General features: G+C 50.3%; 6 protein-coding genes across 16 annotated transcripts; 3 read left to right on the top strand and 3 right to left on the bottom strand.

The window, feature by feature from the left end:
• Window positions 1–1,182: 1,182 nt before the first annotated feature.
• Window positions 1,183–3,948, top strand: SEBOX (SEBOX homeobox). The gene is made up of 3 exons (XM_082707270.1): window positions 1,183–1,256; window positions 1,399–1,559; window positions 1,699–3,948. The coding sequence occupies exons 1-3, from the start codon at window positions 1,226–1,228 to the stop codon at window positions 2,077–2,079; spliced, it is 573 nt and encodes a 190-aa protein (XP_082563396.1). The 5' UTR covers window positions 1,183–1,225; the 3' UTR covers window positions 2,080–3,948.
• A 670-nt stretch (window positions 3,949–4,618) lies between these two features.
• On the bottom strand, window positions 4,619–9,506 carry VMA12 (vacuolar ATPase assembly factor VMA12). Its single transcript, XM_082707266.1, has 6 exons — window positions 9,224–9,506; window positions 7,670–7,743; window positions 7,234–7,323; window positions 6,697–6,739; window positions 6,375–6,487; window positions 4,619–6,032 (listed from the first exon to the last, which is right to left on the bottom strand). Exons 1-6 carry the CDS (start codon window positions 9,432–9,434, stop codon window positions 5,937–5,939), a joined length of 627 nt encoding a protein of 208 aa, XP_082563392.1. The 5' UTR covers window positions 9,435–9,506; the 3' UTR covers window positions 4,619–5,936.
• A 41-nt stretch (window positions 9,507–9,547) lies between these two features.
• POLDIP2 (DNA polymerase delta interacting protein 2) lies at window positions 9,548–18,653 on the top strand. 2 transcript variants are annotated; one of them, XM_082707208.1, is made up of 11 exons: window positions 9,548–9,804; window positions 11,396–11,477; window positions 13,194–13,291; window positions 13,985–14,081; window positions 14,250–14,325; window positions 14,564–14,671; window positions 15,126–15,262; window positions 16,037–16,063; window positions 16,241–16,366; window positions 17,577–17,656; window positions 18,191–18,653. In XM_082707208.1, exons 1-11 carry the CDS (start codon window positions 9,644–9,646, stop codon window positions 18,303–18,305), a joined length of 1,107 nt encoding a protein of 368 aa, XP_082563334.1. In that variant the 5' UTR covers window positions 9,548–9,643; the 3' UTR covers window positions 18,306–18,653. The 2 variants fall into 2 exon arrangements, with proteins under 2 accessions (XP_082563334.1, XP_082563333.1); XM_082707207.1 differs by having other exon boundaries at window positions 9,561–9,804; window positions 17,577–17,664.
• A 774-nt stretch (window positions 18,654–19,427) lies between these two features.
• Window positions 19,428–29,427, bottom strand: TNFAIP1 (TNF alpha induced protein 1). 4 transcript variants are annotated; one of them, XM_082707217.1, is made up of 7 exons: window positions 29,220–29,427; window positions 25,867–26,184; window positions 25,120–25,289; window positions 24,608–24,697; window positions 24,479–24,531; window positions 23,505–23,700; window positions 19,428–22,062 (listed from the first exon to the last, which is right to left on the bottom strand). In XM_082707217.1, the coding sequence occupies exons 2-7, from the start codon at window positions 26,069–26,071 to the stop codon at window positions 21,826–21,828; spliced, it is 951 nt and encodes a 316-aa protein (XP_082563343.1). In that variant the 5' UTR covers window positions 26,072–26,184; window positions 29,220–29,427; the 3' UTR covers window positions 19,428–21,825. The 4 variants fall into 4 exon arrangements, with proteins under 4 accessions (XP_082563343.1, XP_082563345.1, XP_082563344.1 ...); XM_082707219.1 differs by having other exon boundaries at window positions 29,298–29,417; XM_082707218.1 differs by having other exon boundaries at window positions 29,208–29,417.
• Window positions 28,877–37,334, top strand: IFT20 (intraflagellar transport 20). 7 transcript variants are annotated; one of them, XM_082707277.1, is made up of 6 exons: window positions 28,877–29,019; window positions 33,125–33,364; window positions 33,526–33,654; window positions 34,993–35,078; window positions 35,799–35,902; window positions 36,925–37,334. In XM_082707277.1, exons 3-6 carry the CDS (start codon window positions 33,528–33,530, stop codon window positions 37,004–37,006), a joined length of 399 nt encoding a protein of 132 aa, XP_082563403.1. In that variant the 5' UTR covers window positions 28,877–29,019; window positions 33,125–33,364; window positions 33,526–33,527; the 3' UTR covers window positions 37,007–37,334. The 7 variants fall into 7 exon arrangements, with proteins under 7 accessions (XP_082563403.1, XP_082563404.1, XP_082563402.1 ...); XM_082707278.1 differs by lacking the exon at window positions 28,877–29,019 and adding an exon at window positions 29,527–29,568; XM_082707273.1 differs by lacking the exon at window positions 28,877–29,019 and adding an exon at window positions 29,568–29,734.
• A 715-nt stretch (window positions 37,335–38,049) lies between these two features.
• TMEM97 (transmembrane protein 97) lies at window positions 38,050–45,155 on the bottom strand. Its single transcript, XM_082707271.1, has 3 exons — window positions 44,847–45,155; window positions 39,642–39,786; window positions 38,050–38,807 (listed from the first exon to the last, which is right to left on the bottom strand). Exons 1-3 carry the CDS (start codon window positions 44,973–44,975, stop codon window positions 38,548–38,550), a joined length of 534 nt encoding a protein of 177 aa, XP_082563397.1. The 5' UTR covers window positions 44,976–45,155; the 3' UTR covers window positions 38,050–38,547.
• Between the last annotated feature and the right edge of the window lie 7,463 nt (window positions 45,156–52,618).

A 52,618-nucleotide genomic window follows, 5' to 3' on the forward strand; every position in this document is an offset into this window, starting at 1 on the left:
TTTGCCTCTTGGAGTTGACTAGGGTCTTGGAGAGAGAGAAGGGGTGGAGGGAGTGGGTTTCTGGTTTAGCTTTTCTGCCTGTCCTGAGCTGCAGTGTGGTTGGTCTGGGAGGCTGCTGTGCCCCCCCGCAAACGCACCTCTAGGATGATCCTCTCTTTGAGGCCTGTCGAGTCTAGGGTGTGGGTCACTGATGTTAGGAGGGGGAAGGGCAAGAACTAGAAGGATATTCAAATGCACCCACTTCTCTTAGAAAAGTGGCTCAGGGGCGCCTGGGTGGCTCAGTGGGTTAAAGCCTCTGCCTTTGGCCCAGGTCATGATCCCAGGGTCCTGGAATTGAGCCCTGAGTCGGGCTCTCTGCTCAGGAGGGAGCCCACTTCCTCCTCTCTCTATCTCTCTGCCTGCCTCTCTGCTTACTTGTGATCTCTGTCAAAATAAATAAATAAATAAAATCTTTAAAAGAAAAGGAAAGTGGCTCAGAAGCCTTAAAAGGATGAATACTCTATAAAAACAAACATCTCCTTAGAACTCCTCAATTGTTTCTGGGGAACCTCCTCTGCTTCTAGGTTCCTGGACTCCAAGAAGCCCATTTGGGCTTTCAGGGGGCCATGGAGAAACAGCTGAATGCAGATGAATCTCTGAGGTGGACCTGAGGGCAGGCTGGTGGTGACATCTGCTCCCCCGCCCTGCTGGGGGCGGAGTGGCTGCAGTTCCCCTGCCGTCCCAGTCTTCCTCTTCATCCTGCCCAGCCTTCCACTGTGGCACAGGAGTCCATCCGCTCTCCCCTGAAGGCAGCCAGCACAGCACAGTGAGGGCTCTAGAAGGGCCTGGTGAAGCCCCGGGAGCCCTAGAGACAGGGATTTTTTTTTTTTTTTTTGCCTCCTGGAAGGTGTCCTGGGAAGATTTCCACAAAGCACAGGATTTCAGACACAGAGTGTTGGAGTCCGCGGTGTGAGGAGGGGTCTTGGACGGGCTTCCTTCATGAACCCTTAAGGAGCAGAGGCCACCAGTTTTGCCTCCCGCCCCTAGACCCACACAAGCCCCAACATGGCCCCTGCCCTCCCTTCTTTCCTCTGGGACAGCTCTGCTCCTCTCAAGCTGGACAGGAAACCTCTCCCCTCCTGGAGGCGGGGCTGGTCCTCTGAGCAGGATAAAACCCCAGGAGGAGGGGTGTGGTGTGGGCACAGCCTTGGCATGGCCTTCTGGCTCCTCATTCTCTGCCAGCTCCATGGCCAGCCCTGCGGATGCACCCGCAACAGGTGATCTGCTGGGGAAAGGGTAGGCTGGGGGAACGTCAAAATGAGGAAGTGGTGAAGGGACTTCAGGGTCTGCTGAGGGTCTTGAGGCTGGGATGGAGGCTCTTGTAAAGGGTCCTGGCTTGACTCCTACTCCGGCCCACAGGCCATACCAGTGGGTTGGGTTCTCACCGGAGAAAGCGGACCACCTTCAGCAGGGGGCAGCTGCTGGAACTGGAGCGGGTGTTTGCAGCATGGCCCTACCCTGACATCAGCATGCGCGAGCACCTGGCTCGGGTCACCTGCCTTCCTGAGGCCAGGATACAGGTGAGCAGTGACCCCTCTGAGGGTGGGGGTACTTTCGCACAGTCCCTTTTCTCTGGGTATCCTGTCTCCACATTTTGCTTTCCCTGTAGCTGGGGGAGGGGAGCTGGTGCCAGAAGAGATTCTTTTTTTCCCTTATCAGGTGTGGTTCCAGAATCGCCGGGCCAAGAGAATCAAGAACAGGAAGGCAGGAGGCCTAAGCCCCAGGCCCGAGCACACCCAGAGAGCCCGTCCTCTTCCGGACACCCTCCAGCAGGCCCGGGAGCCCCGAACACTAGTCCAGCTTCCACCTTCCAACAGCACACCCCAGTGTGCCTCAATGGGTCGACATGCTTCCGGCCCAGCTCCTGGTTTGGGTCCAGGACCGGGGTGGACAGGGGCTAAAGCTGTAGCCCCATGGGGACCAGCTGGGACTTCAGGGGTCCACCTTTCTTCAGAGCGAGCCACTCCACAGACCTCACTGGGCAGCTTATCTGACCTCATCTATACCTCTGCCATTGTCACCAACCTGGACCACTCCTAAATGAAGTCTAGAACTTTTGATATCACTCCTCTGGCTCCACAGCCCACCCTGCCCCTTAGGACTGAACATAACAGATGTGGATCCCTCACCCCTCCTTTTACACAAGGGAGTTTTCTTATCAGAAGGAAGGTTAGTGCAGGCATCCCTCCCTCTGACTGTCATCCTGTCCAGCCCAGAGTCACCAGGGCCTGGCTCCTGCTCCCCAGCACTCTGCCCCTCCTGGAGCCTGTGCCCATTGCCATGGCGGGAGGTCCCTTCAGAGAGATGAGGTAAGGGCTAGGTTTTCCACCTTTCAGGAGCCAGGCAGGGCCCTCAATTCTTCTCGCCCCAGGGGACACCACCTCCTCCCTCCAAAAAATGGGCAGCCGGCCCTCACTTTCAGGCCATTAGCTAGCTAAATGCTAAGTGAGTTAGGCGAGGAGAGCACTGAGACTAATTTCAGGCTGCTGGGAACCAGGGCCCCCTCTTCTGACCTACCACCACCTGGACATAATAATCAGAACCATGGATCTGGAGGAAGTGATATTAAAGTCATGAAGTAGAAAGAGGAGCCCGGGGCTTATGTTCATTTAATTTTCACAAAGATCAGATTGGCTGCCCTGTGACCTGAGGCTGTGGAGACAACCTGACAGATTTAGCAGGGGGTGGGGGAGTGCGTGCAGGCAACACTGGGTTTTCATATCACCGTCAGCTGTAATGCCAACTAATCTCCAAATAAAACCCAAACTCTATACCTTAATCTGGATTGTTGTGTGCTGCAAACGAATGGGGACAAGCGCTGTTTGCTTTTGAAATGTATCTCCATCACCTAATCCCTAAATAGGGCCAGGTTCCACACAGGTCCTGGGTGGGGGACATTCCCCAGGCTTCCAGTGGGATTAGGTAGAGGAATGGTTAATTGAAGGGCTTAGGGCTCTGGCTGACAGACCCTAGGGAGATGGGAGCCTCGGCTAGCACCTTCTGCTCCCGCTCCCACTGCTTCCAGGACGCTCCAGCTGCCTCTACTCCTGGAGCTGCTCTGCTCCAGAAAAGCACAAGTTTGCCATCAGTCTGGGCTGGATTCAAATCCTGACTCTGCTATGTAACCTTGCAATTCTCTGAAAGTCTCTGAGCCTGCAAAATGGGAGGTGATAATACTTGTCTTCTCTCAATTTGGGGGAACGAGAAGCAATAATGTTAAGTGAAGGGCTTCGTCTGGTTGATGCATTGTAAAAGCTCTCAATTCAACCTTCCCTCTCCATACGGCAGATGAGGAGAAACTGGGAAGACCCCAAACTTCTTGTTCCCCTGGCCTCCTGCCAAGCACTCCCTTTTGCCCTGGGAAGCCCTATGTCCAGACCGCACTGTGGGCGGTAAGAGAGGGAGGAAGTGGCCTAGAGCAGAGAGTTCTCTTCTCTGTGATGAGACCCAGAGGACAGGCCACCCAACTGCTATCTCCAGCTCTGTCCCTGTACATGGAAAACTTTGCACAGTGAAGATTTCCTAGGCAGGAACTAGGTCTTTTACCTCTTGATTCCCAGCAGCTAGCATAGTACCATGGCTCATAAAGGAGCACTCCATAAGTGTTCGAGGCTACAGAGCCTGTTAAACTTGGGAGGAGAGGCTTGGGTTCAGGTAAGGCCCCCATTCTGGTGAAAGGGGTGTATGTGTGGAATGACCCAATCTCAGTGTGAGATGACGCTCTGGGTTAGAAGCTGTTTGAGGGGGCCTGCCCTTCATCTAACATTTACAAGCCTTCCAACCTTTCAATCCAGGTACCTGGGGTGGGGGGTGGGAGGTTGAACACTGAAGGCTATGCTGGCCCACAGGCTACCTGGCCAGCAGAATTCAGCACAAGTAGGATAGCCACGAATCTCCACAAACATTCAGTGTAGCTTTTAAACTCAGTCTTAAGTGATCTGGGTTGCTAGAAACGTTGTTGACATTTCTTTCAACCAACAACAGAAATTCTAAGATTTCTCAATGAAGTCATCTGTGGTGGAACAAGAGGAAGGAAACCTTCCCTCTCTCTCATGTACCAACTGGTGAAGCTGGGACGGGCTATGTATTAAGTAGAAACTAGCAAACCTGGAAAGCAAATGTCTACTGAACCAATGAGCGTGTAATTTCTTTCCTTCTTTAAAAAAACAAACACCCCCCCCCCCATTTATTTATTTATTTTAAAGAGAGACAGAAAGGGAGGGACAGATATTCAAGCAGGCGTCCCAATGAGTTCAGAGCCCAATGCGAGGCTCAATATCACAACCCATGAGATTGTGGGCTGAACCAAAATCACAAGTTGGATGCTTAACTGACTGAGCCACCCAGGTGCCCCATGAGTGTATAATTTCCAAGAACAGAAGTATATCCTGGGGGGGCTGGAAAAAGGCCACAGGAGCTCACAGTGTGCACAAAAGGAAAGGGACATACCATTAGGAACAGATCTTGAACTGTGCTTGCTTCGACAGCACATATACTAAGAATACGAACAGAACCTGAACAATGATCAGAACTAAGCAATCTTTGGGCTTCTGTGTTGTGACAAGATCTGAAGTAAGAATACAATGGATACAATAAATATTTATTGGACAAAAAGCTATTACTGACAGTTTCTAAGGACCTTTACACAGATTCTATCTGTACACCACTAATTTAAGTTCTTGGAAGTTTAACATTACACGGGTACTTCAACACCACTTAGCAGTCTTTGGCTCCATTTCACAGAGGAAGGACCACAGCTGGTCACTGATCTCTCTCAGCCTCAGTTCTGTCTTCGGGGAAAAGGGACCTAAAGCCGTTTCCTCTTCCAATCTCCAGGATTGTTATGAAGACCAAGAGTAATCACGTAAAGCAACTGCTCAACTGTGCACACTTACAATCTACTTTCCACACTTCTCCAAACTCTGACATTTTAAGAATCTACATAAAATAACCTCCATTAGGCTTACATACAATAACATGTACACATATTCATAACATGTTATGTTTATGTATTTATGTGTATGGTTATTCATGTCCACATATACAGTCAAATCTGGAAACAGTCCCTATCTACAAAGAACGTCTCCCTGTATTAGCTGAGACAATCTACAGTAGGAATATTCTTGCCACCAACACACACCAGCACAAGAGATTTTCAATTAAAAGCACACACACTATTTTGCCATCTGAATTGTTTTCATTTTCGGAGGCAGAGCAAAGGGTGATGGAAAGGTGGGCAGTTTAAGGAGGGCTGGTGAGTGGTAGAGACAGGCAGAAACACACAGAAAATCTGAAAAAGGTGAGCAGAGGATGAAGACTGAAACTAAGATTCTGGAAAGGTAGCTGCCTAGCTCCCAATTTCAGTATCCTGTACCAACCTGTCTTTCTCTCATTTGATGTCCTGTGATTAGCTCCTCTTCTGACACAAACTGGCTTCTAGAAAGGCAATCCTTTCTGTTTTGGAGGTTACTGATCTAAATTACAGGTCTGCCTCAAGGGTGTGTGGAGCAAGGGGGACCATCAATTTGTACACTTGGGGAAGTTCAAGGCAGTGTGGTCCACTTCTGGGAAGACCTGGATTCTATTTACTCCTGATGGGGAAAAACCCAGCCTTGGGAGGGCCCAGATGGACTATAGAACGCAGACAGGCACTGGGTTCAGGAGAAGGAACTGAAAGACCAGTTCTTTTCAGTTGTCCTCTGACTCTCCTTTACTGCCTCTCTGGAAACTGACAGAGGTTGGGGCTCTGGCACGAACAGCATGTGGCCTTGGCTTGGCCCTCTGACTAACCAGAGCTGTAGACAAAGGGCCTGACAGGTGGACTGAGTCAGTGATAGGCAGCTGGGAGCTTGGAGTCTCCCAAAACCGGCTCCAGACTTTGATGATGAACCCTCGGGTTAAAGCTCTCCCAACTCGCCTTCCATTGCCCGCACCATGACATAAAGCTCGGCCAGGCCCACCACAGAGGCCACGATCAAGGCAGCTAGTACCCGCTGGGGAGAGAAAGAACCAGGCTTAGGGGATACAGGCCAGCATCCAGCTCTGCAGCCTCCAGGGCCTCTAGTAAAGATGGCGGGGGGTGGGGGGTGGGGGAGGAGATTGGAGAGAGGGGGAAAACCCAGACCACAGGTTGGGGGAAGGGAAGAAGAGAGAATCTGGATTCTCTTGAGGTTATTATGTACTCCCATGAATGCTGGATAGTTCAAATGCTCCTCTTGTTTACTAAATAAATGCTTGTCTAATGCCTAACTTGTTCAAGGCACCTTCACATACATTCTCTCTCTCCCACCAACACTCCCACCTGGGACACCCTGCCTTGCCCAGTGCTTACTTACTGAGGCCATTTCTGTGAAGATGTACTGGCTTCCAAGGTAAGTACAGACGAAGGCAGCTGCTACCGTGACAATAAAGTTGAAGATGGTGATGACCAGAGCTTTCACTGACCTCACTTTGGGGAAGAACCCAGGGAAGAAACGTTTATGTCAGCATCCTCCACAAGGCCCTCTTGTCTCTGGGGTGCCTCCCCCCATCAACTGGGTCTCCTTCAAATGGCAAGCCTGAATAGCTCAGGCTTAAACCCAGAGCCCTGGGGTGGGAAGAAGTGCCATGACCAACCCGTCCCAGGCTTCAGCAGTGTGATTTCCCAGCACCTCTCACCTTGCTTTCCCAGTTCACTAAGAGTCCCACCATGTCTTGAATCCTGGGAAAAAGAAAACACAAATGATTCCAAATGGATGCAGCTCAGAGGCAGCCCAGAGAGTAACTAATTGTCAGTCTGGGCTCTGCTCTCTTTATTTCCCAACATATTAAGTCTGCCTTCTCCATGGATTCTGTTGTCAGAACCAGATGGATTTTTTCCTGAACTACAGATCAAGCATTTCAGAAAAAGGACATAGGTTCCCAGTAACCAGGGTGGGAGCATGCCACAGAATAGGAGTCCTATCAGAAGAAAGGCTCCAAGGCCTAACTCCACCTCTCCAACTTTTAAGAATCTGTCACCGTCTGAGCTCAGAGTCTCAGTAAATGAGCTGGGAATTGTATTAGGTTTGTATGCAGCACAGAGCTTCTGCGGACCCTGACTAGTATAAAAACCAAGCTTCCACGATGTTTTTTTCCCCCCTCTGTACTTCTTCCCAGCACAGAGGTCTGCTTTCAGAAGCTACTCAGTCCTTGTATTGAGGAGCAAGCCCTTACCTTACAGGTGACGTTGTATGTGATCCGCTTATATTCCTCATTGGCCAGCTGTATCTTAATCTTCTCCAAACGGGCAACTAGCTCTGGGTTCTGAGGCAGAAAAATCAAATGAGAAGGATATCCCCAGCTTACTAGAAAGCCATGTTACAATCATTGGTTTCAGGAGGCAAAGCACTCCTAAGGGTGCTAAGAGACCCATGTACTAGTTATGCCTCCACTGCTTTGGAAACTGTTTTTTTTTGTTTGTTTGTTTGTTTGTTTTTTGCAGATCTGTTTTCCAAGCTGTCAAGCAGGGAGGACAATATCTGGTTCCCCCATCCCAGCTCTCAAGGATTTAAAAGACAAATTTTTGAGCTTAGAGGTTGACTCATAAATCTGAATGTATCATAAGTCCAATTCAGCCAACACCACTTCCACAAATAAATCTGTTACATACCCTGGGAGGCTTCACCACCTCTGGGAGATAGATTTCACTGCCTTCTAGGAGCTCATGAAGGTATAGTGTGGAACCTGGGAAGAAAAGATTTTTACAAACATAATGATGCATAGAATTGAGGTTGAAGGATTAAGATCAGAAAAGAGTCTGGCCAGGGGCGTCTGGGTGGCTCAGTGGGTTAAAGCCTCTGCCTTCGGCTCAGGTCATGATCCCAGGGTCCTGGGATCGAGCCCCACATCGGGCTCTCTGCTTGGCGGGGAGCCTGCTTCCTCCTCTCTCTCTCTCTGCCTGCCTCTCTGCCTGCTTGTGATCTCTGTCAAATAAATAAATAAAATCTTTTAAAAAAAAAAGGGTCTGGCCCTTCTATTTTTTAATACCAAAATAAAACATGGCCACCCCTATTTCAATTCATCTCCAAGATCATTTTCAATTGAGAAGAATCGAGGACAATTCCACACAAAAATCTCCTGGTATGCATACCTAAGTGTCAGCTCTCAGTTATTTCGCCAAAGTCACAGCTAACAATAAGCCACTTATATTTGCGTTCAGATTAAGTCACGCTGCAGCCACAATACAACTGCCCTAAATAGGTTTAAGTCACGGTGATGCTAAATACTTAAAAAATGTGTACTAGATGATATATAAGGTACTTTTTATTTTTATTTTTTAAAGATTTTATTTATTTGACAGAGAGAGGAATTACAAGTAGGCAGAGAGGCAGGAATAGAGAGAGGGGGAAAAAGGCTCCCTGCTGAGCAAAGAGCCCCATGCGGGGCTCGATCCCAGGACCCTGAGATCATGACCTGAGCAGAAGGCAGTGGCTCAACACACTAAGTCACGCAGGTGCCCAAAAAAGGTATTTTTTAGTTCTAATAGTTCTAGCAGTTGAGCAGTCTACCCTTTGTACTTCTGGGTAGACTGTGTTAATTCTGACAAAAGACCTTTCAGGCCAGTTTGTCCTAGTCCCTCCCCTCACAGTGAGGGGAACTGAGACCCAAGGAAGAGAAACGACTTCTCCAAGGGAAGTTTGCTGCAGAGCTAGGACTAGAACTCAGCTGCTACTCCCAGTTCAGATCTTTCAACATAGCTTTCCATCGTTCTATGTTGGGGGGTGGGGGGTGGAGAAAGACGCTATCAGATGAAAAGAAATCCAAATACCCAAACAGGACAAGCTCACTATCCTAAGTTGTTTTCCAGTGTAGCTTAAAAGGAAAAAATTGAACTTGTGTGCGGTGTACTGGGTTAGAACTGGACTTCCTCAAAGGTCAGGAGGCCCTAAGGGGGGCTGGTATTGAAGAAGAGACTCTCAAGAGAGTAGAAACTGCACACGTAAAATTTGCCACCCACAAGAAATCCTCATGGAAGCTGTTTAAGGGAGCGGGTTGTCCTACGGTTTATGAGGTGACTCTTGGGTTAGCTAGATGACTGTTCCGCGGGTGAAGAGTGATGGATTTTTTTTCCCCTCTCATAACAATGGCAGAGGGGGGAAAAGAGTCAAGAAGGAAAAGACTCTGGAAAAAGGGGGGCGAGTCCGGGCTGGAGACTGCAGCTCACCACTCTCTCTCAGATACTGATGCAGATCTCGGATCAGTCGGAAGGAAACCAGGCGCGCGGGGCCACTGGAAAAATCACCGTCCTTGTGTTTCTTCCCTAGCGCAGCTTCAAGTTCTGCCCGCAGCTTCCGGGGCAGCTGCTCTGGCTCCAGCTCCCCACCGGGGCCCAAAGCGCGAACCAGTCGCTCACCGGCCAGCAAGCAAGACGCCATGTCTGGCTGACCTCGGGTCAGGTGACCGGGAGCAGGGACTTCCGCTCATCGCTCACCGGAAGGAGCATGGAGGTTGCGGGGCGGGATGAGGCGGGGCAGAGGGCCAAGGGGGCGGGGACGCGGCGCGGGGCAGTGTGGGGCGGGGGCAGAACGCCTCCGGCCGCAGGTTGGGCCCAGTGTCAGCAGCCGAGCAGGCGCTCGGGCGGGACATGGCGGGCTGTGTGGCCCGGCGAGCCCTGGCGGTGGGCAGCCGCTGGTGGTCCCGCTCGCTAACCGGGGCCCGAGGGCCGAGGCCGCTCTGTTCGGCAGGTGGAGCTGGGGCCTTCCCACCAGCGGCGACCACGACGACGCGGAGGCACCTCTCGTCCCGGTGAGGGACGGAGCGCGGGGCCCGTACGTGGAGCCCAGGGAGCGTGTTTCGGCCAGGGAGGAGGCCAGGAGGCCGGACCGGCCGAGGGTGATTGAAGTTCGACCCGGGAGAGGGTCCCGGCCGGGAGCCGACCTGCCCTGCCTGGGATGTGTACCAGGAGCAGAGAAGGGAGCGCGGTCCAGAGCCCTGGGTTACGCAGTACTGGCTCTGAGGGGGAGTAGTAACCCTCTCGGAGCGAATTTTACCTTCCCAAGTGGAGATCTCGAGCGCTGTTGTTACAGCAGCCTTTTAATTAAACCCCAGGGCTCCTGACTTGAACCCTCAGCCCCGGATTGGGACAAAGCCTCCCTCAGAAGGATGCTCGAAGTGGGAAACCGGACTCTTGAGAATGAGCCCTGCGTGGGTTCCGGGTTTTGGCGTGACCTTGGGGAGATTGGTTCTTTCTCTGTGACTTGGCGAGGGGGCTTGAGGCCATGGGGAATGGTGTGAGCATTGTCTCTAGCGATGGGACAGGCAGGTCAGTTTGGGGCTGGAGGATCAAGTGAGAGGAAGCATAAGGTTCACATCCCCAAAACGTTAAGAATAGTAGGTCTTTGAAGGACTCTTAGAAAAAGCAGCCCTGTCCAGAGAGACCAGAGAGAGCTGACTTTTTGGTGGCTGAAATCAGACACTGGTATTGGGGAGAGATGATAAATATTTGCAGTGTAAGACCCCTGTGAAATGTGATGTGAGTCTGAACAAAAACTAGATTGAGAGACTACTAGGTGCAATGCAGTGAGTGTGGTAGGACATCTGGAGATGATGGCTAAACTGTTCAAGGGTAGGGTAAAGGCTGCAGTTTTGCGGGGAGGGTAGACAGAGCTGGAATTATAAAACAAATGTTTCACACACTGGGCTCTGAGGGGGAACGCAGCTAATCAGACACAGGCATTGCTCTCAGGGAACCTAAAGTCTCTAGTGGAGATAAGAGCTGGGCACAAACAACAGAAATGCAAGGTGGGAAAGGCGGTTAAAATGCTGTGCGAGAGGCACGCCTGGGTATCTCAGTGGGTTAAAGCCTCTGCCTTTGGCTCAGGTCATGATCCCAGGGTCCTGGGATCGAGCCCCACATCAGGTTCTCTGCTCAGCAGGGAGCCTGCTTCCCAACCCCCCCTCTGCCTGCCTCTCTGCCTACTTATGATCTCTGTCTGTCAAATAAATAAATAAAATCTTTAAAAAAAATTGCTGTGGGAGGACAGGAGGATGGGTCAGGGAAGAAACAGAGGCAAGGGGTATAAATAAGCAGGGTGCAAGGGCATGATACGAGGAATGCTGAGACTGAAGAGAGGAGGAAGTGATCTGGGAGCAGTCAGACCTAACAGAGAAACTGAGGCAGGGCCTGTGGCTGGATCTCCAAGGACGAAAGGCAGAATCTGGAGTGGTGGTTTGGGAGGACCCTTATCTGCTTCACTGCCACCCCCCTCACTGCTTTGACCCTTCTCTGCTCTCACTGCCTGCCCCCCCAGTGTCCTAGAAGCTTATTCTGATGGTGTAGGTACCTTTCCTTCTCAGCTTTTCTTTTCAGTTGCTTGTTCTTTTCTTTCCTAACCAGGAACCGACCAGAGGGCAAAGTTTTGGAGACGGTTGGTGTATTTGAGGTGCCAAAACAGAATGGAAAATACGAGACTGGACAGGTGAGTGCTGGGCTGGGTCATCTTATATTTGTTTTCAAGGTGTGTCCTGCTTCTGAAAGTGTTAGTTTTGGTCCTAGACCCGAATGTTACAGTTTTCTGCCTTGGTGTTTTGTGCCAGAGCAGAATCACAAACTTGTTAAGATACTGTTTCTGTTTTCCTGGTTGTGAATCCTTTTCATGTGTCAGTGGGTTCCCTTTCCAAGTTAGTGTGGACAGAGATAATTTGGACCAAAGTGGGGAGAGGGCCAGGTTGCTGAAGAGTCCTATAAGTTTCTGGAAGGTAGGAAGCCAGTGGAGGGAGCTTTCAGAAAAGGAAACCTTTGGGGCCATCTGGGAGGCTCAGAAGTTTCAGTGGCTGATTCTTGGTTTGGGCTCAGGTCATGATCCCAGGGTCCTGGGATAGAGCCCTGCATCTGGCTACCTGTTGGGTGAGAAGACTGCTTAGGATTCTCTCTCTCCTTTTCCCTTTCTCTCCCCTTCCTCTCTTGCTAAAGAGAAAACGAGAGAGAGAGAGAGAGAGAGAGAGAGAAAGAAAAAAAGAAAGAAAAGCAAACCTTTGATACTTTGTCATGGTTGAACTGATTGCAGTGTAATATAAGTTGTGGGTGCAGAGTTTTTGTATCAGTTTTGTGCCAGATGCACTGATAGTTTTAGGCACCTTGTAAGTAAGGACTTTTTGTTTATTTGACTTCCCACTCCCCTTTTCTTGCCATCCTGCAATAGACCTGATGTTGTGTGTTGGACCTGAATCAAAAAGCAATGCCTGGGGGCGCCTGGGTGGCTCAGTGGGTTAAGCCGCTGCCTTGGGCTCAGGTCACGATCTCAGGGTCCTGGGATCAAGTCCCATATCGGGCTCTCTGCTCAGCAGGAAGCCTGCTTCCCTCTCTCTCTTTCTCTGCCTGCCTCTCTCTCCATCTACTTGTGATCTCTGTCAAATAAATAAATAAAATCTTAAAAAAAAAAAAAAAAAGCAATGCCTGGGGCACCTGGGTGGCTCAGTGGGTTAAAGCCTCTGCCTTCGGCTTAGGTCGTGATCTCAGGGTCCTGGGATCAAGTCCCAAATCGGGCTCTCTGCTCAGCGGGGAGCCTGCTTCCCCCTCTCTCTCTGCCTGCCTCTCTGCCTACTTGTGATCTCTGTCTGTCAAATAAATAAAATCTTAAAAAAAAAAAAAAGGAAAGAAAAAAAGCAATGCCTTCGTAGAGTTGGCAGTCTAGAAAGGAATTATGGGGTCAGTGGTTATACACTGTGCTGAGTTGAGGGGAGATCAGGGAAGTCTTACTAGAGCTTTAGGCTATCATCTAAGGGATCAGCAGAAGTCAGCCCAGTGAAGGGGGGACAAGAGTATTCTGAAGCTGGTGGGGGTGGATCATGGAGTTCAAGGGAAAGATCGGCAGGACCTTGTGCTGCGGTTGCCAGCTACCTGTGCTGCTTAGTGGTCTGAGTCCCACCTGGAAAGACTTGTGGGGGGGCGCCTGAGTGGCTCAGTGGGTTAAAGCCTCTGCTTTTGGCTCAGGTCATGATCCCAGGGTCCTGGGATTGAGCCCCGCATTGGACTCTCTGCTAGGCAGGCAGCCTGCTTCCCCCACTCTCTCTGTCTGCCTCTCTGCCTACTTGTGATCTCTGTTAAATAAATAAATAAAATCTTAAAAAAAGAAAAGAAAAGAAAAAAAAAGACTTGTGGATCACATACCCACTGAGGCTCTCTTTCCTCCTAGCTCTTCCTTCATAGTGTTTTTGGCTACCGAGGTGTTGTCCTGTTTCCCTGGCAGGCCAGACTGTATGACCGGGATGTGGCTTCTACAGCTCCAGAAAAGTAAGTACCCCTGTCACTGTGCCTCATGGTCCCCTCAGGAGGAGGCCTGACTCATGGCTGATGTACATAATTGGGGTCCCAGGGGAGAACTGAACATCCTCCTGGGCCATTGGAACAGTCCCAGAGTACTTCCTGGACACCATGGAGACAAAAGTGCTGAGTGCCAGGGACAGTCTGAAGCCAGAGGGTCCCTTTAGGCCTCCTCAGGATGCCTTCCCAAGCTGTTCTCTATTTGCATTATAAGTAGCCCAGAAGGCATTGAGGGACTAATTTCCTTCATTTTCTGATGTTCAGTTAGAATCTGTCTTTCTGTCTCTTATCATTAGAGTACATTAAAAAAGAAAAGGCCTAGTTCCATTAAATAATCACAGACCACCCCAGGGATGTGAGAAGAGTGGGGGTACTCAGGGCTTCAGGATAGAACCAGCAATTTGATTTTCTCAGCGTGGTCCCCTCCTTCCAAGAAGCAGCCAGAGACTAAGACAAATAGAGACTCTCTGCCATGGGTCCTCCACATTCTGACTGCGGAGGGGCTGGGCCTGGATGTTGCTGAGCAGGTACCCAGCTGACGCCAAAACCCCTTCAGATCAGGCACTAACTAGTCCATTTAGGTAAGGAGGTGGTAGGGAGCTAGGGCAGGCACCACTTCTGTTTCTCTTGGGGTGATCTTGGGCTTCTTCCCCTACCCTCTAGAGCAGAGAATCCTGCAGGCCATGGCTCTAAGGAGGTGAAAGGCAAAACTCACACTTACTATCAGGTGCTGATTGATGCCCGAGACTGTCCACATATAGTAAGTAAGCAAGGTGGCTGGGCCTGGGGTTTCTCTCCCTGGGAAAGGCCTAAACCTGGTAGAGACAGAGGGAGGGAGAAGGGTCAAAGAGAGCCCAGATCAATACTGGGCCCCAAGTTCTCAGGACTGGATTGTGACTAAGAAAGTCTGACTCGCTTCTTTTCTTAGTCTCAGAGATCTCAGACAGAAGCTGTGACTTTCTTGGCTAACCATGATGATAGCCGGGCCCTCTATGCCATCCCAGGTGAGTAGTGAACATGTATCTGAGTATGCCTGTTGGTGAGAGGCCTGGTGTGTCTTAGTGAGAAGACTCTGATGCCTTTCCGATGTCCTTTAATCTGCTAGGAGGGATTATAGAAGCTGAGAGCAGTGGTGCCAATCTTGTCCCACTTGGAGACAAGGCCAGCATTGTGTTTCTTCTCAGTCTTGTTCCTCTCTTTTCCTGTGTGAGTTTCACTGTTTCTTTTTTCTCTCTGTGCCAGGCCTGGACTATGTCAGCCATGAAGACATCCTCCCCTATACCTCCACAGATCAGGTTCCCATCCAGCATGAGCTGTTTGAAAGATTTCTTCTGTATGACCAGACAAAATGTGAGCTATCTCAAGAAGGGAAGCTGGAATGGGAGGGCCCTTCTTCAAAGACGGCATCACACAAGTAGCTTCAAAACTGTATATCCACAACCTTATTTAGCCTCCCATTAGATCTGTCAGGCAGATGGCTGTTGTCTCTTCCTAATAGATATGGAACCTGAGGCTCAGGGATGAGAAGAAGGGACTCAAGGTTGCTAGTGAGTCACAAGGTCAGGGTTACAGTAGGGTCTGAAGACCTGGGCTCCTCACTCCCAGCCCGTCTCTCTTCCCAGGATGTCCCATAATGCCTCAGGGCTTATTCTTGGTGGCCTTGTGCCTTCTTCCAGACTGCTTTTGCTTGCAGTTTGGGTACCTTATTTCCCTGGGCCCTCACTTGGAAGAGTTTTCCCCAAGAGGGGCAGTTGGAGAACACCCTGGACTCTGGCCTGGAACTAACTCATCTTCTCTGCCCCAGCACCCCCTTTTGTGGCCCGGGAGACGCTCCGGGCCTGGCAAGAGAAGAATCACCCCTGGCTGGAGCTCTCTGATGTCCACCGGGAAACAACTGAGAACATCCGTGTCACCGTCATCCCCTTCTACATGGGCATGAGGGTGTGTATCTGGCCTGGGTGCCTTCCCTCATGGTGGGCCCCCAGATTTTCTCTGGTATCCCCAGTGTGACTTTGGAGTGGGTTCCACATTTAAACCATGTGCCTAGTGGTTCTGCTTCCAATTGCCGGACATACTGGGCAGACTCTCGGGATCTAGAGCAGCAAGACCCTCAAGTTCTGGGACAGAGTCCTCCAGGCTGACTCTTTCTTCTTTCTGGTTCAAAGTCTTCCTGTTCATGAAGAACATACACGTACTTGTTTAAATCAGTACAGGCTAATGTTCACACTCGGTATGCGTTAGTCAGATGTTTGTTGAGCTCTTTGAGCCTCTAGTAAACATGAAACCCCGTCCCTGCCTTTCAGGAGCCCATGGTAGTGGGAGAGGTTAGCACAGAACCCATCAAGTGTTGTCACAGTGTTGGGCTATGGAAGGGCCGAGGAGGGCCATGGCCTGGGACAGCCATGATTGCAGGGGTGGGGGGCAGCAGCTGGCTGGAAGACTGGTGAGAAGGGGAAGGGCCCTGTGGCTGACGTCCATTGGCACCCAGCTCTGTTGGTGATCAAGGAGGAGGAAGGAGGCCAGGGACCAGGCCAGGGGAGGCTGCCTCCTTTGGGGCTTGTTGGCTGTAGTCCAGTCACCATCCCACAGACATTCACAGCATTGTTTTGTCTCTGCAACCTTCTTGGAATATACCTCCTCAGTTGGAGAGCTCTTGATTGGAACAGACTTGGTCCTGCCGTCTGGGACTCAAATTCGTTTTTTTTCCCCCCCCAGGAAGCCCAGAATTCCCATGTCTACTGGGTGAGTGTGAACCTGGGTAGATGGGCTGGGAGGGGGACAGTTTGGCTCTGGTGGGAGGGGTATGTGTACTGCAGATATCTATTTTGGTTGTCTTTTGCTTTCGTAGAATTCCAGGTAGGCTAGCGCAGGTAGGTCTGTTCTTTGTCAGCTGTGAACTCTGTCCTCTGCCCTCCACAGTGGCGTTACTGTATCCGCTTAGAGAACCTCGACAGTGACGTGGTGCAGCTCCGGGAGCGACACTGGAGGATATTCAGTTTATCTGGCACCTTGGAGACAGTGCGAGGCCGAGGCGTGGTGGGAAGGGTGAGCGTCATCAGGCCAGTAATGCGGCTTCTGGTCCTTCCCGGCAGGCCTGGGGGCTCAGTGCCTGCTCTCCTCTCCTCTGTGGCTGGGGACAGAGGCTCATTGTGGGATGCCTTGGGCTGCTTTAGGTGACACCTTACAACAACCCCATGAGATGGTTTCTTACAGCCTGAGTCACAGCTGAAGAGAGAGGTTGTGAAGTGAGTAACTGGCCCCTGGTCCTGTGCTTGATAATGGCAGGACCTGGATTTGAATCCAGGGGAGTCCAACATCAGAGCTTTTGTGCCGTTCTGTGTGGGGCTCCTCCCCCTAACCGGCCCCAGCCTCTGCTTCTGGTTGTCTTTCCTCTGCCCTTTTTTTTTTTTTTTTTAAGATTTTTTTTTATTTGACAGAGGGAGAGAGATCATAAGTAGGCAGAGAGGCAGGCAGAGAGAGAGGGGGGAAGCAGGCTCCCTGCCGAGCAGAGAGCCCGATGCAGGGCTCCATCCCAGGACCCTGAGATCATGGCCTGAGCTTAAGGCAGAGGCTTAACCCACTGAGCCACCCAGGCACCCCTCCTCTGCCTCTTAATACACCTGCCTTTGCTGGTCCACGAAGAGATTGGATTTTGCAAATCCTGTACTACCCCACTGTGTCTCCTGAGAAATGAAGCCCTGAGAAATGGCCAGTGACCACATTTAACGTGTATTTCTCCCCATGAGCAGGGACTTGGGATGCAGGGTGGGATGCTGAGTGAGACCAGGGCTTTGGAGTGAGATAGTCTGGCTCTGAATGCCAGCTGTTTGTGGTTTATTCCCCACATTGGGCCAGTTTAACAAAAAAATCTGTTTCTTCCTGTTGAATGGGAGTCACACCTATTACCTCGTAATTCCCGGGAGGTTTAAGTTAGCCAAGGTTTGCAGAGCACCACCACAGCGCCTGGCACCCATGCACTTAGTGAATGGACTCTGGAAGGGCTGTTTACAGAGGAGGTTCTCTGCCTAGCATCTTTGCCCAGTGGCCTCAGATGTTAAGTCTGAGGTTCTCTTTCCCAGAATCAGAATGCAAGACCCAGGTCAGTGGCTGGTTTCGGGGACGGGGGGTGAGTACTGGCAGGCAGTCATCATTGGGGGCCAGAAGGGGCACCCTCCTAATGAACTGGCAGTCGACATGTGACCCCAGGGTATGGGGAGCTGGCCTGGCCTTACCGATTTTCCCTGAACCCTTATAGGAACCTGTGTTATCGAAGGAGCAGCCTGCGTTCCAGTACAGCAGCCACGTCTCCTTGCAAGCTTCCAGCGGGCACATGTGGTGAGTGGGTGAGCACGTGCTGGGAGACGGGGCGCCCCAACTCCACAGACACAGCCGCAGCTCAGAAACTTGGGAGCTCAGACTTTGCTGTTAATTCTGGGCTGGCTTCCATCTCGAGATGGGGTTTTTCTGCTATTCATTGTTGTGGGAGACTTGTTGGATTTTTTTCTGTTTTCTAGTTCCTGTGATTTCATGGACTGAGGACTTAGCCTGAGAGGTTTGGTGGTTTGGTGTGGCACTGAGTTGCCCATGTAGTTGGTTTTCCCCTAGTGGTTCACTCCTTAACCTGAAAGTATGGTTGGGTAGCTTACGAGTGTGCATCTAAGGGCCAGAATCAGGGCAGCTGTGTTTCTTTTCTTGTAGGGTCAGGAAGGGCTCACAGGTTTGTAGACCAGTGTTATCTTGACGTGAACCAGGCTGAGGGGAGCTCATCCTGCTGTGTTCAGTCCTGGAGCCAAGGGCCTAGGGCTCTCGTGATCCTCAGTAGGGCCTCTGCTGTCACTCCCTCTAACCTGCCTTCTCTCTGACCTGCAGGGGCACGTTCCGCTTCGAGAGGCCTGATGGCTCCCACTTTGATGTCCGGATCCCTCCCTTCTCTCTGGAAAGCAATAAAGATGAGAAGACACCACCATCAGGCCTTCACTGGTAGGCCAGCTGAGGCCTGAGTACCTAGGCCTGGCCTCTGAAGAACAGCTCTTCTCCCATAATTGCTGCAGAACTCTCTCTCCACCATGGGCCACAGTGGGTCTCTTTTATCGTTTGCACCGTTTGGTTGTGGGGGTTCTTTTTCTGCGGGTGGGTGTAATTGTTTTCTCCAGAAGACCTGTGTAGGACTCTTCCGAGGCTGGCCTCCCCCGTTAAGCCCTGGCTACACTGTGTTCCAGTAAACCTTTCCACCAGGAATTCTGTGTTCAGCTGCCACAGGCCTGGGTTTCCTGGCCTGTCCCACAAGTTGTTTGGAATATGAGGTTTGGTCAATAAACCAGTGCACACTTGGCCACCCTCGCCATTTCTGCCCCCGGGTTCTCAGGCTCCCTCATTGACACTGAGTGGGGCCCTTGGTTGCTGTCCTTGCCTTCCAGGAAACTGCCCCATCTGTTAAGAGTGTATGCTTCTCCCGAGGCTCGGACTTGGCTGAACATCTCCCAGGGTCATGGTGCCTCTCAGCCAGTGAGGTGAGGGCTAGATTGGACTCTTGTTTTCTTTACCCTCTGCCAAGTGCTGAGCAGGAGGCCACCATCAGGCTCGGAGTTCTCCGCACTGGTCAGCCGTTGGCATCGCTGGCCTCCTTGGTCCTGGGAAGGAGTGGGGCAAGCCATGTGAGGTCCCTGGAATAATAGGCCTGCCAGCCATGAGCCTGTGTTTGTCAGGCCTTTCCAGACCACAAATGGAAAAACTCAGCCGAGAATCTTTAGATATGTATGAATGGTGACTGAGCCAAGCTACTTTCTGAGCTGCTCACAGATCCTTAAGAGCAGAGATGAAATGTGCTGCATTTCCCCCTGAATCGTAGGGATTCCTGCTTCTCTACTACCATAGTGATTGTTAAAGAGGTCGTTTTATTCTTAATATTAAAATCTCAGTTCTAGCCCTTATTAGTGTTGTCCTTAATCCTCCACCAGGGGGAGCCTGGGTTGCAGGGCAACTGAGTGCAATAGGATTTCGGACTCAGAACGCAAGGAAGGTGGTGAACAGGAGGAAAACAAGAGCTAGGTCTACAACAGTGAGCTGACCCAGCTCTGGTCACTGCAAGCACGGCTCTGTACCCCAGCACTGTAACACAGTTTTATTAGAAATTAGTGTTTGTTTTCATCACCTGTGCTGAGCAACAAGGGATTGCAGATAAGTGACAAAGGGGATGTTCTCTCATGGCAGGACCTGGGCCATCCTTTAGGCAGACACTGGTCAGATAAGAAATGGAGAAAAGCCCAGTCCCGGTACCAGTGGTAAACAGCAGGCTTCCAGTTTTCTAGAAACTGACAAGGTTTGATCTTCATCCACACTCCTGGTTTGCGCTCCTGTGGGCTGCTCCAGGTTGAAAAATTCACATGGCTGAGAGCTGCTTTCTGAATGGGGCTGAGAAGCGCAAAGAAAATTCCCCCAACCCTTATGCCACAAAGTCTGATTAAAGAAGCTAAGATTACTTCAGTGATTTAAACGTTAGTATTTTTCTTAAGACCAGGGAGATATTTTTGATCAGTCCAGGATTATTGTGCTTTCTTGGGAAGAAAGGCAAGTCACCACTGAGACAGCTGAGGATCTAAATGTCAAAGTAGCAGAGAGGCTGGGGCTGGGGCTGTCAAAGAACAAGCACTAAAATACCTCAGTGGGAAGCTGGCGCTTTGAGTATTAGAGGGCCTCAGGAGGATAGCAGAGGAAATAGGCCAGTGGCCTCAGGCAGAAAGCATTCCAGTCTCTGTGGGAAAACCACAAAGCCAGAGGCCGGAATCTGGCCAAAGAAAAGGATTTGTCTTCATCTAGTTACTCCACTCAGGGCTGGAAGAAGTGTTTTGAGCTGATGACCAGGGTGCCTCACTGGAAAATCTACACATTCAAGGCTGTGACAAGTGTAAAATACATGGTTAGTCACACTTCCCCAGCCTCATCATGTCATTTCAGGTCCTTGTGGGTGTCTGCGAACCGCGGGCCTGGCATTTGCCTATAGGCTCCATCGGGTCGGCCACAAGCAGGCCACTTAGCTGGAGTGACAGTTGTCAGGGGAGAGGAGCCTAATAACCTGTGCTCCTTTCAGAGTAGCTACTGCTCAGCAGCTATGAGGTATGGCATTTTCTTAGGCCGGCTGCACAGTCCCTCCCTGATGGTATTCCTTTGGAAAAGAATTTGGATAAGCAGTCTCCCAAGGGCCAAGCTAAACAGCAGGTAGTGAGAAAAAGCCCCAAGGAGGAACTTGCACCTTGCCTGAGAGCTGGGGCTTGGCAGCTCCACAACCACGTTAAGCCACCTCCGAAGGGATTTAGGCTGCTCCCATTACCCTGTGTCCAGACTCAGCGCTGGGCAGAACCACCATCCTCAGCGGGGACAGAAAACCAGTAATATGGGGCAGGCAGGGGCTCCACAACCAAGCACATGCCACCTCTGCACAGGGCTGCTGGGAACACGGAGCTGGTGGTCACTGACCTCAGCTGATGGGCATCCGAGTGCAGCGCTTATGGGCTCCACTGCCTTCCCACTGTGGCTCATGCTCCTGGCCCCTGTAATGGCCCTTTGGGTTTCCAGAAAGTAAAGCAAAGCATGCCTTGTAGCTGAGGGCAAGAGAATCCAAAAGAGCAATCATGTTAAGCCCTAGGAGTCTATTATGTGACCTTAAAATGTCCTTTCTCATGGGCATCATTAGGACCACAGTTTCCAACCTAAATATCATCCTTTCCTGCATGCTCTCTGGGCTGGCTGCTTGGCCAGCCCAGCAAAGCCAAAGCTAGTCAGTTTTTTGTTTTGTTTTATTGCTTCTCTAGCCCCTCTAAGATTGATTCTGCAGGGAAGTGGGGTTAGAGTCAGAAAAAGATGATGTGGGTCAGGGCAGAACACAAACTGAATAAGAGTACAAAGTGCTTTAAAGAAATAGATGCCAAAGGCATCAAGGAAGGCCATGGGTTCAGCCCTACCCAGGGTCTTGGCACCCTAGAGGGGTGGCACAAATGCCCAGTCACCTCATTATTAGAGTTCACGCTATTCATTTCCTAGGTAATTTTTTAAAAACCAAAGTTATAAAGCCTGTGCTTAAAGACCTCAAGGAAAAAGAAGCCCCACCTTCTATAAGAAACTGGGCCTCCACAGCACCAGAATGAGCCCATTCCCCACGGACCTCCCCAGAGGCCTTAAAGGTAGCCCCTTCAGTAGAGCCAAAGGACACTCAGCAAGGGGACTGTTCTCATGGGACATGGGCAGGTCAGCCCAGTTGCCCCAGGGGCAGACACAGCTCCCTGTCAGGAAGGGTGAGCAAAGGGTCCAGGACTTAGGTCATCCTGAAGTACTCAGGGAGCAGGGCAAAGGAATGTGGTCCCTCTCCTGCCCAGGACCTCTGCCCTCCTGTCATGCTTCTGGGTACTGGAGCAGAAACCGAGCCAGCAGCAGCGTGGGGTGGCCAACGGGGCAGGGCTCCACAGGACGGGAGACAGGGTGTCCCATGCCCTGACTCCCTGAGGGTCTTGTCAGTCGCGATGTGTAGACTGGTGGCCGAGCTGCCGGTCATCATAAGTGCTGTAGCGCTTGACATGGATACGGCGGACCCGGTCCCGCAGTTCAAAGGTCTCCTCGTCTTCACTGGGGGAAGCCTGGCTGCGGCTCCTGCTGGTGGCCTCCAGTAAGGAGTTGTCAGGGACTCGGGGGGTCTCATAGAGGAGGACGTTGAGTGTCTCCTCATAGATGCGGGCCTCTGGGAATTCCACCTGGGCTCAGGGGGACAAGAGGACCAAGTGAGGTTTCATTCCACAGAGGCTGCAATGTGGCAGGGCCCTTGCCCCTGGGCTGGCTAAGTTCCTCCCAAACGCTCTCCCAAGACAGGTGGCTTTCCATCTCGTGAGGGAGGGGAAGCCTTTCTCTGGAGATGTGGGGAATTGGATTCGTGGACAAAAGGACGTCAAAGACTAGCATGCCACCCGTGCCCCGCCCAGCCCCAGACGAGCAGGCTAGCATGTGGGGAGGTTAGGGCCTTGGCCTTGTGCTCAGAGCCAGGCTTAAATACTGCTCCAGCAATTATGAGTGGCAGGGCCTCAGTTTCCTCTCGCATAAAACCAGGGCCAAACCTACTTCAGAGACTTGGTATGAACATGAAAGACAGAGGGTAGCTGGATTCTAGCCTAACCTGACTTCTGTTCGCTCAGCTGTCGAGTGCGGAGAATGCTCCAGCCCTGCCTGTCTCACAGGTGTGCTGTGAGGAGTCAAAGTTCACTAAAGACAAAATACTCAGGAAGGTGACCTGTTTTGAAATCCTCTGTTAAGTACACACAGGAGTCCGCACCCCCAAAATGCCAGGGGGAAGCAGGGTCACCTCCTGTAAGCTGTCCCCCCACAAACCTCAGATGGCCCTGTGCAGTTCAGGGGCCTGGGGGCTGAGCAGGTGCTACACGAGCTTGGCTGCTCCGAGCCCCTTGCATCCACCACTCTCTGAGTGGGCTGCCCTCCCGGCCCAGCAGAGGACTCTGCCCTCTCTGTTACACACACAGGGCGGGGCGGGGGGGGGTGCAGCTCCCTTCTGGGGAGAACACCAACAGCTTGCAGACGGGGAGAACAGGGTTTGCTGAGTTTGCGTTAAGTGTTAAATGTTAACTGTTAACCTGTCAAATCCCTCACATGCACCTGGCGCTGTACCACCTTCCAAATGACTGGCTGCCAGCATCCTCATTGTTATAGGGGCTGAGCTGGTAACCAGAAATGCCTGACTAGCCGGGGCCAGAGAGGCGATCAGACCCTACATTGCTGCTCCTAGGAACTGCCACGTTCTCCTAATACTTCCACTGACTGCATACCATCAGGCCCCTGTTTGCAGGCGAGGAAACTAAGGCCCTGCTGCTTTAAACATTTTGTATGAGGCCAGAAAACAAGTCCACGGTAGAACCAGAATTCAGACCTAAATTGGGCCAACTCCAAAGACCCAGTCCTTCCCACCACACCATGCTGTTCTTGCCTCTCAGCTGACCAGGACAAAGTATTCCCAGGCCATTCCCTGAACTCCCCGAACTGACTTTGTCCTTGCCCAGCACCATCATGTGAGTCTGGGGAAAACAGAGCAAACCGAATGCCCCCTCGCTCCTGGTGATGAAAGGCCCAGCTGGGGCTGCCCTGGGCTGCGTCCTGCCCCCGCCTGAGCAAAGGGAGGCCCCCCCCACACCTTGGTCTGCTTCTTCTCCGTGGCATACACGATGGAGGTGCAGCACACCTCGGCCAGCTTGCGGCCTTGGCCGTAGAAGGACCAGCAGCAGATCTCATCACCAATGACATCCTTGATGAAGAGCACGCGGCCATTGAAGCGCAGGGAGAGCTTGTCAAAAAGCTCGATGTTTTTCAGCAGGTGGTCGTCCGAGTTGCTGGAAAACCCAAGAAGGCCAGTGGGTCTGGGAATGAGATCTAGCACAAGAGAGGGTGCTGACTGGGTGTGTCCCCTCCTCCCCATCACGCAGAACTGAGGAAAAGTCAAGAGGTCAGATGGGACCTTCTGGGTTTGGGGGCCTGTGAGGAAGAGGAGGGGAGTTGTTCGGAAATTAAAGCAGGGAGAACTGAGGGAGGGTGGTCTCCTCCCATTGGCCCTGAAGGAGGGAGGCTCACAGCCATCACGGCAGGAGGGTTGGTTCCCTGGCTGTAGGGGGGATGCCAGCAACACGTCTGTCTGCGGGGACTCCCTGAGTCCGTGGCTTTCGGCGTCTACCTAACTGTGGCCGGCTGAGGGGACATTGGGCAAGGGAGAGGGTGGCCCAGCTGTGAAGCACAGAGCTTGGCTTAGGAGGAATCCCAGCTACGGGCTTCCAGGGTCCCTCCTCCACCCCAGAAGCTAATTCTGGGAAAACCCCTGGCGTGCTGCCTGACAGGAGGCGGGTGGGGGGAGGTGAGGGGGTGGGGGTGGTTTCCGGTTCGTTCTCCTTTAGATCCCAGCCAGGGCCCAGCACCCAGTTCCAAACGCTTCTGCCCTCACTTCCCTTCTCTCTTTGTTCTTCCCTCCTCAAGACCCAGACCCGAGCCCACCGTGCCAGGAATGCAGGTGGATTCTCTCGGGTCTCCTGCCCCATGGCTGGCTGCCTAGTCCTTCTAGCTACTTCTGCCGCCCTTCCCCAAGCCCTGCACCCCCCAACCCCCAGCTGCCCACCCTACCTGGTATAGGAATACTTGTTGTTGCTTCTATTGTACAGCAGCTTCACCACGGGCTGGGAGGGAGGAGAGTGTGAGGGCCAGGCCAGGGTCCCATCCTCCCCTGCCCGCAGCCCACCGGGGTCCCAGTACCTTGGTGGAGGATTCAATGAGCCTCTCTTCCTCTTTCAGGGAGGTGATGATGGGGATGTTGCACACAGGCTGGTAGGAGTCCTTCTTGTCCTGGGTGACACACACAACTGAGAATCTTTTTCTGAGCTCTCCTGCTTGCCAGGCTAAGACAGGCCTTCCCCCGGAGCTGTTGGAGCCCCTCTGCCAAGGCTACCCTCTGCCTGTCGAGGAGGCATCTGGCCATAGGAACTGCCAGTTGGCAGGCAGAACCCCATTTCCAGAAAACCTAAAATCCAGATACCAAGGTGGAGAAACTGGAAACTAGGCTCAGTTCCCTACTGCCCAAGTCCACCACCTTCCAAATGACTGGCTGCCAGCATCCTCAGCCTGGGCAGCACCCCGCATATCTGACAGTGAGATTCGGACTCCCAACCCTACCAGTCACACGACCTTCTGGGAACTGGACCTTGATGGCCCTGCAGGGAGAAGCTGACCCCGAACCTCCTCGACCTGAGCCCTCTTCAGCTCCATACCTGCAGAGCAGTCTGGCACACGCTCACCAGCCCCTGAATGAGGTAATACTTGGCTTCAGCCATCAGTTCCTTAATTTCCTGCCGGTTCTGTGGGAGGATGATGGTGTCATCTCGGAGGTAATTCAAAATGGTGCCGAAGTGCTTCCCACATCGATCTATGAGGATCCAGCCTAAGGATTCAGACAGGCCGCACAGGGTTACTCGTTGCCTCCACAAATAAGCAGCGGGCAAAGGCCACCTGACTAGCCTGGGGGCGGCCCGCAGCACAGGGTCACAGGAGCAGGAACACCACCTCCAGCTCTTTGGTCTGTGGCTGTTCTCTTCCACCGGGCTGGCCTGGACTGCGGGGGACAGAGGCCTTCCAGGCAACGCGGCAGCCCATGGAGGTCTCAGCTCAGGAGCGCTCAGGCCCACCGTTGGCCACGTGGACAGTGCCAGGACCTGCCTGCCTTCTGTGTCCTGCCCACTTACTACAGCCGTGGTTCTCGGAAGCATCTAGTCCTTTGGAAATATTTAAGAAGTATGGATCTTCACCCTGGAAAATGTGTAAGTGCACACCTTTCCACCTACAACCTCCGAGAATTCTGAGGCTCTACCCAAGACTCCAGGTGAAGGAGATCTGCACTGGGTAACAGGAAGAGGGAATCTAGAGTCTAGACCTGCCACGCTTGAGCCCTGCCCCAAACTCGCTTCCTTAGGAACACTTCCTTCCCTCCTCAGCTGGCCCAAGGAGCCCCGATGCCTCACCTTCTTTGTCGGTCAGCACCTCCATGCGCCCACTGAACATGGCCTTGAGCATGGTGTCGTGCCGGGTTAGTGCCCGCACGGTGGTGTAGTACAGGGAGCCCCCGACATTGAGCTGGACGTATTTGTTGCCCAGGCCTCCTCCCTTGAAGCCGCTCAGCTTGGGCTTGGCCCCCGAGGCTGGGCACAGACAGGTATCCCCTGACATCTCCCGCTGCAGGTAGATCACCACACGGCAGGAGGTCGGCTTGGAAGGCTCCGCCGTGGTGGAAGGATCACGAATGAGTGGCCAGTGGAGGCCAGAGCCTCATACTCTCAGCACTGTGAGCAGGAGATGGGAGAGAAGACAGGAGTTAGCCGAGCAAAGCCCTCAGCTGAAAGGGGACTGGAGGAGACCATGCAGTCATTCTCTCCTTGACAAGCAAAGAACTTCCCTGGCAGAGGCTAAGGCCTGAGGCAACAGCAAGAGAAGACATCCCTGCTCTTCTTTATGGTACCAGGAACCAGCGCAGTCTCCCAGAGCCTGCCCATCTCGCCGGCCTCCCTGAGCCTCAGCTCAGCTCTCAGCAGCAAGGAGGACAAGCAAACCCTTGGCATTAGTCTGAGACGGTTTGAGGAGTAGACGGGGCAGCTGAAGTTTTACCCTGGGGAACCACAGTCCAATTCTCGTTCCCAGGACCCAAGACTTCCCACCAAACGTACCGGGAATCCTGCCAACGCAGGAGATTCCCAGGAGCCAGAGGGAGACAGGATGTACTTCCTTTCTAAATATTCCAGCCTCAGAAGCAGCCTGTACTAGGGCTGACTTTGAGCACCACCGCAGTCTGGCTTTGGGAAGCAAAGTAAAAACAGCTTTAGGAGAGCAGGGAATGAGCCAGGCTGGAGGGAACTGGCCAGTGTTCCTGGCAGAGGTTCCCCTGGCCCCAGTGGAGTTTCCTGACCTTCCCCTTTGTGGGTCCCAGCCCTGTCCCAGGTTCCTGAAATTGTCACCATTTTCCAGGACAGAACAACGACAGGATGGTTATTTTTACCTCTTCCTGAGATGAGGCCCAGCCCTATCTCTTCCTTTCTTCCCTGCCCACAAGACTGGGGAGAAGGGGCTCAAAAAGATCAGATGGTAAATCTCAAAACAACTATGAAGTGATCTGGAAACTGAAACACTGATAGGCATTCATGGGAGGGAGGAGTTAGGGAAGCAAAGGAGGGTAGAGCTAGGTCACCCCTCGTGAGCTGGATTCTTTATTATATCTTGGTTTTCTAAGGAATCACTACAATTCATCCACTGGAAAAAAAGAGCAAACATTCACTGCAGGTTTACTATGTTCTAGGTACTAGTCTAGGCGACTTAAGCCACATTATTTCGTTTAATTCATACAGCGGAAAATAAGACTGAGTGCTGAGTAGGGACAGAGAGATGGAAAGATAGGGGCCTTGCCTTCAAGGAGTACAAAGAAGCAACATAACGTTAACAAGAATAAAAATAGTAAGAGTTAGCATTTATTGTCCCCTGTTATGTGCCAGGCACTGAGGATACAGAAGAGAACAAGTAAGTCATGGCCTCACAGAGATTACATTCTAGGGGGAAGATATACGTAATAAGCAAGAAAATAAATATGCGAGCAGTTCCAGATGGTAAGAAATGCAACAACTAAGCTAGTGATAAGAGAGTGACTAGGGAGAAGTCCTAAGATGGATGGGGCCAGGGAAAGCCTCTTTGGGAAGGGGACATTCTAGCTGAAGTCTGAAAGAGCATTCCAGATGGATGGAAGAGTGAGTGCAAAGTTTCTCAGTTAGCCACAAGTTTTAGGAACAGAAATAAGGCCAAGATGTCTAGGGCATAGAAAAGGGGGAAGCTGGCTTGATGTAAAGTCAGACAACGCAGGGGCTGCTTCATATGAAAAAGTTTGCATTTTATCCTAATTGTGATGGCCATCAGTTGGAGGTTTGAAGCAAGGAAGTGACAGGATCTGAGTTATTTACATTTTGAAAAGATCATTCCGGCTGCCTGGTAGAGAACGGATCATAAGGGTGCAGGAGAGCAAGCGGGAATACCAGAGGAAACGGAGGCTCGGACTGCAGTGTTGGTAACAGACAGAAAAAAAGGCGAAATTGCCTGGTAGTCCTCACAACATGCAAAAGCTTAACGGTTGCATGCCGCCTCCTGTAATTGAGATCGAGAAGCAGTGCACAATGCCATGCATTTAATATATTTAGTATTTAATATATGTCAGTTTGTTAGACTGAAAACTGTCCCTAAAAAGGTTTAGGTAAGCCCCTAGGAAGAAAGCATTTAATATATGTCAGTTTGTTAGACTGAAAACTGTCCCTAAAAAGATTTAGGTAGGCCCCTAGGAAGAATATCCAAGGAAGGACCAGAGCGGGTGCTTTGTGAAGTACCTAATTTCTTCAGTGGTTTGTCCAGGAGTCTCTCATTTGCCCCAAGGATGGAGTATGGATGAGATGAACCCTTGCCAGCAGATTTCCTAATCCCTAAGTAACACCTGAATAGTATGAAATCCCCTCACCTTCCTCGGCTCACCCCAAAGGCATAAGTCCACTCCTTAACAGGTTTTAGCAAGTTCCCAATGTACTTTGGGTCTAGCTCCAGTTTCCCCAGGTTCAAAGCAAGCACACATAACGTTCTGCCAAAGTAAAGGAATCAAGGCCAGGCAGTGGCCAACAGGGCCTACAAAGCAATTGCTTTGAGCCCCTGGATGACGTCAGCTCAGATGCCGCCCGCTCGGATTCCTTCCAGACCATTGGGCTCCCAGACCACTGGGCTCCAGGAATCTTGTGGCAGGTGACGCCTCAGTAAGTAATTCCAATGAGAATGAAGTTTCCATTGATAGCCTCACCGCTGTTCCTTCCGGACTTTGTGTGTGGATATTTGGGATTGCCTGGGGCAGAGGGCGTATCCGAGTCTCTCTAAGCAAGGGTAATGGGAACCTAAGTAGATTAAAGAGCAGGACAACCACTGCCATAGAAGGTGGAGTCCTAAAGGAAGAAGTACCCAGAAACCCATCACACTCGGTGGTGCCGGGCGGGTAACCGATCTTAGATAGAGGGGGCGGATCTAGCAGAAATCCTAGGTGTAAATCTTAAGCTTCGTCCAAAGGGTTTGGAAAGATTTAGCGAGACCCAGCTCTCTGATCTGTGGTGAGTCTTCCCCGGCCCGCAGCCCCTCCTCACGACCGAGAAACTGAGACCGATTCTGACACCCATCCCAGTGGAGGATTTGAGCTCTCCATCTCCCCTGCGCGGTCCCACGCCTTTTCCCCAGGACTGGGTGGGAATCTCTGCTCCAGCTCGGGACCCGTCCATCCTGCCCCCCAGGGCATCCGCACCCCGGCTCTCACCGTCCCGGGGCGGGGGCGCTTCTCCTCTCAGCTGGGTTGCAAGCCGACCCCGCGCCGCCCTGGGCTGTGGTTGCCTACCCGCCAGCAATCCGGGGCTGTGAGCTCACATCCTCCGCCCGCGGTCTCCGCCCTAAGCCACGGCCAAACCCCACCCGCCCCTCAACCTGGGACTCCAAAGCTGGCCCTGCCCAGAACCCAATCACGGGGGAGGGAGGGGCCCCTAAGAGCATTTCGGGTTGAGCGCTCAGCTACTTCCGGCAGCTTTTCCGGCGCAAAGGCCTCTGGGTCTTGTAGGCAGCCGTTCCTCCTCTCAGGCCTGTTTCCCAGCAGGCTCTGCGGGTTGGGCGAGGTAAGTACTTCCGCGGTCAGGTAATGACGTTACGGGTAAACACGTCCTGTATCCGTGGCAGCAGCTGAGGCCGGCGGGCGAGGCACCGGTTGCCGCTGACCCGGGAGAGAACCGGGCTGCGGGAATCAGCCCGGGCGGCAGCGTGCCGCCGCTACGGGGTTGACAGGTAGGCAGGGACTGTGGGTCGGAGGACGCGGGCTGACCTGGGGCGAGTGAACCTGAGAGGCCGAAAGAAACGTGGGGATTCCGCGCGATTCTTTGCGAGCGGTGCGACGCCCACCTTGGACCTGGAGCTTTCCGCGTTGATGCTCGCAATGGTCTTGTGAGAAAACTGCAGCTCATATAAGTTCAAGGCGTTTACGTAGTGTGGACAGCCAGCTCCATCACCCAGGTCTTCCTGTGTGCACGGTGCCCCTTTCCCTCACCCCGCGGATGGCGCCTGCTCGCGGGGCCGGGAGTGGATCTAGGAGAGCCAGGGCGTGGAGAGAGTGTCGCTGCAGTTACCTTCAGGAGCTCAGTGCGGTTCTTGTGCCCGGTGCTCCTCAGATGCCCAGACACGCACGTGTGGTGGGAGTTGGGAGGAAATCTGACGGTCGGCTGGGAACCCTCTCCCTGCCCTCCTTCTCCGGTCCTATCCATCTCATTCAACTCTGCCCTCCGAACATACAGTTGGCGCTCAAGCCCGATACATGGGAATCTTGCTTGCCTCTTTCCTTCCCTCATCCCCAAACCCCTACATCCAGTCAGTCCTTTACCAAATGGCATCAACTTACGTGACATCGCAAACTGGAACACTTTTCTTCAGCTCCAAGCCTTGGTTACTCTAACAGCCTTCTCTGTTTCCGGTCATTCGTTCCACAGACATTTACTGAGTGCAGGTGCCCAGTATGTGCAGGCACTCTGCTAGATGCTAGGGTTACAGTGATGAACAAGGTAGTACACCTACTTACCTGCCCTACTGTTGTTCTTTCCAGTTCATTCTCCATCCTAGGTCAGAATGAACGTTCTAAAAGGGAGATATGACTGTGCTTCTTTACTGAGAACTGCTGGCTGCCCACTACCCTTATGATCAAATCCAAGCTCATGACTTTCAGAGCTCTCCATGAACCAGCTCTGGCCTTCCCATCTAGACTTAACCCTGTTCCACACTTCCCTTTGTTAACTGGGTTTTAACCACGCCAGCCTTTCGACTCTTGGCATACACTACATTTCTTTTCACCTCAGGATCTTCACACATGCTTTTCCTCCTGCCTGGAATGCCTCCTCCCTGCTGCACTTGGCAAACTTTTGGATATTCTTTAGGTCTCAGCTTGAGTGTCAAGTTTCCGGAAGCTTTTGTTGAGGGGCACCTCGCTGGCTCACTCAATTTAGCATCTGCCTCTGGCTCAGGTCATGATCCCAGGGTCCTGGGATTGAGCCCCATGTCGGGCTCCCTGCTCAGCGGGAAGCCTGCTTCTCCCTCTGCCTCTGACCCTCTGCCTGCTTGTCCTCTCTCTTTCTCTCTCAAAAAAATAAATAAAACCTTTAAAAATTGTTAAAAAAAAAAAAAGAAGCTTTTGTTGAGACATCCTCCCCCCATATGAATTATGTCCGCTTGCTGCAGCTTCATATAGCCCATGTGCATTTCCTCATACTGTCCTCACCACTTGTGATTGTTTACTGCCCAGAGATCAGAAATATTTCTGAATAAATGCATCCTCTCAGGGAAGGGAGTGGAAGTGGAAGCAGATATTTGATCCCTTAGGTTACTGGAGGCTTTCTAGAGCAGCTGGTCTGGGTCCTGTAGGTGTTAAATGCTTGGACTGTATGTGGAAATGTAACAGAACAGCAGGAAGACGAATCTTTTAAAAATATGGATTAAAAGGAAGCTCGGGATGATTAAAATGTTTCAAAAGGAAGATGCTAGCCTGGTTCCTTCAGTGGAGTACAGTAGGCCAAGGGCTCTGGGCCACAGTCATACACGGGCAGCCTACAGACTTGCATTAGTTGGCCCAGTGTTAGATGTGGCTTTTCCTTATTTGAATTTAAGACTTTTCTTTAAAAATCAGATTTTGGTGCTGCCTGGGTGGCTCAGTGGGCTAAAGCCTTTGCCTTTGGCTCAGGTCATGGTCCCAGGGTCCTGGGATCGAGCCCAGCATCGGGCTCTCAGCTCCGCAGGGAGCCTGCTTCCTCCTCTCTCTCTGCCGGCCTCTCTGCCTGCCTCTCTGCCTACTTGTGATCTTTGTCTGTCGAATAAATAAATAAAATCTTAAAAAAAAAAATCAGATTTGGCGGCACCTGCGTGGCTCAGTTGGTTAAGCATCTGCCTTCAGCTGGGGTCATGGTCCTGGGATCGAGTCCCACATTGGGCTCCTTACTCAGCAGGGAGCCTGCTTCTCTCTCTGCCTGCTCTACCAGTTCTGCCTGTAGCTCTCCGTGCTTCTGCTCTCTCTCTGACAAGTAAATAAATAAAAATCTTTTAAAAAATCTTAAAAAAGAAATCTTAAAAAGAAAATCTTAAAAATCTTAAATTTGGATTTTGGGCTGTCTTGAAAATGAGTTCTTGTGGCTGGGGGACTTAATTTTTTTTTTTTTTTAACTGTTGTTCCTCCTATGGTATACCTGCTCTGGGAAGTTACTCCCATTATCACAGCATTTGGGACAGATCTTCTCTAAGGAAGCCCAAAGGGAAACAGCTGGGGGAGGTGGGAGCAGAGGAATGGGCTGGTGCAGGGCCAGGTGGTGGCAGAGCCTTTGGAACACCTGGGGTTTGGGAATTGGTATGGCAGCCAATGGCTAGACCTAAGTAGCCTTGCTTCCCTATTTGGACAGGGTGTGTTTTTTTTTTAGTGTGTGTGTGTGTGCGCGTGCAGCGCGGGCGTCTGTTTGCCAGAACAACAGTGATTTTTCCGTGTGTCCTTCCCAGAATTGAGGCATCCTTTGGACCAGGAATGCAGGGTGGCCTGGGAAGGGAAAAGATCTCTCTGCTGATTCTCTTGCCTGCAGACAGAAACCCAGACTCCTGAGTTGGACACAGAGGGTCTTACTGATCTGGCCCCAGCTGACCTTTGCAGCTCCATTCTTGGTCCTTTCATCTTCTGGGTCTTCTGGCTGTTTCAGTGACTTCACATTCTTGTCCGTGCTGTTTTCTCCGCCCAGGAAGCCTTTCCCTAACCTCCTCACTTGCGTTCTTGCTGATGCTTCATTCCTTTTTGTGTTTTCTGCTAGAAAGAGATGGAACCAACTTTGGTCCAAGTTCAGGACAGCATGTCTGTGGCAGACATTGTGGGTAATATCTTTATTCCCAGCTTATTTTTTAACTCTCAGTTTTAAATCATGCAGATGTCCTCTTTTACTTGCTTTTGGTGTTATGCTAGGGCTGTGCTGGAAGAGCTTTTTCATGTCCTTGTGGGTACATAATTGGGGACAAATATACTTATGGCTTCTCACAACTTAGTTCGAATGTTACTCCCTCACCCTGTTAACTGCTCTGTTCTCCTGCAACACTTGCGTGATATTTCTGTAAAAGCACTTAACACAGTATACTTTCTCAGTTTCCATGTCTGTCTTCCTCCAGCTAAACTATGTGCTCCTCCAGGGCGGGCACCATGTCGCCCTCATCCTTGTACCCCCCGCATCTAGCAGTGTTGGCATGTAGTAGGCACTCAAGAAATGTGTGTTGAACGAACGATGCCTGTGACAAGCAACTGGACTTTATTCTTTCCTGACCCTTGCTCCTATGACACACCTCCCGGCTGCCACTAGCGCCCCTTCAGAGCAGAGCAGAGCTTCTCTAGGGAAGCCGGAAGGGAAACAGGTGAGGCTCAGAGAGGTGGAGGCAGAGGGAAGGGGAGCCTTTGGAGGAGCGTCTGGGGTTTTGGCACTGGTGTCTGGGGGCAGGAGTGGGGCTGGGCTGGAAGTGGGCATTTCCTTGGGTGGCTGGGAAGTGATCGGGGACTGAGGCTGCTTTCTTCACAGCTATGGCCAAGGATATCCTGGGGGAAGCTGGGCTGCACTTTGACGAGCTGAACAAGCTGCGCGTGTTGGACCCTGAGGTTACCCAGCAGACCATAGAGCTCAAGGAAGAATGCAAGGACTTTGTGGACAGTGAGTGTCATTTGGGGAGATGTGGTGCCACTCGGCTTTGTGTCAACTGTGCTCCGCCCCCACACCCCATGTAGCTGTCGTCCCTGCCAGAATGGGCCTAGGGGCTCCCTGGAAGTTGTGTCTGGCCTTTGTGAATTCCCACGTACCAGCGACCTTGTCTCCCTGCTCTCTAATGCTCTCAGGTAGTCAGACACAGAGCACTGATCAAGACAAATGGGGAGGGGCACCTGGGTGGCGCAGTGGGTTAAGCCTCTGCCTTCGGCTCAGGTCATGATCTCAGGGTCCTGGGATCAAGTCCCACATCAGGCTCTCTACTCAGGAGGGAGCCTGCTTCCTCCTCTCTCTGCCTGCCTCTCTTCCTACTTGTGAATTCTGTCAAATAAATAAATAAAATCTTAAAAAAAAAAAAAGACTAATAGTGAAATGGAGAGCGGCTATCCCAACCTTGATTTTTTTGCTCTCAGAAACCTTGGAACAGAACTAGGGCTTGAGGGTAGGAAAGAGTTAGGTACTCACGATTTGATTTCCTGAAAGTTTAACAGACTCACTGAGGTAATTTTTTAGCTAGTTATCCAGGACACCTGTCCTAGCCTGTTCTAGCAGGCAAGTAAGCCCAGTGGCTGTGAATACAGAGCAGCTCTTGCTAAAGCAGGGATTTCTGTGGTTGTTGAAGAGCAGGGATTTCTGAGCTTTCTAGGCTCTCCTTAGTCTCTACAGCGCTTGGCTGGTGAAAGGCAGCGTGGGCTTTGTGGCCAGTCTTCTCACTGCATGCTGTCCTTCCTCCCTGGGGTCTAGTTCACTCCTCGGTAGAATGAGGTCCTACCACACCCAAGGACGCTGAAAGAAGCAAATGAGAGATGAGGCCCTTAAATGTTTCGAGTTCTGTATTAGCTCTAGTCATGGTTGGCAAGGCCCTGCCCCCCTAACCACCATTAACTGACATCTAGTTCCTTATCTGGGGCTAGTCAGGAGGCTCTGTTCATGTCCTGAGTCAGTCCTTCCATGAATGTGGCCCTTTGTGCTTCCTGTCACTCCTGGGAAAGCAGGAGAGAGAGTGCGCGGAGGATGGGCACGTCAGGGTTCTCATACCTAAGGTTAATAGTCACTGGCTGGCTCATTTGGGACTCATAGTCCAGTGGGCCCTCGTCCAGCTCTGGGCACCTGGCCACCCTTCTCCTGGTTTAGACTAAGGGTAGAAGACTTTAGGTCAGCAGGCACCAAATTGTTTTGACACAATTTAGAAGGGGCAGTTAGCCATGCCCTCTTGCCATAAGGGAACACTGAGGGAGTGGGGATGCAGAGAAAATAAAATCTTTTTTTCTGTTCTTTCCCTGAAAGAAATTGGCCAGTTTCAGAAAATAGTTGGCGGTTTAATTGAGCTTGTTGACCAGCTTGCAAAAGAAGCAGAAAATGAGAAGATGAAGGTAAGATCAGCATGTCTTCCAAATCTTGGCCCATTCACTCTTCCTCTGCCATCTTGACTTCTTGGGGAGGAGGGTGTGGGCTTTTCTTTATTCAAAACAGGATTTTAGGGTGCCTGGGTGGCTCAGTGGGTTAAGCCGCTGCCTTCGGCTCAGGTCATGATCTCAGGGTCCTGGGATCGAGTCCCGCATCGGGCTCTCTGCTCAGCAGGGAGCCTGCTTCCTCCTCTCTCTCTCTGCCTGCCTCTCTGCCTACTTGTAATCTCTCTCTGTCAAATAAATAAATAAATCTTTAAAAAAAAAAAAAAAACAGGATTTTAGTAACGAGCACAGTTAACCTTCTGTTAAACTCTTACATGCCAGTACATTTTGTCATTCTTTCCTTTAACCATCATATCACCAAGATAGGTGGTTTTATGCTCATTTTATAAGTGAAGCAATGTGGGCATGCAGGGTGTCAAGGACTCATCAAATGGGCCGCTGACCACCTGTGTGCCAGAGTCGGGGATGCTCGTAGAACTGCTCCAGAACTGCTGTCTGGGTGTCGTCAGGCACTTGGGGTCATGCTGGTAGTCCTCCTCCTCATTTCTGAGGCTCTGGGGCTCAGCTGTCTTGCCAGCTGGACACTGAGATAGCCCCAGTGGCCCTTCCTTGGCTGAGGACTTAATGCTGAAGACAGTTTTAATGAAGCCATAACCTTCTTTGGTGATACTGTTTTTCTAGGCCATTGGTGCTCGGAACTTGCTCAAATCTATAGCAAAACAGAGAGAAGCCCAACAGCAGCAACTCCAAGCACTAATAGCAGAAAAGAAAATGCAGCTTGAAAGGTAAGAAGTTATGATGTAAAGCAAGTTCTTTACTTAATTGCAATTCTATTTTTCCTTCTCGAATGGTCACCTCTTATCCTTCTTCATCAGGGATAGTGTCTCACTTGTCTTCAAGGGATAGTGTCTTATTTGTCATCCTGATTTGAAGATTTAAAAAATAAAATTACAGGGGCACCTGGGTGGCTCAATAAAACATCTGCCTTAAGCTCAGGTCATGATTCTGGGGTCCTGGGATTGAGCCCACATCGGGAGTCTGCTTCTCCCTCCCACTGCTTGTATTCCCTCTCTTACTGTGTGTCTGTCAAATAAATAAAAGCTTTAAAAAAATAAAATTACATTTGCTGAAAGGAAAAAAAAATTTTTCTTTTAAGGATTTTGAGAGAGAGAGACGGCGAGAGAGGGAGCACAAACAGGGAGTAGGAGAGGGAGAAGCAGTTTCCCTGCCAAGCAGGGAGCCCGATGGGGGGCTCAATCCCAGGACCCTGGGAACATGACCTGAGCTGAAGGCAGATGATTTACTGAGCCACCCAGGTGCCCCAAGTAAATTTCTTAATACAAAACCACCTCTAATATTAAGAGCTTGAAAGCTCAGGTACCAAGTGTCCAGAGTCAGCTGGTTCTCCTAAAGGAAAACACTTCTTGGGGCTGGAGACTTCTCATGTGTGGCCCTGGGGTGGGCTTTGCCTCTTTGTTCTTTTTTTTTAAAAAACGATTTATTTATTTGAGAGAGAGAGAGAGATCACAAGCAGGCAGAGAGAGAGGGGGAAGCAGGCTCTCTGCTGAGGAGAGCCTGACGCGGGGCTCGATCCCAGGACCCCGAGACCCTGACCTAAGCCAAAGGCAGAGGCTTAACCCACTAAGCCACCCAGGCACCCCACTCTTTGTTCTTTCTTACCCTAACTTCTACATTGTATACTCACAGTATTTCTTGGCATCATTTAAATCATTTATCTTCTCTAGAAGAATTAAATGCATGGTTTATTTCATCCATTTTTAGGGCTTCTAACAATTTTGTTTTTCAGGTATCGGGTTGAATATGAAGCTCTGTGTAAAGTAGAAGCAGAACAAAATGAATTTATTGACCAATTTATTTTTCAGAAATGAACTGAAAATTTTATAGGAGGGCAAAAAAACAAACAAAATCCCAAAAAACCTCTATACTGTTCCAGTGACTTGACTAATGGCCCACGTATGTCCTGAGAGATGGTGTATAAGGAACACAGCATCTCTGAAGGCAGTAAACAAATCAGGGAGCTTGTCACAGATGTCCGTGTGCAGCTGCTGGTGAACACCCACGGCCATGGTGGTCCAGGCTCTTAACTCTTGGCATTCTTAACCTGACGTGAACAGTCTGTAAACTCGATTTTTTTTTTTTTTTTTTGTAATTTCACAAAGCTTTGGAAAGGAAGAGCAATAAATTATTGTTTTCAAATGCTTTGATCTCCCTCTTTTCCTGGTGCCCTTGAAGTGTACATTTAACACCTTGAGAGAACCCTGGACTCTCGCACCCCTCCCTCAGCCACGAAACAAATCAGGCAGTGGTCAGCAGGTGCCTTTATTTGGACCAGACACATGAGTCAGACAGTACTCCGAACAAGCCGACCAGCATGGCCTGTGAGCAAAACAGACAAAAAGAGGGAACCAGACAGGACCAGTTCTCATTTCCCATGTGTGTTCACAGGTATGTGTGTGTGTTTTGAGTTGACCTTGAGTATGATTTAGAGAAAGCAAGGAACCCAGTGAAGCAAGCTAGCATTTACACAATGGACATGTCATGCCTTGCTGCCCCTTTACTTAGAGAACAAGCCAGGAAGGATGACGAAACTCTCAGGAAATGTGCAGTTATCCAACAGGAAGCACACGACACATCAGGTGTGAGACACCAGACCTCAGAGGGAAGGGACTTAATTTCAGGTAGTCTGTAAAAACATAGAAGATTAAGGTTTGGAAAGAAGGAATCAGGGGATTAAAAAAAAAAAGTCTTTTCTGGGATGACCTGTTTAATACAGAAACAAAACACCTTCAAGCTGAATCCATTTCTGTAAGTCAGGCCAGAGCTGACCCTTGAGTAAAATTGAGTTCAGGCCTCTTGCAGAAACTTTCCCCCAACCAAGGGTGGAGGGGAAAAACAAACAAACAAACAAACAAACCATGATAGTTTTTAATGCATATTAAAGAGGCATAATTTCAAACTTAACAATGACCCCAGAAATCCCACTCTTCATTTTGCTGATAAAGGATATGCTGCAAAGAATCAGGAGTCAAGGGTTTTAATCACATGTGCACTGTGGGTCAGGGGAATCATGAACATGCCAAGCAGACCACGTTTCTTGGAAGTTTATCCGGGATCTGGTCTGTTCCTGCTCACAGTGGAACTCGGGGCCACGGGGAGGTATTTGGCACTGCTTCCCTGTAAGCCAGCCCACAACCTTCTGTCTGTGCTCAGCTGACTGGTCTGTTGGCGCCAGTGTCCTCAGAAGGCGAGGTTCTGATGTGGCTCCTGCCAGAGTCTTGCTCTTTGTGTGTTGCTGGTGTGTTTCAAATGCTACTGGAGACGGGTTCTGAGCAGTTTTCCTCATACCGGGCCCAACAGGAAAACCACACTGTGGGCTTCTCCCCCTGGGGCCAGTCGTTACAGCGGTCATTCATTTTTTCTTCCTTTTCTCCTCGTACTTGTAGTAGGGGCTCCGCAACATGAAAAGCAGAAGCATAAGAGGGATGAGAAAGTAGGGGGCATAGACAGAGATGAGGGTAAGTCTTTCGTGGAAAGTCTTAGGTCCTTGTCCTTTGAAACCACTGGCTTTGGAGAAATCATCAAATAGAAACGTTGAGAGGATTGGAATGAGCGTTGTCATGGTGTGAACGGAATAGATGATTGCAGGGGTGCGGATCCACCTGCGGCCTCCTGAAGTGGGGAGTGGGGGAGAGAAGCATTAGGTCTGCTCATGACCCTAGGGGGGACCCCCCATTTTTCTCCATGCCAGCTCGCTCCCTCCAGTTGAATCCTCCCCTCCCAGGGCAAACGAATGGAGGACTGGGGGTGCTCTAATGCCGCCTAGCGCCCGGAGCTGGGGCTCTAGCACAGGGACCGCCAGAGAACCAAGGGCGGGGGGTTCGAGTTGGATTCAGAACAACTCTGTGGCAGTAAAATGGACATTAACAGTTGACACGAGGCCAGGGGCGGGGCCTACCAACATAAGGAATTACATATAGGTGAGAAGACCAACAGCTTCTGCCAAGACACAGAGTTGGGGGGCTCCATTGGGAAAAAGGGTGTATGAGCTTAGTTACTATGTATATGAGTTCGGCCCCCGTCTTTATAAAAGCGTTAGTCCCAGGGGAACAGTGTAAGAATAAAGAAGAAGTGAAACTCTTCTGGGATGATGCTACTGCATAAAAGCCAGTCTGGTGCTATCCAAGTCAGAAACACAAAAGCCAATGATGAAAGGAAAATCTTGCAGGGGTAAAAACAAACAAACGAACAACCCCCCCACCCAAACAATAAAAAGGAACAAGTTCAATCTGCAAGCAGCCCCTGGTGCAGGAGAGGTTCCCAGCTAAGCACAGGCACAGGCCTGCACCCCAAGTAACGTCCTTTTATGTGACCTCTCCTGCCATCCCCACCCCACCCGAGGTCACCCTCACGGGGACTGCTCCCCTTTGCCAAAACACTTTCCCAAAAGATTTCTGGGACCTCATTTCAAAAATCAAAAATGGGATTTCCCCGCTAGTTACTGACCTCTCAAGAAGGCGTACGCCGCTACGGGAAAGAAAGGCAGCTGGAACACAAGCTCGCAAAACAGGAAGGACTTAAACCACGCTGGGGGGGCCTGAAGCAGAGGGTCTTTGAACTCCTTCATGTACCACTTCAGCAGGTTTGTCAGCTGAGGAAAGAGAAAGGTCACCGTGAGTACAGCTACCTGGTGGGATAGGCCGCAGCTCCATCCCACCGCAGCCCAGGTGGTCACTTCCGAACAACTCGCTAGATCCTCCGAGAAGCTTTGCTCAGTTCTTCCACGCCCTCTAGGCTACCCAGCATCTGTTCATGACTCCGTGACAACACACAGCCCGCTGTCATGAGCAATGGTGGTCGGCACACAGTAGGCGGAATGAGCACACAAAGGCAATGGATCTGTCAACAGTCTCCTTCCTGGTCAAGGACAGCTGTGGAAAGCATCCTACCATCCAGCCTGGAACAGGAGCGGCCGCACATCTGGCTCCAGGGCCCAGACCTCTTCAAACACAGAAATGAACTGAGTTTGCCTTTTGGGGTGGGTTGGGGGGTGTGGCGGGGACGGAAGAAGGGAGATCAATTTAACCCCTATGAAGATGCAATTTTAGACAATTCAATCCCTAAATCTCAAGCTCCTCATCATTCTTAACTACTGTAGTTCTGAAGAGTGTTCTTTTAGGGGACCAGGAGGGTATTTGTAGAACACACTGCCCAAACCACAAGCTACAGAGCTTCTAGGCTGTGTCACCGCCTGATGGTTAGCAGTCTGGGTTCCAGCTGGCTGCCCACCCCGCTAACCACTGTTAAATCAGAAACTGTGCATCCGTGAAGACACGGCTGCCAGCAGAGGAAGGAAGCAGGAAGGTTTGAGGTTGCCCATTTTGTGCCCTTTGTAAAGGCCCAAAGCCCAGGGCTCCCCACACCACACAGACTACTGAAGGTCTGTCGCATTTTACACCCTGTCTTGATACACCAGCCTCTAAAACCAAAAACGTTTCTTGATCTCATGATAAAGCAAAAAAACTTCCAGTGTCAGAATTCAGCCTGTAATGGAAAATCCAAAGATGTTTTTCCTGTTCATTTTTAATCAAAAGATAAAGGCTCACTATTGTGAAATAAAGGCCTCACTGCTGAAAGTAGCCTTTAAGCAAATATCCAGAAACAAACATTTTGTTAGCCTGACCTTACTTTCAGAAAGGCTGTGGCTCAATGACCAGTTTATCTACCAAGTGATACCGAATTCGTACTTGATTTGAAATCAAAATCTTACAGCAATACTCTTGGCTTCCTTCTGGGCACTTCTCAGGGTGGTAATGGGGTAGATAATACTCATAAAACTTAAGTCCCTCTCCTGGGCTCTGTTTCCTCATCAGTAGAACAAGCAACTTGGACCAAATATTTAAGGTCCTTTTTTGCTTTCTAGATTTTCTTTTCTTTTTTTAAAGATTTTATTTGACAGCAAGACAGGGAACACAAGCAGCAGGAGTGGGAGAGAGAGAAGCAGGCTTTCTTCTGTGCTTGGAGGCGGAGCTCAATCCCGGGACCCTGGAATCATGACCTGAGCCGAAGGCAGATGCAGGCGCCCTGCTTTCTAGATTTTCTTAAAAAAAATATTTAAGGGAATGACCTGCTCTGAAGATTTACCTTAAGATTTACCAGCCATTCTCTGATTTGTTTGAATTTCATTTTCTATTCAATTTGTATACAACCTCTCAGATCAACCTATTTCCTAAATCCAGACAGTTCTATATAGCCTGGTGATTTCTAAGGGCTGCAGGATGAGATTAGCAAAACTTAAAATAATCTAATCAGCCAGCTCTGGAAGTAAATCAATTAGGACCCAAGCACCTGCCCACAGTCACATAATAGCCACATGATGCCAGACCAAGGCCTGGATAAGGGCAGATGGAAGGCAATTCATTGGTCCTTGGCCGAGTGAAGAGCATGGGATGTGGGGGCTCAATTCCTGGCTCTGGGCAAAGTGCTTAATCTCACGGAATTTGTTTTCCAATTATAGTACTTAGCTCACTATTGGTAAGATGAAAGGACTTAATGTACATGGTCCTTAGAACAATGGCAAGCACACAGTAAATGTTACCATTACATAATTAAATGTAATTAACCCATATTCAGAGAAATTCAAGTTTAATCCTATTAAAATCCCAGCATGCAACTGTTGTTAGTAAGAATTATTCCTATTAGCTAAGACCCAAAAAAAGGTTTATACCTGACTCACATTTGACTCAACTTACCACTCTTACCCATTAAACTTTTCACCTGGCCTTTGCACAAGGATTTCTAAACCATGAGTTGCAAAGGTACTTCTCTACCTTAGAATGAGGGCATGAAGGTGTCTGGTTGGCTTAGTTGGTTAAGCGTCCTACTCAAGCGTCCTACTCTTGATTTCCGCTCGGGTCAGGATCTCAGGGTCATGCGATCCAGCCCCATTCTGGGCTCCTTGCTGGGCGTGGAGCCTGCTTAAGATTCTCTCCCTCTGCCTTTGCCCCTCCTCGATCATGCCCTCTCTCTCTCTTAAAAAGAAGAACGAGAGCACAGACTGATTTCACACATAGACACTCACCTTTTTAAAATTTGTTTTGAAGATTTTATTTATTTGACAGAGAGCACAGCAGGAGCAGGAGAAGCAGGCTTCTCATTGAGGGGCTCGACCCCAGGACCCTGGATCATGACCTGAGCTGAAGGCAGAAGCCTAACCAACTGAGCCACCCAGATGCTCCCCGTCTTTCCTTATTGTAGCAGAAGCAATGCTCCTCAGCTGCAAATGATATTACAAAATTCTTCCCCATCTTCTCCAAGTTCTAAGTCAAATGAAATCCTTACTGTTTCATAGTAAGAGTTTGTCCAATTGTTGATCTGTTCAAACCAAGGAAGGTATTTAATTGGCAAATTTTAGCCCAACCATTATGGGAGCTCTGCAAACTTTTTAGTGCTAGGGGAAAATTCCTTCTATGTAGGGAAGAAAAACACAACAGATGTTAAGATTTGGCACTTTTTCAAAGAGAACCTGAGAATAACTCAAGGATTTTATTATTTCCCCATAAAGAACCAACAAAACCTTCAAACTCTACTCCAAAGCAACAAGAGTGAAGAGACACAGCCTTTTAAAAATAGGATGCCCTCGTGTTGCTAACACCTTCAAATGGCATCAGACAGACAGACACACACACGCACAATTTGGCCAGATCCTGCTTGCAATGGCCCATGACCTTTTACAGTAAGTCAATATTATAAAGGTGAGAAAACTTTACCAAATCAAATATATAAGCTTAAATGGGGTCTTTATGACACTCCATGCATTTTCATTGTATTCAGTGAGTGGGGAGCAAGGACCTGGGGGAACAGCACATTCAGAAAAGATAAAGTCAGGAATACCTGGAGGAACAGAAGTACCCAGTCCTAAAGGGATTCACATTAAAGACTGAGCAGGCAGCCTGCCTGAGCTTTGCTGGCCACACAGGCTCTGCAAGCCACACACGAGGCTCTCCTTTCTTCCAGGCAACTAACAGCTGGTGCACAGCTGTGGAGGCCTTCTGAGAGTGCGACTGTGCGGCAGGTGGAATGACAGCCCCCAAAGATATCGCCGTCCTAATCCCCTAGAATCTCTGCACCTAACCTTTTTCGACAAGAAATTCTGCAGATGTGACTAAGTTAAGGGTCCTAAGACGGAGAGGCTAGCTATGCGGGCCAGCTGGTTGTCTCTGAATGTAATTGTATGCCTCCTTATAAATGTGGGGCAGAGGGAGCCCGAATTATAGAAAAGGCAGCAATGACAGAAGCAGAGATTGAAGGCGGTATGTCCGCAAGCCAGGGAACACTGGCAGCCACCACAACCTGGAAGAGGCAAGGAACAGATTCTCCAGTAAGATCTGCAAAGGAACCAGCCCAACAAGATGCATTTTGAACTCCTGAACTCCAACACCGTGAGCCAGTAAGTTGTTTCAAACCCCAGTGTTTCTGGTATTTTGTTACAGTGGCAAGAGGAAACTCACACCCCTGTATTGCTAGCTCACAAGCTCACTCAGCTCTCTCTTACTTGGCAGGTGAGGCTACACAGCTTCGACTTGCCCAAGATACCAAGGCAGCTCTTGAAAGAACCAGGTCCTCAGACTGCAATTCAATGTTTTACCAATCAATTCCTATAGTTTTCTCAAGAAAAGGTAGGTCAGAAGTCTTCCCTGTTATGCTTGGGATCTAGAAGCAAACAAAAGGGCTATGGAGTGGGGTACACTGTTGAGCAGTGGCCTTTCTGGGAAGGTCAGACCCTTAGAAAAGTTAACGGAAGCTACAGACTCTGCTCCCAGAAAAATACAAGGCACAATTTGCATACCCCGTAAGGGGTTCCTGGACCTAAAGTTAAGGACAGAGAAAAAACATCTAAAGACATAGAGAGGCAAAATCAAATGCTTAGGTAGACGAGTCAGTCTTGCTCACAGTTCTGCAGACAATCTGGAGAAGCACAGAACTGAGGACACGAATTTCATGGTAGGTTACGGGGGCCAGACATAAAAAAGACCAGAGAAAATAAAACGGTTGCCCTGAAGGAATGACAAGCATTAAAGCAATGTTTTGGGTAAAGAATACTCAACAACCAGAGAATGGGGCTTTTCGCCCTGATTTCTACTCAGGTGATCATTCTTACTGGAACCTAATGACAAGGGCTGATTTGAGAAGGTGTCCTTAATTTACTTAGGAGCTTTTGAAGTTGCTGGATCCTCATCCTGAAGCATGCCCTTTCTACGGGTCTAATTCCACTTGCAATCTCTCTTTGTGATTAGACGGTATTTTAGGGCTCTTTCAAAGAATACACAGATCCAGCACGTGATTGAGACACTGGTTTCACCCAGGCTACTTCCCTCAAATACCACTGACCAGAGATGGGGGGTGAGGACCTTACAGACCCAAGGGAGGAGGGTCTTCAAAAGGACCAAAGTGTCGGCACCAAGCAGCTTGGGGTAAGGGTCTGGGGCAAGGAAAATCCCAAGCAAGACGTCGAGTTGACCGGTAAGAAGGGGCCGGGGCAGTGTAAGGGTCTAAGAGGGCGGGAGGGAAAGGGGGAGCAGAACCAGAACCCGGGGTGCGGGGGGGCTCCGGCGGAGGAGGGGAGCTCTTGGGGACGCCAGCGTACCACCACAGCGCGCGCAGGGGCCCCAACCTCGAAGACTGGCGGACAGGACTAACTGTCGCCCTCACCTCGACCGGGTAGAGTTCGCGCGGCAGCACCACCTGCAGGTCCAGCAGCAGAGTGATGGGGACGTGAAAGAGGAAGTAGAGGCCCAGTAGCCACTCCAGGCCGCGCCGGGCGCCCAGAGCCCCCATCATCCGTTGGTTACGCGGGGTAGGAGCCGAGAGCGCGCTCGCCTGTACAGCCGACGTGGGAAGAGGGCCCCCGCCCGCACAGCGTCCCAGGACTCCGCGCCCCCGCCGCCCGCTCCGCCCCCTCGAGGGCTACGCCGGCCACTCTCATTGGCTGGCTGCGAAGCCGCGGCGGGAGCGGCGCTCGCCTCAGAGCGCGCCCATTGGCTCGTCCGTGTATAGCGTGTCGAGGCGGTGCCCCGCAGACCATTTCTATTGGCCTCCGGGGGCGCCGCGTGGGACGGGGGCGGGGCCCCTGGCCCGCCGCGTGGGCTGGCGGGCTGGCGCGGGGCGCGCTGGGGCCTGCCGCCGGCTGGGCGTCTAGCCGCCGACTCCCGGGCGCGCTGTGGTCCCTTAAGCTCCGTACTCCGCTCACTGACTGCAAACCTATAATGCTGACTGAGCGGCTCCCGTGGGCCGGTCCACGGGCGCTGGTGGAGGTGAGCTCCCGGTGCAGCGGAGGTGCCGCAGAGCAGGCGGGCCTCACAGTGCGTGGTGATCCGCGCGGTGGCTCGCCATTCACGGGCCAGGGCACACCGGCAAGATCTCTGTCCCTCCGGAATCGAGGGAGCCCCGGGGCTTTTCGAAAAGTTGCCTAGAAGGCAGCCAGCCTCACCTAAGCAAGAAGCACAGGGTTGTAGTAAGAGGATGGACAGGTGTTGGTGACTGGCTGTGAAGAACGAGGGACGGTTTATTCACTCAGCAAATATTGGTCTTTAACTCTGCTGGGCCCAGCCATTCACTGAGGAGTGGGACACAGGAGGAGTTGAAGAGAAAGTAATCTGTTTCTGGCTGTGTTGCCCATGAACATCTGCAGCCTCTGAGTGGAGAAGTGTAGGAAGCAGCTGGATAAGCGTGTCTGGAGATGTCGATCTATGTGGCAGAGCGGTTGATGGGAGTCGAGGTGTTGACAGCAGAGGGCCCCTAAGAGGTCTTGGAGAAGCCCCAGCCTCAGGGTTGGTGTGAGGAGGGGGCTGAGACACAGGTGCACACAGGAGTGTGATGTCACAGAAACGGGCGTGTGGGGGGTGCGGTGGGGGAGGTTAGCTGCGTCAGAACAACACTGAATGTCCCCCTCTTGTGAGAGCACTTGTGGTGTGGTGGACGTGGGCGGCCCAGCTGACAACAGGGCCGGGAGTGTAGACCTCTGATTAGGAGGAGAGGAGAGAGATGGGGCAGTAGCTTGAGGGAGATGTGCCCAGAGAGGGTTTACTTATTTCTCAGAGGAGAGAGACTGGAACACTTGGACTTGTTTAGATGCTGTTTGAAGTTTCTGGGTCATGGGGAGAGGTTGTCCATATAGGAGGAATGGAGCAGGAAATGTGGCTCAAGGAGCCTCATCAAGGAGCCAATCAGCCTCCAAGGAGCTGGAGAGAATGGAAGAGAATGGAAGGATTAAGGTTAGGTCAGAGGAGCTCTGTGTCCCCCGGCAGGCCCCTGGGGATTGGGACAGAGACACTGGTGGCAGTGTAGAGGGCCCCACTGAGGTGGGTGGCCATTGATCCGGGGGCCTGATCTAGGTTTTGTGCTTTTCTCCACTGTGGGGTCTGCTCAGCAAAAAAGACTGTTGACTTATCCAGGGTTGGGGTTCAGAAAGACAGTGGTGATTTTGAAACATTGGGCGAGAGGGCAGTTGAAGAGACTGTGTGCTTCAGGCTGCATAGGGAAGAGGCCTTGGGGGGTCAGGGGGGCTGGCCGCCTGGGAAAGCGTGGAAAACGGAATGGACGTGAGGCCGAGGACACAGTGTTGGTGTGGTGAGAGTCACTGGATGGATGGGGTGGAAGGCGGAGAGGTTAGGGCAAGGGGGCGCAATGTCACAAGGTCAGAATTCCTGGTGTCAGAAGAGATTCTGTGTAGGGGAAGGTGTGGCTGAAATGGAGAGGAGGGGAGAGGTGTTTGGAGATGGGGTCAAGGGACGGAGAGCCAGGGTGTGGGATTGATGGAAGGTGAAGACCTCCTTCCATGGTGGTAGCAGCTGGGTGGAGAGAAGGCTGTGAGCTTGTTGCCAAGGTAGAGTAAGGGGGAGTAACCAGGAGAGGGTGGGCATGGGCTGGGGCATGGCTTAAACCTCAGAGATTGGAGGGGAAATGGTGTGCTTTGGAGTGGGGGGGTGAGCCTCCGCTGGCAAGGGCCGTGGGGAAGCCAGGTGTCCGTTCCCAGCAGGTAAAGGCTGAGGGTGGGGAGGGCTTTGGGCTGTGGAGAGGAGGGGGCTGTTCACTAGGGAGGACAGCAGGACAGAGCCAGGTGGAAGGAGAGAGCACAGCAGGGGAGGGATGTGAAGCTTCCTTCAGGTGTGGTGTGCAAGGGATCAAGGGCACTGATGGCCGAACGAGGCCAGAACACAGAGTTCTGGCCACCCAGGGCTGTCAGGTGCAGGTGGGTGGCAGGTGGGTGGCAGGTGGGCAGCACACAGCCTACTCCTGTGGGGCCTGGCAGCAGGCTGCCCTGGCTATCCACCCCCAGCAGTGGCTTTCAGGACAAGGCAGCCTCCTGAGTGTTGATTTAGAAATGCTTGCTGGGGGGCGGGGGAGGGCATGTGGGGACCTGAAGCTGGGATTTGCCTGGGGAATGTATAAGTGGACAGCTGCTAATGTGACTGTTCTTCAGCAAACCTCGCACCCGGCCAAGTTTGTTATCTGTAGATAAAGACTTTCAAGGCCCAGCACTTTCCCTGCAAGGCTTTAATATCCCCCCAAAATCTCTCTGCAGCTGTTGCCTTATGTTTGAAATTCCTTTGGTGGGGGAAGTGTACAGTTGAGGTCAGATAAGTGGTAGAAGGCAAATGGCCCTGGGGAGAAGGAAGGTGGGAGGACGGGGCGGGGGGGGGGGTGCCCAACCGCAGAGCCCCCCCACCCCCCAAGCAAGGGCAAAGTGAGAGACTGACTTTAAAAAAGTGTGTGTTGGGGGGGCGGCTCTGAGCAGTTTCCTTGTCTTTCTGAGTCAGATGAGGCAATGTTTAGCACCTTTTGAAAATTATTTGTATTGTGATGAGACAATCCCCTTTGGCCCAGTGGTAACTGGAAACAGAACCCCAGCTGAGAGGGGCTCAGAGGAGGGACATGCCACTTTCCTGTTTGGCAGCAACTGTAGAGTTCTTTCCTCTGCTTTCTTTCACTTTTTTCTCTCCTTAGAATGTGCCCACACTTCTCGCAGCAGCACCCCCCCCCCCATCCCTGCATATCTGAAGGCACAAAGCCCTTCTCCCCTGCTGGTCTCTGTTTGATGGCACTGCTGGCGTCTCACCCTGGGCAGTGCTCTCTGTTCCTCTCACTCTGAGCCACACTGATCTGGGTCTCCACACCCCTTTCCTGCTAGACTGTGCACTAACACAAAGCTGGAGTCATTGTCGAGTGAGCTGTGTATGAAAGGCTCCTCTGTCGCGAGGAGACTGCCACCTGCTAATGGAAAATGCAAAGACCTAGAAAGCCGCTCTAGGATCAGCAGGTGGCTTCCTATCTCAAAGCTGAAACATTGTACGTTCATTAACAAAAGCTAAGATTCTGTTGGTGCTGGAGGTATAGCAAGGGGGCTGTGGGAGGGGTAGATTCAGAATGATCTCTCTTGAGATCTGTGGGTTTCCTGAAGACAGGAGGCAGCTGGCCAGCTGTTTTGAGTGATTACCCCTTTTCATGTCTAAGAACCCGTGAACTTAGACCGAGGGGCAGAGCAGGTGGAGGTTAATTTTCAAAGACTTTGTTTAAAATTTGGATATTTTGTTGTTCATAGATGTTTATGCATTACTTTTTATTTTTTAAAAAATATTGCATTAAGATATTATTAATTCTGATTACTGAGTTTTTGGTACCCACCTAAGTTTGGTGCATTGGGGAATATCTCTCTCAACCCATCACCCCTTCCCAGCTCTGGCTGTAAGGAGGGAGTGCAGCTAAGTTTGGGGAAGAAGAGTCAGATTACTGGGTCTGGAAGGCTAAGAGCCGGTTAGGTTTGATGTCAGGACAAGAAACAGTGGGAGATCTTGAGCAAGGCAAATTGGGATGACAATCCTGTTTTAGGAAGATTCACCTGGCCCTAAAGCACAAGGTGACCTGATGTGTGGAAGAGGGCTGGGAGCAACATCCTGGATTTTCCAGAAGCCTACTGTTAAAAAAGGAAAGAGTTGGAGGTATTAGGGTCAGGCTTTTTTCCCCAAGATAGATGTGTTTCAAATACATTTGGTGGTGGATTTAAGGGGCCCATTGAATGGGAAAGTTAACATTTCTCATTTATCAAGTGCCTACTGTATACTAGAGCAGGGATTGGCAAACTTTTACTCTAAATGGCCAGACAATAAATATTTTAGGCTTTGTGGGCCATGCCATTTGTTATGTGAACGCAACTATTGAAAATGTGTATATGAGCAAATGTGGCCATGTTCCAACAAAACTTTATTTACAAAAACAGGCACTGGGTCTGATTTGACCTGTGGTGGTTGTAATTTACTGATTCCTGCTCTAAGGCATTGTCATCTTCATGGTCAAGGCCAGGTGGCCATGGGTTCTAGTTAGTAGAGAAAGAAAGCATGGAGGGAGTATATCCATCATCTCGTGTTGGTGGTATAGTGGTTAGCATAGCTGTCTTCCATCATCTTAAGGCCTACCTGAAGTGGCACACATCCCTTCCAATGACATTCCATTGGAGAGAATTTAGATGTGCCCATGTATTGCCACCAGGAGCTTGGGAATGTAGTCTAGTCTTGTGCCAGGGAAGGAGAGATTTCAGTGGTCCATGAACAGTGTTTGCCACAGCTTCCTTTGGGGCAGTTTCAGAACCATCCTGGAAGGTAGGTTCATAATCCCAGAGAAATTTTGATGAGTCCTTCACTATATGGCTGGGTCTGTTTGGGGTCTAAAGGAAAGTCAAGTATAGAATGAATGGGAAAATTAGGAAAGCACGATTTCCCAAACACTAGCATAATAAATAATTGGGCAAAGATCATCAGTAAATGGCCCTGGGTGAGTTGGTTGAGGAATGATGTGGTCTCTAAGTACCTTTCCATCGATTACTTATTAATTACAAAAGGAAAGGGTACTTTTACAGTGGAGGGATCTGGCAACCACAACCCAATCAAATGATCAAACTTTAGTGTCACCCAAGATGGGACAAACGTTTGTGCCTCCTGACTTGAATGGGAAGTATACCACATCAGCTTTGTAAGTCTTTCCAGAATTGTTTAACCTGAATTGAATCATGAGGAAACAATCAGAAAACCCCAAATCTTTATAGGACATTCTACATGACAGTTGGCTTTGTACCTTCATAAATGCCAGATGCCATGAAAGAAAAGGCAGAAAGCCTCGCCTATTAAAAGATGCTCAAAAGACATGACCACCAAATGCAAGACATGATCCTGGGCTAGATCCTGAATTGGTGGTGGGAGTGGGGGGAACACAGCTATAAATAAAATTTTGAGGGGAATTAGAGAAATTGGATATGTCCTGGATATTAGGTAAAATACTAATTGTTAAATTTCTTAGGTCTGATAGAATTACAGTTATTTAGGATAATGCCCTTGTTTTTTGGGGGACACATTAGGGACTTCATTAGTTTCACAGTGTTTCAGCAAAAATTTAAAAAAGTACATATATTTGTATACATAAATAGACACATACACATATTTATGTATAGACTAATAAAGCAAATGTGGCAAATGTTTAAAACAGGTGAATCTAGGTGAAGGGTATTTGGTTTTCATCATATAATTGACCTGTGAACAAGGTGGAGTTAGGAGTGCTGACTTCCCCAGGCAGTGGGAAATCTGTGTAACTTTTGACTCCCCAAAACTTAATAAGGTGCTTTTGACTGAAAGCCTTACAGATAACATATTTTGTTATATGTATTATATACTATATTCTTACAATAAAGTAAGCTAGAGAAAAGAAAATGTTAAGAAAATCCTAAGGAACATATATTAATAATATTGTACTATAATCTACATATAAGTGGACTTACACAGCTCAAACCTGTTGTTCAAGGGCCAACTGTACCGTTTCTTTCTACTTTTTAATAGGTTTGACATCTTTGAAAATAAAAAGTTCTTGGCAGGATAGAGAGTGGTGCCTGACTGCCCCCCAAAATGAAAAAAAAAAAAAAAAAACCCACACACAAAAAAACCTGGCACCCAGATGGTTCAGTTGATTAAGCATCTGCGTTCAGCTCAGGTCATGATCCTGGGGTTCCAGGATCGAGCCCTGCATCAGGCTCCCTGCTCAGGGAGTCTGCTTCTCCCTCTGCCCCTCACCCCACTCACGCTCTTTGTCTGTCTCTCTCTCAAATAAATAAAATCTAAAAAAACAAAAACAAAAAAAAGATTTCTTTGAGGTATATGGGTGGCTCAGTGTTAGGTGTTTGTTTGACTTTTGATCTCAGCTCAAGTCTTGATTTCAGAGTTGATTGATTTCAGAATTCAAGCCCCGTGCTGGGCTCCATGCTGGGTGTGGAGTCTATTTAAAAAAAAAAAAAATTACTTATTAAATTAAATGGCATCATCATTTCTTTCTTTCTTCCTTTCTTTTTTTTTTTTTTTTACATAACTAGAAACTTTTCATTATTTTGTTTTACCCTCCGGGGGTGGGGGAAGTCAGAAAATCTTTTTTTTTTTTAAGATTCTCTTTATTTATTTACAGACAAAGATCACAAGTAGGCAGAGAGGCAGGCAGAGAGAGAGAGAGAGGAGGAAGCAGGCTCCCCACTGAGCAGAGAGCCCGACGGGGAGCTCCATCCCAGGATTCTGGGATCATGACCTGAGCCGAAGGCAGAGGCTTTAACCCACTGAGCCACCCAGGCACCCCAGGAGTCAGAAAACCTTTATATAAAATTTTTGGATTACAGTGTTTTTCCAGAGAATGTTAAACTTTATTATAAAATCGTAAGGGGAATATATAAAGTCATTATTAGAACTTATCAATGAGTTCAGCCAGTTTGGGATAAGTATCAATATGCAAAAATCAATTGTATCTTTATATATTAGTAATGAGTAATCTGAAAATGAAATGAAAATTCCATAAAAAATAACTACTTGTAGGGGCGCCTGGGTGGCTCAGTGGGTTAAGCCGCTGCCTTCGGCTCAGGTCATGATCTCAGGGTCCTGGGATTGAGCCCCACATCAGGCTCTCTGCTCAGCAGGGAGCCTGCTTCCCTTCCTCTCTCTCTGCCTGCCTCTCTGCCTACTTGTGATCTCTCGCTGTCAAATAAATAAATAAAATCTTAAAAAAAAAAAAAAACTACTTGTAAATAAATTTAACAAAGAAAGTACAAGACTCCTACATGGAAAATTACAAAACCTTGAAGGAACTGAAAGAAGAGCAAAATAAATGGATGGACATCCCATGTTCATGGATTAGAAGATTTAATATGGTTAACATGACCAATTTCCCAAACTGATCTATAGGTTCAGGGCAATCCTTATCAAAATCTCAGCTGGCCTCTGCAGAAATTAACAGGCTGATTCTAAAATTCATATGGAAATGCAAGGAGCTCAGAAGAGCCAAAATAGTCTTGAAAAAGAATAGAATTGGAGGACCCACACTTCCTGACTTCAAAACTTACTGTAAAGCTACAAAAATCAAGACTGATATCTAGATCTGTAAAATAGAACTGAGAGTCCAGAAGT

The sequence above is a fragment of the Mustela nivalis genome (genome assembly GCF_964662115.1).
Source record: "Mustela nivalis genome assembly, chromosome: 17".
Classification (NCBI taxonomy): domain Eukaryota; kingdom Metazoa; phylum Chordata; class Mammalia; order Carnivora; family Mustelidae; genus Mustela; species Mustela nivalis.

Bases quoted from the DNA above. Each gene is read 5' to 3' on its own strand.
- IFT20 (XM_082707277.1), top strand. From the start codon at position 33,528: ATGGCCAAGGATATCCTGGGGGAAGCTGGGCTGCACTTTGACGAGCTG. The intron at 35,079-35,798 runs GTAAGATCAGCA...CTGTTTTTCTAG, and splicing joins CAGAAAATGAGAAGATGAAG to GCCATTGGTGCTCGGAACTT. The intron at 35,903-36,924 runs GTAAGAAGTTAT...TTTGTTTTTCAG, and splicing joins AAGAAAATGCAGCTTGAAAG to GTATCGGGTTGAATATGAAG.
- TMEM97 (XM_082707271.1), bottom strand. From the start codon at position 44,975: ATGATGGGGGCTCTGGGCGCCCGGCGCGGCCTGGAGTGGCTACTGGGC. The intron at 39,787-44,846 runs GTGAGGGCGACA...CTCTTTCCTCAG, and splicing joins GCGAACTCTACCCGGTCGAG to CTGACAAACCTGCTGAAGTG. The intron at 38,808-39,641 runs GTCAGTAACTAG...TCCCCACTTCAG, and splicing joins GGCGTACGCCTTCTTGAGAG to GAGGCCGCAGGTGGATCCGC.
- SEBOX (XM_082707270.1), top strand. From the start codon at position 1,226: ATGGCCAGCCCTGCGGATGCACCCGCAACAG. The intron at 1,257-1,398 runs GTGATCTGCTGG...TCCGGCCCACAG, and splicing joins TGCGGATGCACCCGCAACAG to GCCATACCAGTGGGTTGGGT. The intron at 1,560-1,698 runs GTGAGCAGTGAC...TTCCCTTATCAG, and splicing joins TTCCTGAGGCCAGGATACAG to GTGTGGTTCCAGAATCGCCG.
- TNFAIP1 (XM_082707217.1), bottom strand. From the start codon at position 26,071: ATGTCAGGGGATACCTGTCTGTGCCCAGCCTCGGGGGCCAAGCCCAAG. The intron at 24,532-24,607 runs GTACTGGGACCC...CCTCCCTCCCAG, and splicing joins TCATTGAATCCTCCACCAAG to CCCGTGGTGAAGCTGCTGTA. The intron at 23,701-24,478 runs GTAGGGTGGGCA...TGGGTTTTCCAG, and splicing joins AACAAGTATTCCTATACCAG to CAACTCGGACGACCACCTGC.
- POLDIP2 (XM_082707208.1), top strand. From the start codon at position 9,644: ATGGCGGGCTGTGTGGCCCGGCGAGCCCTGGCGGTGGGCAGCCGCTGG. The intron at 9,805-11,395 runs GTGAGGGACGGA...TTTCCTAACCAG, and splicing joins CGGAGGCACCTCTCGTCCCG to GAACCGACCAGAGGGCAAAG. The intron at 11,478-13,193 runs GTGAGTGCTGGG...CTTTCCTCCTAG, and splicing joins GAAAATACGAGACTGGACAG to CTCTTCCTTCATAGTGTTTT.
- VMA12 (XM_082707266.1), bottom strand. From the start codon at position 9,434: ATGGCGTCTTGCTTGCTGGCCGGTGAGCGACTGGTTCGCGCTTTGGGC. The intron at 7,324-7,669 runs GTATGTAACAGA...TTTCTGCCTCAG, and splicing joins AGGTGGTGAAGCCTCCCAGG to AACCCAGAGCTAGTTGCCCG. The intron at 6,740-7,233 runs GTAAGGGCTTGC...TCTTTTTCCCAG, and splicing joins CATACAACGTCACCTGTAAG to GATTCAAGACATGGTGGGAC.